The 65,162-nt window shown below is 40.0% G+C and overlaps 3 protein-coding genes and 1 non-coding gene across 4 annotated transcripts in view; 3 read left to right on the top strand and 1 right to left on the bottom strand.

The window, feature by feature from the left end:
• Positions 1–4,625: 4,625 nt before the first annotated feature.
• TRNAS-GCU (transfer RNA serine (anticodon GCU)) lies at positions 4,626–4,707 on the top strand. Its single transcript has one exon. It is a non-coding gene; the product is annotated as a tRNA-Ser (tRNA).
• Positions 4,708–12,606: 7,899 nt separating this feature from the next.
• Positions 12,607–22,513, top strand: DHRS7C (dehydrogenase/reductase 7C). The gene is made up of 7 exons (XM_085315226.1): positions 12,607–12,744; positions 13,213–13,368; positions 15,071–15,183; positions 16,786–16,996; positions 18,535–18,627; positions 20,516–20,671; positions 22,249–22,513. Exons 2-7 carry the CDS (start codon positions 13,215–13,217, stop codon positions 22,455–22,457), a joined length of 936 nt encoding a protein of 311 aa, XP_085171352.1. The 5' UTR covers positions 12,607–12,744; positions 13,213–13,214; the 3' UTR covers positions 22,458–22,513.
• Positions 22,514–29,150: 6,637 nt separating this feature from the next.
• GSG1L2 (GSG1 like 2) lies at positions 29,151–42,830 on the bottom strand. Its single transcript, XM_085315225.1, has 5 exons — positions 42,491–42,830; positions 40,076–40,123; positions 38,417–38,569; positions 33,646–33,757; positions 29,151–29,493 (listed from the first exon to the last, which is right to left on the bottom strand). Exons 1-5 carry the CDS (start codon positions 42,813–42,815, stop codon positions 29,238–29,240), a joined length of 894 nt encoding a protein of 297 aa, XP_085171351.1. The 5' UTR covers positions 42,816–42,830; the 3' UTR covers positions 29,151–29,237.
• A 5,134-nt stretch (positions 42,831–47,964) lies between these two features.
• The window catches only part of GLP2R (glucagon like peptide 2 receptor), a 35,948-nt gene continuing 18,750 nt past the window's right edge, over positions 47,965–65,162 (top strand). Inside the window, exons 1-7 of the mRNA XM_085315219.1 lie at positions 47,965–48,250; positions 55,317–55,410; positions 56,515–56,619; positions 58,931–59,052; positions 61,625–61,731; positions 61,974–62,130; positions 63,345–63,504. Of these exons, the coding sequence (XP_085171345.1) occupies positions 48,146–48,250; positions 55,317–55,410; positions 56,515–56,619; positions 58,931–59,052; positions 61,625–61,731; positions 61,974–62,130; positions 63,345–63,504 (850 nt within the window). The 5' untranslated portion in view covers positions 47,965–48,145. The remainder of the gene's footprint in view (positions 48,251–55,316; positions 55,411–56,514; positions 56,620–58,930; positions 59,053–61,624; positions 61,732–61,973; positions 62,131–63,344; positions 63,505–65,162) is intronic.

Genomic DNA, 65,162 nt, shown 5'->3' with positions numbered 1-65,162 from the left:
GTACTGCTTAAGTTCTTAGCATCATGCTCGACAATTCAGTGACTTCTTGAAACACTTCTTTAAAATGCTTCCTTCCATGGTCCACACTGCCTGCAGAAAGGTAAGTGCTAGACTGTGTTCCAGCTGTTCACCAGACWCATAGACTTAAAGAGGCAGAATTTATGAGTGTGTGAGCAGGTGTGGGAACTGAAGAAAGAACTTTTCTTTGAGAAGAGGGTAGATAAAAAAGAGGCGACCAGGGTCTGGGAAAGCTGAGGAGACTGGTAAACAATATGCTTAAGTGGAACTCAGAAAAACTGCTTTGTCTTTTAAAAAGCCTCACTCTGGAAGACACTTTGTGCAACAGCAACCAAAGGATGACAACACAGTGGACTTATTACCTTCCCACTCCTGAAGGCTTCTGGAACACAGACTAAAGAGAGCAAAGTTRCCATCCCAAACCTAGGCAGGGCCTGGGAAGTCTGCTTTTCTGACCAAGCTGTGTGCCACAGCASCGGGCAGAGGCAGTAGCCTTGGAATGGYGCTGGATGGTGCTAGCCATTGGCCTGCAGAGACCCTCAGAAGGGGGAGCTTCCCTTTGTCAGCGGTCCTGGGACTCGGCTCCATCCGCAGGGCAGATGATGTTGAAATATTTCTTCAACACAAATCATGGCTGGGAGGACAGACACATGGCCAGATGCTTGGAAGCGAGCTGCTACTTGGCAGGCCCTGGTCTTTCTGGCAAAGGGGTCCACATCCACATCCAATGAGCTCTGCTTCTTCCTATAGTTTTAAGGCTCATGGTGGAAGGAAGATCACCTCATCAGCAGCTCCAGCGCTTCCCTTGCTCTTCCCTTTTCTTTGCCCCAGCTCAGAGAGCTTGGCATGGTGCCCGACTCTCTCAGAAGCATCACACTGCTGCAGCTTGCCTGAGCTCTGCCGTASCTGGTCCTGAGGAACAGACCACACAGRGACTTAAGGGGGCGCTAGTAACTGAAGACCATGCCCTGGGTTTGTCACTCTTTTCACACTTTGTGCCCACATCAGTATGCCTCAACCTGCCTGGACCTGCCTAGGTAAGGTRTGCCTGGAGACACACAAAGGAAAGTGTGTTGCTGTGGAAAGGGCAGGAGGGAGTTACAAGACCTGAAGCATAGTGCTGGCCCTCAGGGCTGAGAGGGAAACCTTTCTGTTTGCCCATGCTTTTTGGGAGCAATGGCCATGTTCTCAGCCAGGTGGACAGGGCGTCTGGAGGCAGGGTCTAGGAAGGGGACYTGAAGGACTTTGTTCACTCTCTCACTTATGCTTTTGCTTACAGCAGGAGTTCTCAGGGTAAGTGGGGAAAGGGAGTGACAAGGGAAGAGCCTTGGCGGGCGATGCCCAGCRCTGCAGCAGCATTTCCCAGCAAGGCCTRGCTGGCAGAGGTGTGTTAGTTAAAGAACTTGGGCAGCACATGTGAGTCTGCAGGGCCCTGATTGGTATGAACACTGGGCAGGAGCCAAGCAGAGTGTCTGTGGCTTTGAGCTGCCTGCCTAGAAATCCCCGCTGTGACTTCTTGCTGACCAGGGAKCAGGGCCCCTTCTCTGCTACCTCCAAAAGCCAGGCTCTGGGGCTGACATGCCATTCTACTGACACAGTCTCTCTTGCAGAATGCCTTTAATGAGAATCAAAAAGCCAGGAGAGAGCATAGGAGATCCAAGTGCTACATTGCCAGGGTTCAGAAAAGCCCCGAGAATTCTTCCCGCCCCTGGGAAGCTGGGCATGGAGTGGCTGCTTCCTTTCCACTTCTTCCTGAATTCTCAGGCATTCATGTACCTCTTGTTGCCCTTGATAATGTACTGCTTGTTGCCATTGGTGTTGTCTGTATCAAATCCAACACAGGGAAGGGGGAGGTTTTCAGGGCCAGCATGAGGTAAAGCAAAGTAAGAGAGAGACAGAAGGAGGCCTCATGGGAGCAGATAGGAAGCTGGCCTAGGCACTTCCTTCCAGGCAGAGAGGTGGGAGCTTGGCTCCTCTGGAGACCATGGCAGTGCTCTCCGGRCTGGCTCCAGGCTTTTTYCTGAGGCTGCTGGGSCTCACTCCCAAGCAGGCAATCCATGGGCTTTAGCAGAAGAGATTGCCCCATCCAAGACYACTCAAAGCCCCCCAGCTCCAGGGATCCCTCAGAAGCAATGGGGAGGCTGCCAGTGCTGAGAGCGCTCCCCATGGCAGCTGACATGGTGGAGCCCACAGCTGTGCTCTGTGGGAAAGAGCTGAGGATTGAGCCTCCAGGGTCACTAGCACTGGCAAGGGCTGGATCACCTGGGTATCCAAGGTGTCCAACTTGTGCATCCAGCAGCCTCCCATCAGTGACTCATCCACGTGGTTCCCATGGCTCCCTGTGCAGTTGGGTTGAAGATCAGRGTTACTGTATCCTGTTGTAGAGAAGAGCTAAGGATTAGGTCTGCAAGGACATTCTGGTTTCCAATATCCCTGCTCTTTACAACAGTGACATAAACCCTTAGGAGAACTAAAAGGTCTCCCAAATCTTTGATTGTAGCCTTTTGCCATTCCTCCACTTCTCCTGCCCCAGTGTCTTATAGCTCCTCCATTTGTATCAGTATTTCCAAGAACAAAATACTGCGTTTGCAATGCCAGGAGTTTAGTCTCAATGTCTTTTTCCTCTCCTGATGTGTATTGTAGTTATTAGCAATGGTAGCTAATTCAACAAGAGGCTTAGTCTGCCATCCAATGGTAATATATCGTAATTGCTCTTGAATCTTTGRGTGTTAAACCTTGAACAAAGGCAGCTACCACTACTTCTGGAGCATTTTCRGCAGCATGGTCTRTGCCAGAATGCCTGTTAGAGGCTGCCTTAAGGAGGTCCCTGGAATCTGCAGGGAATTCTCCTTTATTCTGCTTGCAATTATTTCTTTTACCCCAGTTCATTTCTCTTGGATAGACTCGCTGAATAGCCTCAAGGAGGCAATCTTAGGCTACCACAAGTCCCTTATCTTTAACTAGATCATGGAGAGGCCAATCAGCCTTGGCTGTTAATCACTGTCTAATAATAACACACAAGAGTTGGTTCATATCGGCCCAATTCAGATTGTAACAACTAATGACAGTCTCTAATTCTTCTCTAAAATTTTTATGTTCTTCTCTTATGTTTGGAAATGTGTTTCTCAAGTCTCTAGGGATCCAAAGCGTGTGAACAATGACCATACCTTCTGCTGTGGCATTTCCCAGAAAGGTGCCTGTACTAGTGTTCCCACCTGACAGTTAGTTCTACTAGCAAATGGAGAAAAATCAAGCATATCCTGAAAACCTGGAAGTGCTTGAGGCATCTCCAGTATTATAGAGGGAGGGTAAAAAATTCTAAAATACCCTCCTTCCTGGGATGATTGTTTGGGGAGCAAAGTGTATAAMGGAGCACTAGGGTTAGTAGGTATTTGGTGTTATTCTAACTGCCTCTTAAGACGGTTCACTTAATCTTCTATTTGTTCCTGAGAGTCTTTCAAACTACTAGTTTGAGATTCTACATTTTTTTTTGAGGGCTCTTTCTGCCAAACAAAAAAATTCATCCCCCTGACCATGGGATGGATACCTTAGGTCCACTGAACTCCAAGGTGCCCCTTAAATGMRCTATCAATGCTTAGAGGGATCATCCTTCCTGCAGAAACTCCAATTATCTAAATAATTGGAGGTTTGGGGAAAGTTACACGCATGTGTATACTATGCTGGAGCCCMTTTGGGGGGTAATGGGACTTCCTTTGACTGGCCAGTTCCCRTTCTCATTCACTCAGGGAGACAAAGAGAAGTTAGAAGGAACCTGTGCTGTCTTAACATCAGCTTCCACCACCAAGCTGRYTATTCAGCCTGACAATAAAACCAGAGACTCAAGGGAATAAAGGCAAGACACAAAAGGGTCCTCCTGGTYATGATGTCTAGCTGGAGCCCACTAGGTTGGGGTTGAAGTCATTGGCAATGGAACCCAGGGAGGCTCATGCTGGAACTGGAGACAGGGAAGGGAAGAGGATAASTGCCAGTTAAGGACTAAACCTCTRCCACATGCTTTTGCATTCAAGTTGCACCAGTCATCATTGGTATGGTTGTGAGTGGCTCATGGCAGCTGTGTATGGACTGCTGGAGGACAACAAGGTGGGGAGAGGAAGAGGCCCAACACTGTGSGGAACACAGATATGGTGAGAAGGTCCAGAGGGTAATAGAGGGAGGTGACTGGAGAGACAGAAGTGCAAATGCATGTAAGGGGACAGGAAAAGGGCTGAGGATGCAGAAACTCCCACTTACACTGTGCCTTTCATAACAGAAGCGTGCTCAAACTWATCCCTTTTGACTCCTGCGAAGTCCCGGCTGCCCACCTGTCAGATCATCCCTCAGAGGCCTGGCTGGCTGCTGCCTGCTCCTGCTTCCATGTGGGTCCTCTCTGCAGTTTTCTGCTTTATGCCTGCCCCACCCACWCMTTATTGCACCCTGCCTCCATGAGACAGCTSCYRGGTTCCCCAGGAAGGAYCAGTCTGTCCCTGATCTTCCTTATTYGCCTGTTTGCACCAGCYGTACTGGATCTGCCAATCTTCTTTGTTCACAAGTCTCAGTGGCGGTGGCCATGGTGGAGGTGGCAGCCACGGCTGCAACCCCAGGAGGCTGACGAGGTGGCCGAGTGGTGAAGGCGATGGACTGCTAATCCATTGTGCTCTGCACGCATGGGTTCAAATCCCATCCTCGTCGAAGCCCAGGGACTAGCCCAGAAGGAGGAGCTGGCCTTTTGGAGCAGAGGCAGCTCTTCCCCCTTGTCAGGCAGTCTACCAAGCAGGGAAGGTGACACCTCACAGGAAGGGATGCCCCCCCAGCTCTCCCCCTACCTCCAGAGTTTGCACAGTCCCATCRAACACAGAGCCTTTCATGAAGTATGTCCCTGGCCAGTCTGTTCAACAGAGCTCCCTGTGCCTAGGACAGGCGGAGGTGAAGCTGGGAGGGAAGGGCTCAGGGAATCTGAGCTGGAAGTGCCTGGGTTTCCAGGTAGTAGCCAGAAAGAGCATGTTTTCTCCTGTATGTTTTCAGCAAGAAAGAGAGAGAGAGAGAGAGAGCAAAAGAGAGAGAGAGAGACTAGGATGCCTGCGCATGGGTGCTGCAGGGCTGAAGTCACAGCCTTGTAGCTCCCTCCTGCCCTTTCCGCAGCARCACGCTTTCCTTTATGTGTCTCCAGGCACACCTTACTGGGCAGGTCCAGGCAGGCATCTCCTGGGAGGCCTTCTGCCTCCTTTATTCCCTCCCAATGGATGTGAATCCCAGGTAGGGATCAGCCAGCTGGAAGAGTGCTCTCTGAGCCTGGATTTCACAGCCCCAAATATGAACTGATTTCCCATGGAGGGGGGGGAACAAAACTATTCTCATACACTCGTTGGACACTCATCCATGGTGGAGTTTTCCTGGGAAATCCTTGYGCAGAGCAGCATATCAGAATGATGGGCAGGAAATGAGCATACACGAGACAATCTAACAACCCGTTTGGGATGGGTTCTTTGATACAAAGGAGTACTTGCATTCACATTGATAATTGTTAATTGGCAATATGAACACTAGGTATCCAKGTTCTTTGTGTGCTTAGAGGAAATCTAGTCAGTGAAGACAGTGGAGTTAAAAAAGACATTTTTCTCACTATAAAGTAGGTCCCTCCACTAGGTCATACAACTAGCCTGCTAAACTGCATGGACTCAGCATTGAGTGAGCATGGATTCACCAAGGGGAAATCAAGCTTAACCAATCTGATAGCCTTCTATGWTGGAAGGACTGGTTGGGTAGATGAGGGGAGAACAGTGGATGTCATCTACCTTGACTTCAGCAAGGCTTTYGACATTATCTCCCATAACATCCTCGTAGGTAAGCTGAGGAAGTGCAGGCTAGATGAGTAGACAGTGAGGTGGATGGAGAACTGGTGGCAAGGCCGAGCTAAGAGGGTTGTGATCAGTGGTGCAGTCTGGTTAGAGGCCTGTAGCTAGCGGTGTCCCCCAGGGGTCAGTACTAGGTCCATTCTTGTTCAATTTATTCATCGATGACCTGGATGAAGGGACAGAGTGCACCCTAAGCAAGTTTGCTAATGATATCAAACTGGGAGGAGTGGCTGATACACCAGAAGGCTATGCTGCCGTCCAGAGAGACCTGGAGAATTGGGTGGAGAGGAACCTCRAGAAGTTCAACAAAGGAAAGTCCACGGTCATGCCCCTAGGGAGGAATAATCCTCTGCACCGGAACAGGCTGGGTGCTGACCTGCAACAGGCTGGGTGCTGACCTGCTGGAAAGCAGCTCTGTTGGAAAGCAGCTCTGTAGAGAACCACCTGGTGGACACGTTGACCGTGAGCCAGCAATGTACCCTTGTAGCCAAGAAGGCCAAYTGTATCCTGGGGTGCATTAGGAAGAGTGTCATCAGCAGGTCGAGGGAGGTGATCCTCCTCTTCTACTCAGCCCTGGCGAGGCCACATCTGGAGTGCTGTGYCCAATTCTGCAGCTGGGGTACAGGTAGCTGCTCTCTAGGGCTGCACACTCAAACCCCTGAACAGGCAGGAGATGGGGCATCCCTGCCCCAAGTCCTTAGTCTGCCAGAGACACCATATCCAGCACTGGCATGGAGCTGCCCAGAGCACTAGCCTGTGCTTGCCAGCTTGACCCACACCCCTCCACCCTGCCTTTGGAGGTTGGGGGACAATGTGCACGTATGTAGCTGGGAAGGAGGGCTGCAATGTCCGTGCACAGAGAAGGGGCAGCAATGAACTGTGTGTGTGGCAGGAAGGGTGCATGTGGCATGAGGGCAGTGTTCGGGGAGAAGTGTGCACAGGGAGGCAGTGAACCCTGGTGTGCTGTAGGTCCCTGGTGCTGACCAGGCTGTGTTTGCTCTGTGTAGAGGCACCAATTTGCTGCATGGCTTGCAGCCATGTGTTTTTCCCTCAGTGAGGCCACAGCAATGCATGGCCGGGACAGCTGCGCTGCTGAATATCTGGCTGCAGGCTAAGCATACAGCCACTCACTGGTGTGGGCACGATGSTACACGCTGAGGATGGAGCTGTGGTTGCAGTGTTTGCTGCAGTCCCCACATGCATATGGCTACTTCCCGGTGTGGATCCACTGATGACCAGCCAAGTGGGTTGTGTGTGTGTAGCCGTGCTCTCTTCCGCTCTCAGGACTCTCCATCACTCCCCCCCAACTTCCATAGCTCTAGACCCCTCCTTAACTCTGCTAAGGTCACCACTTGCAGGGACCGAAGGAGAAAAATATCCACTCAGCTCCAGCTCCTAAGGTGGGGAGCATAAACTCCAGCCTTCCTAGCCCTCCTAAGAGCTTTGTCTGTCTGCTTCAGCTGTGCCACACCATGGGCAGCACATGAGGGCAATGTTGTTCAAGAAAGGAGCTGCCCTGACTGTTTGTTATCAAGACCACATTAAGAGAGGAATAATTTGTTGTTTAGGGCTGGAAACCGACTAAATGGACAATAACTCTTTCTTGTTTGAGCTACAACTCATCGTGATCTCCAATGAGTTTCCAGAGGTTTTTATTTGATGAAACTTAAATGGTTACAGAGTCTGTGAGTGTTTGGGTACTTCTGTATCTCCRTGCCAGAGATGGCCCATGGCAGACYGGGCATGTAGGACAAAGCTATGGGGTCATTCACAGACACACTGAACAGCCCCAAAATACTATTTTCCAACATATAWTGTCTAAATAGCTGTTTCTTGTAAATATTAGGCTGTATCATGGGCCTTGTAGGRATGTCCCTACCAAGGGAAAATAAGTCTCTCCTACCTTCTCCCAACAATGGAGCCTGCCTAGGGAAGCAAACTGAGGAGTTTTCATCCACCAATGAGTTCTGGGCCACCTCCATGTTGGGGACACTGGTGGGACACTGGCCAGGGGTCAACCATCCTTCAATARTGTGAAGGAGGCCACTGGGGATGCCTGGATCAGGGAAACATATCACAGCCCCCATGTCCTGATCACCTCCTCACTACAGCAACCCAGGGTCCTTCTTGGAGGCAGCCTARCAGTATACTTGGAGCACCAGCTCCAGCTTACCTTGTCCACGGAATTGCAAAACATCATTCTCTCAGCAGAGATCGTATCTTCCACCTTTACCTAATTCATGGCATGTGAGGACACTGGGGAGGCACATGGGTCATGCCTCATGGTACTAGCCCCAGAGGCTGGCAGGCAATGAGGTGGTGATGGAGCCAACCCTTGCAYCTGCAGCTGCCCATGCTGGAAGCCCTTGACCAGAACTGCTGCTTTGGCACAGATCTGGGGGCTGCATGCATACATGCAGCATTATGTCTCTGGGGGCAGGATGCTCCAGAACTGCTCCATCACCACCAGCTCCGGCATCTCCTCCTTGGAGCAGCTCTGTGGTCCCAGCCAGTGCTTGCACGGTTGCTGCACCTAGCTCGCAGCCTCAAGCAGCCCCTCTGCCTCCTGGAATCTGAATGCCYGAAACTGGCACCTTCAGCTCTCTGGATCCTCAGCATGCCTGCCTTCAACGTCCTGTTGTCCCCAGGTGCCCCACGTCTAGGGGATCACCTCCTGCTGCTGAACTTCCCAGTGCTGGCATGAAGATAGTTCTTCCAGGGGCTCCAGCCTCACCCACCGTGGCTTCAGCTTCAGCCACGGCTCCATAGCCATACAAATTGGCCACAGCTTTTGCTTGTGGGCCTCCAAACATCCCCACTCCTGCAGCCACTGTCCAGCTTGAGGGAAACAGGACAGGGTTACTGGAGCAAGACCTGCCCTTGCCTGTGAGCATGGACTTGGCCCTGTCCCCAAGTGCTGTATCCCATCCTCTCTGTGCCCTCCGCATGACAGGATGCCAGAGGGATCAGGCTCTGCAGGCTGATGGGGGTGAGCAACAATCCTGGTTCTGGGATCACACACAGTGTTATGTGGGCTGCACCCCCATGGAAGTGCATGCCTCCAGGGCATGCATATAGACTACATTTACACATACCAGTGCATAAGTATCCAGTGTGTTACTAAATCTCTCTTCTCAATTGCAAATGTAGTTTTGTGTTAACATTGTCATTTACTTGCCCGGGTAACTATTAGCATAGCTGTGTCTGCCTTTTGGAGGAGGACTTGAAAACTGTATTTGCAGGGGGAAAGAGAATTGCCGTAAGGATAATCCTTTGTCTTGATCTAATTTTAAAAATAATCATCTCTTTTATCTTGTCAGCAGCTGAGTAGAGCAGGAGCAAAAGGTTATCATATTGAAATTCCCCAGATTGGTGCCTATTTTCTCTCTCAGCAATCAGTTGGTTTGCTGTGGGACAGCTCTGTGCAGTGTTTATAAAATGTTTGGGTAGAAGAAGGGTAGGTATTTTATTTATATGTAGCATAGCCTAGCATTTGTTAGAACAAACTGTGAGAAAGGCGAGGAAAATAAATAGTAATGATGCAAAGCCCATAAGGATTCAAATAACACAAATACTATAATTTGCTCACATTTTTAGTTCTTCTACGTATGAATGAAAAAAGGGCAGAGTTTTAGAAGTTGTTTTCATCCYGCTGTGACAGCACTGCCCTGTTGATTCAGTTAGGATCGGACCTACTTCGGAAAGTACTGCCTTTTGTTCAGAAGGATATGTTGCTTCTCAGCTTTGTATTTAATTACACGATACAGCRCTCCCCAACTTCCAAATCAATAAAAACTTCTGGTTTGCTGGAGTTACTTCAAATATCATTTTGGTGTCTGTTTTAAACGTTTGGGTCAGATATGTCTGGCCTTTCTAGAAATACACTGAATCTTCATGGGGATGGCTGATAGGAAAGGAAGGCTGGTGAGCCTTTCTCACCAACACCTAGCAGTTACAATACACTGTGATGTGTACCGCTGAAAGTAAAGAGCGATTGATTCATTAGTATATCACCGTTAGAATTAGAAGTGTCCCATGATGCTCTGCCTGAACGCAGGTTTGCTGAAAAGATTTGCTAAGGCGCAATAAAGTCGGTGAAGTACAATATTCTTTTGGATATTATGTGTATTGTGGGCTGTCATACACGTGTTATGAGAATAAATTCTGCTTTGCTGAAATGAGTGGGCTCTCAAAGGTTAATTTTTGTTTGAACTGCTGAGCAATTATTAAAGGTATCCTGCAGAATTTTTCTGCTTTTGTCAGATGAAGATTTCTGTCCATTTTCATTGAGTTTTTATAGTTGTGTTAATGTTATTTAACAACATAGATATTTGTTGGCCATTTGAAGGTTGCTGTTCTCTAACAAAGTCTTGTTTTTCACACTCTGCAAATGGAGGCTATTTTTTATAATAAAATACTCAACGTTTTTAAGATCTTATGATTTTCAGAATAATCTCAGGSACATTTTAGTTGCAGTCCTTATGTGATTTTGAGGACATTTGTAAAAGGTTTAAAGGCTCTATTGAGTCTTTTTTTTAACTTTTATTTTTAAAAATGCTGCAATATACTGATCTTGCAAAACAACTGTAGGATGTCAAAGGCAGGATTTGGTAGCAGTTTGCCCTAGAGTTGAAAAAAAGCTGAGGAAAAGACCTCAGGAGACCCAGAGCAGGGGCTGAAGTAAGATTTGGCCTTAAGTAACCACTGAGGAGACTGTTTAGGGAGTTCTCAATCCCAAAAAAACTCCGACTGCTGTAAAACTAGGATGATCTTTTTTGGGGAAACATGGATTTGAAATCTGGACCAGATCCTTGAGCTCAACTATGGAGAAAGTAACCAGCCATTTAGGTCCCTTCTGGGTTGAGGATTATAATGTTAGACTTGGTGCCTAATTTCTGTCCAATTTTCACTGTATGTGCCTTCCCTCTTTTACAGGATCTCCCTTCTGAAACAATTTATAATTATTCGTGCTTTTCTGGTACTTCCAATAGTCCTCTGTAGGTGGCAATGCATAACACATTTCTCTGGTCCTCCCAGTTGAAATGTGGGTATTTTGAAAAGTTTTTTTTTTTGTTGTTGTTTATTTGCTTCAGGGTGGTTTTTTGTTTTTGTTTTTGTTTCTTTGCATTCACTGTGTTTCTGTGTTCCTCTAGATCATTTAGGCTTCTTATTTTTTACAATTGTTCATTATCATTAATAGACATGCTAACATGATATCATTGCAATCTTACACATTCATTAGTTATATAGTTCTTTCAATTTTCTTCTTCCTATTCTTGCTCTTATACTAGTTATACCTAGTCTCTTGCAATGTTCATTTGGGAAGAAAACAAACAAATAACTTGGTGCTTTTTTCCTTTTGATCATTTGCTTTCAGCATTTCACCTTCACTGAAAAATGTTGCATAAACTGAATAAATTAAGTGAATAACACATCTTGTGCCATAAAAAGAATAAACCAGCTTGCTTACTTAGACRGAAACATATATCTCCTTTTTTAAAGTTGACACTTTGGAAGGAAGTTCGAGATAGACTAGGTTTTGGGTGATGAAAGGCTGAATTGTCTCCATCCATCTGCAGGTAGTTGGAATAACTTCTCAGATTGTATAATTTAATGTCTTTACAYTCTTCTGTGGAAACTGATATAACTTTAAGAACACAGTGACCACTTTGCTTTGGAAAACACACTTTATCTGTCACTCACYGTGAAGTCTCTTTAGCTAGAATAGCAGATATGAATGTTTCAGACACAGACATATTACAAAATTCTCTGGTTTGGAAATATTAAAGTAATGTGTTCTTTGCCAAGCCACTTCAACTTTGGCAGACAAGCCAATGCACCTTGATTCCCAGTGTCTTTAGCTTCTAGAGCAAGGTGAAATTACAAACCAGGTCTAGAAGCCTCCGCTCTTGAATAATTGCCCTTCCTTTCCCACTCTTTGTTCTCTGTTACTACATTTCAGTATCAATTACAAGCTATGATTTATAAATATATCTTTCTCTCACTGGAGGTTAAAAAGCAGAAGCAGAGGCTACAATTTAGGTCTGTAGTCATTTACCCCAAATTCAAAACTTACAATTAGGAGASAGCGATACAATTTTCTTAAAAGGCAAAACGAGAATGATTCATGGTAAATCATTCTTCTCCCTGGGATCCCAAACAGCAAACCATAAATGTGAGTGACAGCTTAGCAGATATTATCTCTCTGCAGGACTGTAGAGGTTGATCACATAGGTAAAGTTGATAAGATTCTGAAAAGGCTGGGTGGAGGCACGTCTGGTTTCCAAAYACTGACAGTGGAAAGCAGCCTGTGGCACCTGGAAGTGCATGCAGCAGCCTGCTCAGCATTCCAGCAAGCTACTGCTCAGCAGTAGTTTTTATCTCCATGGGATACAGCAGGTCCCAAGCCACCTTGCTCGTAGACCTTATCCCAGCACGTACATACATCATTTCATTTGCAGAACGGTGATTGTTTCAAATGCCCAATCCTTGCCATTATTTTTGTGCTTGCTTGTTTTTAAGATTGATTGTTGTTATAGAACTAATACAATGGCAACAAACTGGGACAGTTCAATGAACCACTGTTACTAAAGGCAAAAAACAAAAATAGATGCTTCTTTGTATAGTTGAACTGGTACTGTACTAAGAGCTTTCCAGCCTGCCAGACTAGATAGGTCAGGCATGTGGATCACACTGTAGATACTATATTTACTTCTAAAATATCTTTATCACAGCTGCAGGCTATACATAGCCATTCTCTTTCAGGGCAAGCAGCCTCAGCAAATGCAATACTCTGTGAAAATACTAAAGGACTTCTAATATAAAAATCAAATCAAAAGGATAGTTATCCCTACTTGGAGTCTTCATAGTGATAGTAAGTCGTTCTATTTTTTTTTTTTGTCTTTTTAAACAGAAAACAATTCTATTAGATGTTTCATCTGAAATTATGAATAAAAWACTTTTTATGTTTTACAATAATAACAATATAATTAAAAGATTAGTGCTATGTTTTAGTCTATGTTTTGCCTCAAGTCAATATTTCTGCAAAAAATCTATTATGTTTTTGCCAACACAGAGTTATTTTGAATAAAGTGAATCAAGATTTGCTTAGAACATACAATAATAAGGAAAATAGTCAAATAAAAATCTTTATAAAAATACAGTAGTATTAAACCATTGATTGGAAGGCAAAATCCTCATGCTTTAAGCTATTGAGTGTGCAGTGAAAACTGGCTTTTCTGTATATGGAAACACTGATCTTTTAGAAAAGAAAAATTTCAAAAACGAAGAATGTGTATTATGATTACCATTATTCTGAGATAGTCTTTTTTTCCCCCCACAGAGATGGATATTCTTGCTATATTTGCCCTACCATTACTCCTTCTAGGGATCAGTGGAGTTATTCATATTTACCAATCAGTCATGCGGCTAGTGTCCAAGTCAGTTGTGCAAAACAAGGTGGTGGTCATCACTGATGCCATCTCTGGGCTGGGCAAGGGTGAGTTGTTTCTTTTCTTCACAGTTTCACAGAAAACAAACAGCCTGAGACTGACCCATGAGGTAATTAAATGTGCATCCACCATCTTGCGTATATCTTGACTGTTTGGCTGAATCAGAGACTAACAATATAGTCATAAACAAATCTGATGATTTTTAAATGTACATTTTTGGTCTCAGCCACAGGAATTGTTGCTGCACTTTCAGGAACTACAGACCTTTGTATTCATTTAATTCAACAGAATAGGAAGCCTGAGAAGCAAATCAAGAGAGCTATTTTTAGCACATTGCTAATCTGAGCTCTTATTACATTGACTGTCACTACAAGGTAGCAGCAAATCAGTATAAATAGGTGTCCCATTACTCTTTTGCATGTTTCTCTCTATTCCTTAAAGGCTTCTTCTACCTGCTCTGTGTATACAACAGCAATCACCCTCCCCATCACACCTCCTTGTTCTTACCTCTAGCTGTCTAGCACTTAGCTCTTCCTCTTCCCTTGATAATCTGCAGTACCACAAACTGGTCTGTGTGTACGAGTGCGATCAATGGAAAGAAGTGAAGGGTATGTGATAATTTATATRTTTATATAAGCTAACTGCCTGAGTGGCCAGCCACCTACCATGTACTTCCTCTTGGCCCAAATTTCCTTCCCACACCATCCCATCAGATCAAAGGTTTTGGGTCATATATGATTTGTGCACACTCCTGCTCTAGGTGTTACTTGGTGGGGCGGTAGATACAAGCACATCATAAGGCAAACACAAGTAGTCCATGAAATCTCTATGGTGTATGTTGTTAATTGCCTTCCTCTAGTCAAAGTGACAGGACAGAGAGAGATATATTCTCCCTCAGCTCTAGCAGGAGAAGAATACATATCAGATGCAAGCTGTCAAGATGCTCCAGCCTAGTATTTTATAATCTGGACTGAGATAATCACAAATCCCCATGATGACCCAATCTAATGAGCTGGCTGCAGTCTTTTAGCCAATGAGAGTTATAATGTGTAATACTCTATGCTAAGTCTTCTTGTTGTAGGAATTCCCACTTTCAGAAAAGGGAAATCATAGTTCATTTGCATAAGAAGCAATGTGATGCAGCAGGTGATGAGTTTATGTATCACTCTTGTCAAAGTTGTACATGAGTTTCAAGTATCCAAAAGTTTCATGAAGATAGCATACAGAGCAGRTTTTGCTCTTTACTGGGGTCTGTTGTTGTCTTTACTTATACTACAGTAGACAACATGAAGGTTTGCAAAAGCCATAGTTGGTACTGTAACAACCTTAAGCATGCATTTTTCTGTATTTTTTTTAATAATAATTGTGTTTGTAGGGGAAGGGTATTAACGAAGAAAGATAATCAAAATTTTTCAATAATTCTTCTAAYTCAGACTATCATCCATTAACTGGCATATTGCTCTTTTCCTAATTAAATTTTGATTACATCCTATGACTAAACAGCACCACTGTGAGAATTATTAATACAGCKAAAACATTCATGATTTTTAATTTATTGCTCCCATATACATTATTGTGCCATTTTGGGCTATCTCTTTTCTCATATATATTTTTATTCTTTCAAAAAATAATTAATTTTAAAGGAAAGATTCAACTTCATTAGCAAAAGAACAGCCACTCATTTCAATCAAAATGAGCACAAGTAACTTACTTTTGTTATTATTTATTTTAAACCTATTTCTCTTCTAGAATGTTCTCGGGTGTTTCATGCAAGAGGAGCGAGGCTTGTGYTGTGTGGCAGGACATGGGAGAAGTTAGAAGCCTTGTATGATGCTTTAATTAGTGTGGCTGACCCCAGTGTGGTAAGTATTTCCTCGTTCTGCTTTGAAAATTAACAGGTTGAGTAACCAACTTGCTCAGGTACATAAAGTGCTTTTAAGCCAGTTGACTCTTACCCGACACTGTCCGCAGAGAGAGAGAGGAGTACCTTTGAAGGTTTTCAGAGCATGATGCTGAAAGTCAGAAATCCTGCTTTTTTGAGCTAATTCAAGGCAATTGATGTAAAACTACTGGGTGGCCCTGCATTTTGAACAAGCTACTGCCTCAAGCCACCCGACTGAAAACGCTAAACAGAAAGATTTAAATCAAGTGTGAGGGATTCAAAGCTCTTCATTGAATCAGAAGCACTATCATTCATTTTCCACGTAATTAGAACTCAAGAAGTAGGAGGTGTGCCTAAAGACGAAATTCAGTTTGAGAGCACAGAGTCCCAACTACCTGGCTATCAGATCAAGTGAAAAAGAGTATCCTTTTCTCATTACCACTTCATCACCACCCAAATTGTGATACAAAATGGACAGACTCAGGAGACCTGGGAACTGAATAACTATCCTCAGACSGAGTCTTCCTGCTGCTCTTGCCTCTAAAAGAAGTGAATTGGTAAAAAACGAGGCATATGGGCAGTCCTGAGGTATGTTTATGTTGTGTTCAGAGAGCTTAAAAATTCTAATTCTAATTTCTAAAAGTTGCTACTACACTTTAAAAGGTCTGTAAAGGCTGACCATGCTTTAAGAAGTAGTTGTTTGGAAGGTGTTTCTTTGATGGACATAGGAAAGCTTTTCTTCTGTGGTCAACAGGCAACTATGACTCATTTCAGGCTGAAGGTGCCCTTGAAGGCATCACAGAAATTCTACAGCCATTGCTGATCAGACCAAAGAAAATTTGCATTYGACCCTTTTTCTGCAGTGAGCTTCATTCATTTGTGTAAATAACTATAAAGTAGTGTGTTCATGTTACTTTGTGTTGATTTAATCAGGAAAAAAATGTATTTAGTATAACTAAGAGATCTGCATTGCATTGTCATAGTAATATGGCAAGASAGGAGCCTCAGAGTTCGTTCCTCTGTCTCATGGCATGTGTTACTGCTGATAAAAACCTATAACCTTTACAGAGACCATTCAAATGTGACCTCCACTTGGATAATCTACAGCTGAATAAACCATTCCTACCTGGCAATTTCCTCCTCTGAATTCAGTCTCTCTGTATTCATACAAATTTTCTATGAAAGCACTGTATGCTAGGCTCTGCAGTCAGCAAGTTTCTCTAGAGAACTGCTTACAAAAGGACAGTAGCTTGAAGTGCTAAGTCTCACCCTTTGTAGTTGTCTATGTCTCCTGATTACAGACAGAATTGAGAGATGTAAAGCTTGTCAGGGTAGAGTTTGTATAAGTTAATCTTCCAAAGGTGTTCCTACTTTATGCACCTAAATACTTAATGTCCTGGGTACAGAAATACCCACTACTGAGCTATCCTCTTCCTAGAGTGGGTTACAAGAGTAAAGCAAGCTTTTGTGAGAGTGGTAAAAATTCTTTCTTTGTATATCATGGTAAATGAATTTTTTTTTAAAAAAGAGTAATACATTTTTATATAACAGGAATCCTTGAAACAACTATTTTCTTTATTAGACATATACACCAAAGCTCRTACTTCTGGATATCTCAGACATAAACTGCATCCAAGATGTAGCTAAAGAAATCCTAAATTGCTATGGCTGTGTGGATATACTGATCAACAATGCAAGTATGAAGGTGAAAGGAGCAGTGCAGAGCATTTCATTGGAACTGGATAAAAAAATAATGGATGCCAACTATTTTGGACCTATAACATTAACCAAAGGTATTTTATTTTTTTCACAATTTGCTGTTACTACATAAAGCTTGAGATCAAAGTCATTGGTATTATTCTGTTTCATTTTCATCTAATTTTGTCTTCTTCACTATAATCAAAAACAATTTTGTGAAAATCAGTGGGCTGAATTCAGCTGAAGATGATCARAATTAGACTTCCTGAGTTTGAGAACAGGGATTGGCCAAGCAATCAGATAAGTAGTTCTTTGAAAGATGAGCGTTCTTTAAAATAGCAACACTTTGCTAAGAATGATTCCTTAGTCACGTGCCTGCTGCCTGTTACAAAGACAAGTATTTTCAAAAGCACACCAGTAGTCTTAATGGTCCTGACCAGCTTCATCTGGGGCCCGTGGGCCCCACATCAAGCCCATGGGCTCAGAAGTCCTATTTCAGTTCAGACCTGAACTCTCAGACCTTGCCTGAGATACGTTACAGGTCTATCTGTCTCTGGGCCTGACTCCCAGATGGACCTTGGACCTATGCTGTAGGTAGATYGTTTCCTGGGGTGAGACAATCAGTTTTAGCTCTCCAAGGGCTTTTGACTGTTCTCTTTCCCTTTTATGTCTTCTTTTACTCCCTGAGGTCTTTTCTAATAATAAGTGTATAAATAAATCCCTTTGAAAAAGCACTTGTTGTGAAGATCCTCCTCTAGAGCTGTGTAGTGGTAGATTGCTTAAGGATCAGACTGTGAGGAGGTTTTCAAGCTGAAGCATTAGCACTTCAARTATCTGTTCCTTTTCTAAACTGTAGGCCAGTTTTCCACTGTCTTTCTCCCTCTGCTCAACTTACATAACTCTCTAAAGATGGTAGATGTGCTCTTTTCCTATTCTCCAAGTCCTATCTGAGCCGACTTTTAAGCCATGGTCACTGCACACAGTGCCCACGTTTCAGAAAATCACTGCAAGAAAGGATTTTTTTTTTCACTCTTAAGAGAATAATGGAGCTGTAACTGCAATAAAGTCCAGGAAGGTAAACCTTGGCAGCTAAGTAGTGTCTGTAGTTTTCCRAGGAAGAGAGATTGAGCCATAATATTATAAATCAAAGAAATGGAAAACTTGAAGTAATGGCAATAGAAAGTAGATGTAAAAATTGTTAAGAGATTTTAAGGCCAGAAAAAAATAGCTTCATCTAATTCCTGGAGATGTTTCTGCTTAAATGGGAACAGGTCAATAAAACCAAAAATATAGAATAAATAGAAACAAATAACTATGAATAAACCCCCAAAACTAGCCAATTAAATATTTCCAATAACAAAGAATACCTGATTGTCTTCATAATCTGTTTCAGTGTTCAGTTACTGCTACYGTAATGAATACGTGCCTCATGTCTAGTCTGCATTTGACTCATTTCAGGTTCCGGCTACAGGATTTTATGATACTTCTGACTGYAGTATTGAGACAGCCTTCATTAAAGTTTTTGTGCATGTATATGTGCTTAAGAAGACACTTCAGCTTTCACTTCTTTTAGTTAAATAGGTTGAGGTCTTTATTTACCTTACCTAGCTCTTCTCTTCTCTTCCCTTTACAGCCCTTCTTCCTAATATGATCTCAAGAAAAACTGGCCAAATTGTTCTAATTAATAGTATCCAAGGAAAAATAGGAGTCCCATTTCGTGCAGCTTGTAAGTTAAACAGAAAAAAAAAAGTACATTCCAATGTATGAATTGTAAGTATTCCATGATTCTGATATTAAGCTATTACAAGTACTGATTTGTGGCCTAGTAAACTTGGATATGGTATGAGGCCGAAATATTTTCAAAGTGAAACTCRGGAAGAAAGACTCTAAATACTAACTGTGATGTATTACCTCTGCCTAAAATACTAGAGAACAAAAAACTACCAAATGCAACAGCAAGTTTCTTATAAATTTCTGGCAGGGATTCAGGGAACAACAAACAGACGTCAGTAAGTCTGCTGTCCACACTGAGCATGTTAGTATAAACTATAATGAAGTTAGTGAAGAGATGTACAAATATAACATATTTGTAGAGACTGGATGCTGCTTTTGTAAAGGGAGGTCATGCCTCATGAGCTTAATAAAGTTTTCTGTAAGTGTTTGAAAGGACATGTAGATGATGTAATCTGCTTTTATTTCCAAGAGTTTTTCAGGAAAGTCCTTCACCCAAAGCTCCTAATAAAACTAAAGCTGCTTTRGGTTATGGTGAAAGGTCTTTGAATTCATAAAATGCAAAGTTAATAGGCAGGAAATATAGGATAGATGTAAACATACAGTTTTCACTGTGATGTGAGGTCAGAAGTAGATTTTGGGCAGAAGTAGATTATGGGCTCTGAACTAAAGGTCTGCAAGACCTCAGGGTTGTGACTGCAGTGGTGGTCATGAAAGCAAAATCAAGTGGGAAGAACGATTGGAAAAGGAGCAGAGAAGAAAAACAAATTCTGTCATTATGCTTTTCTATAAATCTGTGCTGTGCCTATATCTTGAATGTTGTGTGCAGCTCTGGTCCTCCTATCTCAAAARGCTCAGAAAAAAAGCAACACGTTGATGATACACCTGGAGTGCCTCTAGGAAACAGACAACTGCTTCAGGGTACGCCGGATCTGTATAAAATCATGAGTGGCAGGACAGCTAAGAGAGACAGTTTTTACAGTTGATGTCTATGTTGCCTGACATGAAGCCAGAAGAAGGAATTTCAAAAGAAGTCAAAGGAGAAGGTTCTTCCTGTTCCAGAAGTTGACCTGCAGAGAGGAAGGAAATGATGAAAAAGCAGATAATGTCTGAAAAGTCTTTTTTTTTTTCCTGGAACTTGATGGCAAGTTCCTGCCATTTGAGCGAATATGTGCTGAGTTTGCAAACTAGCAAAACTGCCTGGGAGCAGCAAGGACTTCAAATGGAGCAGCAAAGAACCTAAGAAGATTGTAACTTGAGGCAGTCAGATAAAAAGGATCCAAAAGACAGAAAGCTCTCTCTTGAACCTAGCTGTGAAATGTAATTTTTTAGATTATATTATGCACAGATAGGTTTCTAGTACAGAGTCAAATATGGGGTGGATGTGTGCTTTGCAGCTCTGGTCTTGTTAACACAAAGTTCTGGTTCTTGGCCTAGATTCACATACTATTATCTTTCTTTGATAACATCTCAATAAAAATTCACTGGCTGTAGCTAAAAAATACATGCCATACAGTTAGTTTAAAATTAATAGTAAAAGCATCTCAAATGAGAAATTGCTTCTGCAGAGCAAAGATATAATTTGTTTRCAAAACATGAGATGTCCTGCTATTTCTTCAATGAATATGCATTTCATTGCATCTTATTAATGTCTCACAAACTGTGAGATGGGACAAAGTGGAGACTCATATCAAGGGCAACTGTCCATCTACCAAAGATATTTTTTCACTGTAGAGAAATTTTTCATTTGATAGTTTTGCTAGGTGCCTTCTGTTCTTTGCCTTTTTGCTAGTCATTCCTTGCTCAGTTTTCCAAACATTCATGTTTTATGAACTCCTCTATCATACATCCATGCACCCATGTATTTTCTTTTTTTCTTTTAGATGCTGCTTCTAAGCATGCTGCTGTAGGCTTTTTTGATTGTCTTAGGGCTGAAATGGAAGAATTTGATATTTCTGTGAGCACTGTGTGTCCAACCTTCATCTGTTCATACCATCGTCAAGCAGCACCTGGCAACTGGGAGGCATCAATTTGGAAATGTAAGGTTTGACGCATCAAAAGAGACTGTAGCAGAAGCCCATATAGCAGTATGGAGGCTGTTGCAAGACAGAGGGAAGGAACATTGGGAAAAGAATGGAAATGATAGAAAACATGATCAGGTTAAGGAAGCACAAAAAAAAAAAAAAAAAACAGAGAGAGAGAAATTAGAGAAATCAGATGAGTCTGGTGATAAGAGGAGGAATGTGGAAGGGGACAACATTATGTGAGAAAATAAATACACCAGGCCATGGGAAATAGGGGCAGAGCATGACACAAAAGGCGAGAAGAAGGAAGGCCATGAGCAAAAGTCAGTGAGAGACAGGTAGCTGAGTAAGAGAGAACAGAGAAGRAGCAGAGTACACGCTCAGTAAAACTAAAGAATACCGCCTCTATTCTGTTTTACTACAGATACTAAATAGAAAATSCATCAGCCAGAGGATTTGTTCTGCCTCAGGCTGGGGCTATTGGAGTGGTGGGGAAGAGACAAATTTTCTATATTAGACAGGGTCTTTTGTTTCAGGAACTGAGGCACTGAGATAACACTGAATAATATGATGCTCATAACTGCACCAATAAAATTGTCAGAATTCTATGTGCCMTGGCCATTCCCATAAATTTGAATTTGTGAATATTCCTTTAACTCAAAACTGAATACTAGAGAAATATTTTACTGAAAATCCAGCTTTACTCTTGACTCTTGTATCCCCTCCCTTTAAGAARCACTGAGGTTGCGGCAGCATGGTATACCGAGAGGTCTCAGATCTATCAGAAATTTCACCTCCTGGTTCACCTCTGTTCTACCTAGTTTTCTGTGGTGAGGTACCGTCACACAAGCATTCTCTTCCCAGTTCTTCTCTGAGTACTGAAAATGTTCTGTCCATATTGGGGGAATTATTAACAGACCGTATTGACTTTCTTGGGGAAGTGCCACTAATTTTTTCTCCTATGAAAAGTAAAAATCTACAGCGACTGCTAATTTGTTGGTTTGTCCAAAATAAGCTAATATGTCAAAATCAATTTTGCCATCTCCAAAGGCTTTTTTATTTTACAGTGCCAAGTCAGCCTTTAGGAATACAGTAGGATTTCATAGAATCACAGGACAGTTCAATYTGGAAGGCACCTCTGGAAACATCCAGGAAAATAACCTTCAGAGCTGAGTACAATATGTGCTTCACTGCCCCTCACTCTTGAGTGGGTCAGTTATAACCACCTTTTCATTCACTCCTAAGTGCTCTGCCTTGGTGCTATCATCATACTGAAGCAATCTTGCTTTATCCTTGTATACTCACTGACAGGCTAGAGAAAAGCTGATATGTCCAGATTCTGGAGCTCTCAAAYATGTTTCCCAAGTGAGAGTTCAGCTGCACTCAACTTGCTCCTTCTCTTAGGGTTTGTGAGAATTTTACTAGAGAAAACCTCAACTTCACAAAAAGACCTTAGAGGAGATGGTCATGAGAAGGAGAAGGGATGGAAAAGGATAAGGGCTTGGAAGGGGGGTAGGAACTTAACTGCTGGTATATCTTTTCACCAGATGTGTCTRTCTGTATCTTTCATTCCTCTCTGGTTTGATTTATAGTCTTTTTCAGAAAGGTGGCATATGGTGTGCACCCAGTGGAAGTGGCAGAGGAAGTCTTGCGCACAGTGAGCAGAAAGAAGCAGGAGGTTCTTATGGCCAATCCTATTCCCAGAGCAGCAGTTTACATTCGGACCTTCTTCCCAGAGCTGTTCTTTGCCATTGTTGCCTCAGGTATTAGGGAAAATCTGAAGACAGAAGAGGAAAATTGATTTTATTCAATTCTTTTCTCTGAAAATGACCTGAATAAAGTTTCAGATGTCAGTGCTTTCTGCTTCCCACTACTACACGTAGAATAAAACAGGAGGCTGCTTCCATAAAACAGCCAGTGTCTCACTTAACAATTTGCTGCCATTGGCATACATTCTTCTGAGGAACTTCTACTCTTCTGAATTCAGTGAATATGATAAGATATTGTTTGCATTACAATACTATGATGAAAAACTCTACTAGGAGCTACCCACACCCAGAGAGAGTTGCAATAAGCTAAATAGACATGTACACTGCAACTACGGACCCTGCAACAAATTTTCAGTGTAGTATCTTAGTGTTAAGACTGATGGGGATTTATAGGAATAAACGGGTGGGGAAGGAGAGGGACATGGGAGACAGAAGAGTAAAGATCAGTCAGACAGTGAGATCAGAGCCCAGAGCTGCCCAGAGCAGCGTTTCAGAACATGAGCATGCTGAGCCCAAACAAGGGCTTATATAGCCCAATATCTCATCTGCGACAGGACCGAGGATCATATACACTGGAGTATAAGAACGGGGAAAACCATATGGAGATACTCCCTCYATTATATTCTCACAGTTTCTGGCAATCTGCTACACAGGGACATTCTGAGAGAGCATCTGTCTCTGCATCTTATCATTTAACTATCCGTGCTGTAAATTCTTCACATTTTTTTGATTTTCTTTTTTGAAATATTGGGAAAGGAACTGCACTTAAAAAATATTTATTTTAAACTTGCTGACAGATAATATACTTTGAAAACTTTTTTTTTTTAAACTGTGAGAGACGGTAATAATCATTCTCAATTCCTTCTATYCCCGTTATTCATGTTCATCTCATCATATTTCCCCTACAATTACCTGTTTTCAAGGTCAGAGCCCTGATCTCTATTCACTTTCTCTTTGTATGGAAGCCCTGATTATACTTCTTGGTCATCTTTGTCTTTTTTGGCTTACCTCTCTGTTTTTAAGATGAAGGGACCACAGCTGCATGCAGCATTCAAGCTAAACACTTTGATTCACAGAATGGCTTCGAGGCGCTTCCTGGGTTTTTACTCCYGTACTTCTCCATGTCCTAGCTTTGAGACTTTTTCTAACTCCTATTGAGTTCCCTTGTCCACTATGCTGTGTGTTGTATTTATGCAACRTGTCCAAAATGAGTGTGGACGTTACTCACGTTACTAACATGAAGTTTTCAAGTTTCATCTTTTCCTTTATATGAAGATGTATAATTTTGTGAAGAACCTTTCTGAAAGTCCTTTTTTTTTTTTTTTTAGTTGCCTCTGGGTTTTGTTTTTACTTAGAATTTCCAGTAGTYGTGTTTTCTCCGCTGACAATAGAAACCAATTTCTCTCATTCCTAGTCATTCAAAGCTTCTTTGCTATGACATTTTTCAAGCTCATTTTCGAGCTGAGACTTTCCCCATCTTTGTGTCATCTTGTGTGCTGTGCCAGAATACAAACAATGTTAAGGCAGGTGTATCCTGATCTTCAGCTCCACATATAAAAGCTTCATTTTCCCCCCTCAAGCCCTTCCCTGGACTTCCTCACGTTCTAAACACYCACATAGATCGTGACCACCTGCTCTTCTGTAGAGACTGTCAAAATGCCTTGTGAAGTCTGCTACCTTTACAATCAAAAAGCAGGGCCCCAAACTGCATTTGCCACTACAAGTCTACTCACTCATAYAACTGATTCTCGACACCCACTATGCTAACCTATTTCTTACTCTTGGTAACCATATCCAAATACGAAGGGAGATTYTCAGTGCAAGGAAATACATGGTCATCATACAGCAAGGAGGCWAACCTTTTCTTTTATGCCAGTTCAGCTGCTCTGTCCTCTAGAAACAGAATGTTTTCAAGAGATGCGAGTGCATCTACCATACTGATGAAAGTAGGTGACAGTTAGGTGAGAGGCAACCAGTTCCTGCAATTGCTGCTGGCCCTCTATCTGCTTTCTCTTTGAATGAATACCTTAACTGTGAAGTCAAACATACATTTCATCCAAAGTTTCATGCACTTCAGTCTTAAAAWAACAAAAAAAMCCCACAGCTTATGCTGTGGTCTCCATGTCTCTGTGCCTCAGCATCAGCCAATCCTTCCAGTTCTAGAAAAACAAGATATGGAACAATTGCATAATTTCTCCAGAAAAARATCAGGGAATCATAGGACATCACAGCTAAACATGAATCAGAATTATCCTGCTTTGGCAGTTACTTCTCTGTAAACACAGGTGGATTGCCTGTTGATAATTAGAACAATCCTTCTGCTCCRTTTTGCACTTTTATATCAGCAGAAATTCTTTGATTTTGAACTCTATACTTCAAAAACGTGCAACAGTGTAAGAGACAATAGTGAAAAATAGTGATAATGAAAAAGGCTATCAACACATCTATGATCTATCAGGAAATTTTGAAAGAACAAAAATCTTAATCTAGAAAGCAGAAGGAAGTTATATCTAAATAGGTTTCAAATATCTAAAATGCACTACAARAAGAGGTTAAAAACAACCTGTTCTCCATTTCTGTTGTGGTAGGACAATGCACTAAAATTGTTGCAAAGAAGATTTAGAGTATATCAGGGTAAGAATTTTTTTCTTGTAAGAATAGTTAAGCACAAAAGATAAGTTGCCACAGAAATTTTAGAATACTTGTCCCTGGAGGCTTTAAAGAACAGATTAATGAAACATCTGTAAAAAAGAGAAAGCAATGTAGGTTTAGTTTATCCTGCCTTGAAGAAAAGAAGGATTAGATGACCTTTTAAACGGGTCACACTTTTCTATAATCTCATGGCTTTTTTTTTCTGATTTTGAGAACAAGATTTCTCCATCTGTATTTTTTTCAATAATGCTTTCTTGTTTTCTCCAGGGGAATCTATTATTTAATCTAAAATTTTCTTTTCCATTTCTCCATCCTTGCCCCACTGCCTAAGTGCATGTTGCATATATATATATATATATATATATAAAAATAGGATGGTAAAGAGAAATATGAAGAGATGAGTTTAGCAAAAAAATGTTTTCTGTGAGCCTCATTCAGGCATAGTTTAATCTATATAAATTCATTTCTTATATCTTATTCATAGAATAAGACTAACTTTTATAGATGAAGACAAAAGTGGAACTTAAGATCAGGGCAGGTTTAGCTCAGTTGGTTAGAGACTGGTGCTGCTAATGCCAAGGTGATGGGTTCRATGCCCATAGARGGGCTATCCTGAGGGTTGGACTAGATGAGCTCCAGAGGTCCCTTCCAACATTACCATTCTATGATTCATTAGATGAGATTTAGTTGCAGAAGACATAGGAGAAAGATATTCTATCACATCTTATCTATCCAAGCGTCTATTATGTCTATGGGCCAGGACACACGACTYTTCACCTCATGTGAGCTGCAGTTGTGCTGTTTTAAATTTACATTGCTCCTGTTCATTCATGCCATTAATTCATGCTGTTGAGTAAAAAGACAAAACTTGAACCTTGAAAATTATGGCTGATTAGATATCTGAGGCATATGGAAAGAAGCAGTCAGTATTAAGAACAGAAAGACTGGCTTTTGAAAAAGAGTTTAATTATTTCACATCAGATATGATTTTCTGTGGTGACAGGGGTAGGATCACAGGGTAGTTTGGGTGGAAAGGGACATTAAGAAGTCTCTAGTCCAACCTCCTGCTCAAAGCAGAGTTAGGTCTGAGGTCAGACAGGTTGCTCAGGGTTTTATCCCATCAGACACTGAAAACCTCTAAGGAGGTAGACTGCAGAATGTCTCTGGATAACCCATTCTACTATTTGACTGTCCTCATGGTGAAAACATTTCTCTTTCTATCCAGTTTTATACCCTCTCTGCTTTCAACCTATGCCACATTTTAACCTGTGTTGTGTCCTCCCACCACRCACTGGGGTGAATAGTCTGGCTCTATTAATCAATAACTTCCTTGTAGATATTGGAAGGCTGCTATTAAGTCCTCCTGAAGMCTTCTCTTCTGCAGGTGGAGCAAGGCTTTTACCTCAGCCTCTCCTCATATCACATGAGCTTCAGTGGCCTGACCACCCTGATGGCCCTCCACTGAACTCACTCCACTTTGTTCACACCTTTCCTGTACCAAGGAGACCAAAATGGGATGTGAGCTAGTGTGTGCTAAGTAGTGTGGGATAATCACTTCCCTGGATCCACTGAGTATGCTTCTGCTAATACACTACAGGATTTTGTTGGCTTTCTTTGCTGCCAAGCACGTTACTGGCCAATGTTCAGTTTTCTGTCTAWGATGATCTCCGTGTCTCTTGCCCCAGAGCTGATCTCCAGTCATTGTWGCTTCAGTAGTACGAACTGTCCCACTACATCTCAGTTATTCCAGTAATGTTGCAGTTCTTTGACCACATGTGGAGCTCTAGTTCCTCCTGCTTGTTTCCCAGGCTGCTTGTATTTGTGTATATACCCCTGAGGCATTTCCCTTCACCAYGCTTTATCATTCTTGAAGCATCTCTTTTCTGTCACCTCACACTTTTTGCTTTCCAATCCTGTCTACCACTACCTTATTTGATATAATCTCCCTTCCYCATCATTCCTAGTTTAAGCTCTCCMTAATGTGTTGGCCAGCCTGATCACAGAGATACTTCTGTCCCACTTTGCCAGCTRGACCTTGTCTTTCCCCAGCAGTCCCTGATGCTCAGAGAGGTCCCATGGCTAATCTCATGTTACTACTACCAGCTGTGTGCAAGCTTTGACCCACAGGATCCACCAACTCCCTCCAAGCCTTTTCCCTGGACCAGGGGGATCAAGGAGAGCACCACCCAGGCCTTCATGTCCTTCACCTTTGCCCCCAGAGCCATGTAGTCACTCTTGGTATGTTAAAGGGCTCCCCCAAGTAGTATCACTGATGATCACTTGGATGAGCAGCAGGGAATCAAAGCCTGAGGGCTAGAAAAGTTTCAGCAGTCTCTCTGCAACACTCACAATCCAAGCCCCTATCAATCAGCAGACATCCTTAGACAGCAAGCAATAATGCAACCACCATAGGAGTGTCTCCTATTGTCACTTAGGATGCCACCTAGTTGTTGCAGCAGCATGAATCAGGCTCAATTGGCTCTGATGACTCCAAAGGCAGAGCTTCCACCCCCTTGGCTCTTAACAGGGAAAGAACTGCTTCTGCAGCTGCAAACCTGCAGGTGGAGAAGGAGTTTTCCTCCTCTTACCAGGAGTCACAAGTGCCATCCTTCACCATCCTGGGAGTCCTCAGTTGCCAGTTCAGCAAGTACAGTCTCTGGATRCCCCTCCTTCTGCTCACATGATGGTCCAGGCTCTCATCTTTGCCAAGTCTCTGTGAAGATCCTGTCAATCTCTTTCCTGTTGTCCTTTATCCTATGCAGTCTGTTCACCTCCTCCCACAGCAACTTAGCTTGGGCACTCAACTTCTCAACTGAAACACACTGTCTGCAAGCAAGGCCACTGCTTTCACCTACCACAGTTTCAGCAGGAGACCCCAGGCATTCCCTGCAGCYCCAGACCTGGAGAGCTGCATCCTCTCCTAGGAGCTTGTTTCAGGTCTTTATAGCTTTGTTGCCTCCTCTTATTGTCTCATAATTTTCACCTCTTGCCAGTAAGGGCCCAGGGTTTCCTTCTGAGCTAATTGGGWGCAGCTGTGCTACTCTTACTTCTGCAGTCTTATCTGTGGCATCACTGACTGGATATGGATCCTGCTGACATCAAGTTCCTACTGTATTTATGTTATGGTTGATTTGACTGAAAGAAAAATCTAGTGATTTTTTCCTAAGGCTTAGAGCTTGTGGTTGTACTGTGTCAGGCCTTGGAAACAGAATCATGACAGWCCACTCTGTGACTCAGTGTTCACAGGTGAATTTCCTAGGAGGAACTCATTAGGAGCAAAAGTTATACAACAATAACAAAAAAAATCTGCTATCCGGTAAGGTAGGTGCACATGGCTCAGTTCCATGGGGAAAGCTTTAGCTTGATCCAGGAGTTAAGTACCTAGGCATTCCTGATGCATCAGGATCATGATAATTTCTGCTTTTCCATCCTTAATGTGATTTTAGTGTGTTAATGTGTGTTATTTTCTATCTATAATAATTGCAAATAAAATTTTGTCTTTTTCTGGTACTATTGTCGTGATGATACCTAGAGAGTTTCATAGCTGAGTTGTGTGTTGTCTAAACCCACATACCTTCCAGTTTTATTTTTGCCTTTCTAGCCATTGTAAAACATGGCTTTATATGCAATTTTTGTATTAAAAAACTCTCCTCCCATTTACCTTTCTGTCGCAGCAAATCCTATCACTATACTTATGGTTAAACTTATCAATCTACCACAGAATATATTGATATTCCTGGAGAGGATGTACTTCTAATAACAAGCATTTTATTCAATCCATATACCACCTGTGGGCTATCTTTTTTGCTGCCCTGTTATTTATGGTTTTTGTGCTTCAATTTTTTTGAAGTCTTTTGAATAAAGAATTAAGGGTGAAAATCCATAATGCTCTGAAATCCTAACAAACTCACATTATCTATATGAACATTAGAGAATACTTAAAATTCAGAGCAATGCAGAATCTGTGTCACTGTCTTTTGCTGAACTGAGGAACCTGTATCAGCCTTTTCAATATTAAGACTTCCCTGAAACATCCATGAAAATATTTCTTTATTAAGAAAAATAACTAATGCTACACAAAGATACATTTTTATTAATTAATACTATTTCATTGTGATCTGCCTTATGATCCACAGGATGCATTGAGGTGTGCTTCAAATTTACAGAATTGAAATATTTGCCAGGTGATGCAAACCTTTTATTGGGTGTGCAGSGTCCTCTGTAGTTTTGTGAAAAGAGTTCACATACACATTGCAAGCTTTCTCTGGAGCTGTAGGATCAGGAAACTTGTATTTAATCTTTAAGCTCCTCTCCAGCTTTTTTCTTTTGTGCTTGAATTCCAAAATAGTTTTTGTATATTTGTTAATAGTGGTGACAGCTGCAGCCATACAGCAGGCGAAGGAACCCCATGCGAGGCTATAAACAAAAAGACTAATTAGAAATTAGCAGAACAGATTCATATCCACATMCTTCAATTTTATTTTTGAAAATATTACACACTAGTGCTTATATGAGTGTATRTTATGGAAAGGACAACATAGTGGGAGAAGGAGAAATATTCTTGGTTAATCCAAGTATCTGACTTATGTAGTTGATATCTGCATATAGATTGTTACATTCACATTTAGTATCTTTGTTTGAATGAAACCCTAGACCCACCTCCAGTTCCTCTACTTACTCTACTTAAAGATTAAATGCAGAATCAGGAATTGTATAAAAATGGGGATGCTCAAAACATTAAAAGATATTGTTGAAGAGATTTMAAAACTTCAAGTGCCATTCAGAAAAATTTGTACCACTTATTCAAAAGGATTAAAAAGAAAAGAGAAGACATGTTTAAATAGCTGAGAAAGTACAGGTCATGGCCAAACTGAAGAAAGGATATAAACTCTGAAATGTTAATATAAAATCATAACAAAACAGAAATAAAAAATGATGTTGAGAGACAATTTGCTAAAGGTGCAGGACATTTCTGGACTATTGAATAGCCGATGCATGATGGAGATATAAAAGTAGCACGTAAAACTAAGGCCACAGTGAAATGAATYAGAGTTCACAGTGAAGGAAGTTACTCATCCGAACCTTTCTTAACTTGTCAAGGTCAAGATAATCTAATGAAATGTGCTTTTGTTGGAGAAACCTTAAAGAAACTTCTGCTTAACTTTCCTCTCACYCAGAGCTGTTAATTCCCACATCTGCCCTGCGGTTAAAGGAACTGATCTAGGTTTAAAATAACACTTTCTCTTTTGGTGGTGCAGAGGTAAGGGGGGGGGGATGCTTTTAGCCAGGACTGGTTTTCAGGGTAATCATATAACCGGATGTGCTGCCAGAATTTAGGGCAGTCCAGTACAGCACATAAATACACACAGGTTGCTAGGAGCAAGAACAAGAGGGAGCAGCTTAAGCTATCTTTGTTAGACAGACTACACCCTAACTTCCCCCATGTGGGGATCATCAGAGGAGCTCTTACAACAACAAGATAACGTGAATTAGGACAAATCACCAGAAGCAGGTGGATTTATATTGCCATGCTAAAGGAACTCAGAGGTGGGACAGCAGACCTGCTGATGGTGGTAAGTAACCTATGGTTTAAGTCACACATGGTAGAGAAGAATTGAAGGTGGCAGGTTTTAGCCTCTGAGATGAGATAAAGGAGGCAGGCCTGCAGTAGTCCTGACTAATGTTGTGGGTGTATTGGCTGAATAACTGAAGGATAAGGGCGTTAGTAGACAAATTGATAAAAATGATATTCTGGATCACAGTTCTTGTTGAAGGATGTTATTCTTAATCTGTCAAAGCTGTTTGAAGGGCTCAGTAAGTTAAAGACAACAAATCAGCTTCATACAGTCTTTTAAGAAGACCTTTTACCAAAGATTGAAAAAAAAATAATTTCTTATTAGAAGATGATCATATAGATAAATTCTGTATTGAGAGATACAACACAAAGGACAGAAATAAATGATTTATTTTGACAATACAAAGAGAATATCRGTGGAATTCTTTAAGATTTTTGCTTAATTTTCTGCCTTCCCATAAGTGATTTGGAAATGATGTCTGACTCATGAGAACTAAAGAAAGAAGTAAGCAAAGTCTTGTCATTGAGACAGCCAGAGGGTAAAGGGGAGCTTGACTATAGTGGAAATTCAGCTTCAAGAAGGAGTAAGGTCATGGGAACCATACCCAGAGGYGAAGTGAAGAAGGGGAAATCAAATAGGTCAACTGGACAAGGAAGCAAACATAAGTGACAAGTCATTCCTCTGGATAAGAGAAATGTAGGTGGAAGCTCAGCTGGATTGTGAGTCTTACTTTGCTAATTATTGCATAGAAGATTATGATCTTTAGAGACAAAATGCTGCCTCTTGATGTAAGGATTCCTCAGCCTTTGAAAGGCAAGGAGAGTGAGAGATTAATCAATAATGGAAATACATTGTCAACTTCCTGGCAAGCTGCTGAAGAGAAAAAAGAAATATGGAGAGGCTTATTGAGGAGACATTCAGAGATGCCACAGAATAAGCCTACTCATTACTAACAATCCCAGCACCATAGAGGAAAAGGAAAGATTATCTTGCCCCCTAGTCAAGGTGAGAGAAAATCTCTGGTTAGAGTAGCTGGATGTGAGGATTTGAGTAGAACTGTGACAGATGGAAGATCCATGGCAAAGGTTCAGGTGTTCTTGCAGGCATGTCTGTTCCACTGGAGCTGGTGGTTGGGATGAAATAACTGTTACCATGGGTCCAATTATTTGTTTTTCCATGCTAGGAAGGTGGTGATAAGTCCCAAAAACAAAGCAGGAAAGAATTTCCTGTGCTGCTGCCTGCCTATGTTCTGTCATCAGCTTGGTGATATTGTTGGCTACAGTGGCTGCTGCAGTAATTAGAAAGAGAGTATCAGTTATAATCATGAATCCCACTCTTCTGTCATCTGTCCTCTTATAAGGCAGTGGTAGTGTCAGCATCCTTCACGTTCTCTCCCACAATCGATGGGAAAGCGGTTGTGAGAGGCTGGAAATGATGGTTCATACAACAGGAAGCTGGTGAGGGGTGCAAATATATGCTATCAGAAAGGAGATAATGGTACAGACAGAAGGAGATAAGAGGAAAGAAACCAAGGTCCTTCACACAGCCTCTCCTACCCTTAAGCCTTTCCATAGGCAGGTATCCAGGGATGGTAGGAATGTTTCTTTGAGGCATTCAGTGGCCAAAGCTGCACAGAGTTAGAAGGCAGCCATGAAGTCTGACCACGCGGCACATGGCAAAGGTCACAAGTCCTCATGCCCATGAAGAGAAGGCTGGCTGTAGCTGCAACGGTGGCAGCATCAGTGGTGTACATGGTGGTGTGCACAGTGATGGAGGTGACAGTGGCAGCAGCTAAGTTCTGTTGATAGCAGTAATGGTGGTGGTGATGCTGACAGTTTTCTTCCCTTCCCAGTAGGATGGAAAAGGAAGAATAGGCTCGTCTGTACCAGTCTGCAGTTTTCTCTTCCCACTCACAGAGGAAGGTGGAAGGAAGGAAGGAAGGAAGGAACATTTTTCCTTTTCCTACTGGTCACTCTTGTTACTTAGGTTATAGTGAAAACAAGCCTAAGCCAATTCATCAAAGAAATGGAGAGCTCTCCCAGAAAAGGGATCAGGGCCCAAAATTAGGGAAACCAAATGATTGTTGAGAGAACAAAAACATGAAAGAAGGGAATCATCAGGAGTCAAAGAAGCAAAAAGTATCAAAATCTGAAAGGAGACAAAAAGACTGGGGAATCCTGCATAGTGCCCATGATGCCTGTTGAGGGTATCCAAATAGCCACCAGATGTTGTCCAAGATGGCATTTGGATATTTAACATTAGGCTTCTTTTCAAAGCCATTCTTCTAGATAGGAGAGAATGCAAAGGCATTCTTTCCTCCTTGAACAAGTAGGGGACATATGGCAGCTGAACCACCTCATGTTCTGGACAAACAGGACAGTGTCAACTGTTTGTCATGATCTAGATGGTCTGCAACAAAACAGTATTGACCAGGCCTCAGTTTATGTACATTATGTAAAAACAGCTTCTAAATGAACTTAGATTCATGGAAAGAGATCTAACACTATTCTCAAAAATTTGAACCATTTTGTCTGAARTTTCCCCCAAATAGCAATCTGAAACACATATCTGGTAAGGAAACATTCAGCCTAAATGGTTGAATCTGGAAGAGTTATAAGCAATTTATGCTAGGCAGCCTTCCTTGGAGACAAAGCTACCAACCTTGGGTCTAATAGACCTGGTAGTCTGATGTGTAGGGAAAAGAACCTCTGCCTCATGCAGAGCAGTGGGAGGTCTCTGCATGGTTCAGGGAATGGTAAACAGAAAACTCACAAGCTTATATGGTCAGAACTGTGTTYGCAGTTGCTCTGAGCTTCAGCTGTTATGCTCCATACAATAATCTAAGACTAGTGAATTTGGTAGAAAAAAAATGGAATACTGAATTACATCCCCAGGAGTGAAACCATTTCTCATCAACTAGACATACATTCTTTGACTACAGGATGAAGTGACTGTAATGTAATGGAAGAGCCAAATATAAATCAATAGGTACCAATAGGACCAGCCATAATCCCATGTGTGAGGTCTCCAGTCTTCAGGACCAAGGTTGACAGTCATTTGAAATACAGTAGTGTACATCATGTGAGCAACCATGCCCAGAAGACCTAAAAAGTATAATTTCATAAGAATATTAGAAAATATATATCGAGGACATTCCTCTTTGTCAAATTATGGCAATTCTCCCTTGAGCTCATGAAGAATATTTTATAAAGAATCTAAATTCTATATATCACTGAAAAAATGGATATTGTAATTTAAGTGTATTTATATGTCATGGATTTTGCCAATACACTACTACAGCTCCTTGACACTTGGAACCTACTAGACGGACCTAAGGGAACAATGGGACATGCAGTCCATAGACCTTGAGAGGTAAGTAGCTGCTTGGCTCCATCCCTCTGAAAAACCTGCTCCTCAGTAATTCTCTGAGCAGGGATTAAAAAACCCAAGGTCTCACTTAAATTCATTACACAGGACGTAGTGTCTCCTAGTAGGCCAGCAGAAGCTTGAAATACAGAAGAGAGTGGAAAGATTTTTCAGAAGTAGAAACATTAGTTATATATCATTTCCCAGTGCTGGAAATGAGGCCAGATTTATCATAGTTGTCTTGAATGAATAAAAAAGTGAATAAGCACCTAATTACTATTAAAAGGCATGAAAGACTAGATTTTGGAAGCAACTTGTTTAACTATTTGCTTAACCATTTCTTTAACCACTGGCTTTATTTAACAATTTAATCTTCCAAATTCCTGTTTAGCTGTTATCTAATGGTAAAGGTAACCTTTACCAATTACATGTACATTACGTTTCCAATTACATGTACAAATCCATAAAAATCCTGGCAACATCAAGTATCTCAATGTCTAAAACACATTCACTTCTCAGAGTAGTGGTCCACAGGCAAATGCTTTTACAAGACCCAATTCACTGGGTGTTCGCAAAGCAGGTCTGCTTCTTAACTTCTCACAAAATAAAAGCAGCTGCTAGCACACAGTAGCTTTCCGTCTGGGACAGGCTCTGCACAAGTCAGGGCTGTCTGGGGTTTTTCCGTTGTCACCTACACAATAATGTGGCTTCAGTAGATACTGGCAAATTGTCTCCCCTGAAATATTGGTTATTCCTTGAAACACCATCAACCGATAATTAGAACATTCCTTTTATGTAGCATAGAAACAAGCTGCTTGATGCTGTGGAAGACGTTATTTGATCACTAGCTGGCACTTTGATAGCACATTCCTTAAAATCTATGGAGAGAGTTGTTTTGAGAATATTTTTCTGCCTGTGTGTAAGGATTAAGACAGACAACGAATGTTTCTGCTGAAAGAAAGAAAGAGTACTACCTGGAAGCACACAAGGATCTTTGAGACCAGTCATGGGATATGCAATATTCTAAAAAAATCATTAAAAATCATTAGGAGAAAATAGGAAGTTGTTGCTGTGGGGATTAGAGGACTGAGGCCAGCTGCCCATCTCTTCCCAGAGAAGTGGCAYGTCATAGTCATTTTCTTGTTACACAAATGCCAGTCCTGATTTCTCCACTCTGGCTGCCCTTGCCTGTACCCTGATAGGTAAAACTGGGGTGTGTATATGAACTCCTGTGGCGGGCCTGGAAGTCTCTCCATTTAGCTCTTGTGCAAAGATAAAATTCCAAGTCAGACTGACTCAATACTTCAGCACTGGCATCAGGGCAGTTTGGGGCCAGGAAAATGGTGAAAATTTAACTGAAATGTTGATACAAGCAACAAGAATAGTCAAACATGGGTGTCTGACAATGTTAATTTTCATGAAAAGCCGCTGGCATACATGGGTTACAGGAGAGCAATGCTGATAAAGAATATTCATAGCAATGGAATTAATTAGCAGAATACGTGCTTGGTATTTAAGAGAATACACTCACAAAACAGAACAATATTGTTTGTAGCATTTAAACCTGCATGGGGGCCATTATAACCACATTCTACATAAACTTGGCCAGAAAAAATGACGTTTTGATTCTTACTGCAAGTCAATACGGTCTGCATAAGTTAGAGCACATACTTGGGGATTTAGGGTACTGAGAAATCAAACACGAGCTTCAGTATGTTTTTTCCAATTGTTAATTAATATAATAGTTTTTTTAAAAAACTATGTTTTCAATATAGCTAGAATTACACAGCTACACTTTCCAGAAATTGAATTTTCATTTGCATTTGCCTTCTAGAATCAAGATCTTGTTGACATGAGAAATTGTATTATCATTACAGGTTAAGGTGAAGGAAATTTTAAAGCTTTTCTTTAACGAGATGACTAGATTTAGTTTATATTGAAAACAAATGTATATGTAAGTTTTATATCCAAGACATATACTCTTCATCCCTTTTACTATTTCAATAAATGCTTAAAAACAGGGACTAACTGAACCAAAATGTCCAGCAAAAGCTTGCAATGTGAGCCTCTGTACTGTACATGCCAAAACCAAAAGGAATATTAATAATGCTCAATATTTACTATTATTTGGAAAAGGAAAGGTTGCTAGTAATAGGCAAGACTGGCTGAAGATTTGAATAAAATTCCTTATTCTTTCTCTGGAAATAGACACAATGGTGGAACAAAAGTGTTATTAAGATACAGATAGAAATGTAGGCCCATTTAGCCACGTTAACAAAGCAGGCTGCTTGGGTGAGCCTATAGCTGAGGTCCAGCATAGAGAAGAACATAGATATGATGAAAATATTTCAGCAATAGTAAGTGGAAAATTTTTTTAAAACTTATCCATGGCATCCGCTCATAAACCATTAGTCAAGAAATGGAAGGAGGATAAGGCTTTTTGTGAACAGTAAGTAGAGTTAGTGTTGATAAAAAATTTTTTAACCAGCTGAATAACTTTCCAGAAAGTCTTTCAACAGTAAGGAGATAGTCCAAGTTACAAGAATACATTAACAGCAAAGTTTGGAGACAATTCTCTAGACTATTGGGTACTGAGATAGCAATCCTCAAATATGTAAAAGGAATCATCTGGTCTCTATTTCAGATGGGAATCCTAAAAAGAGGTGGATAAAATTACAGTAGCAGAGGTTTACATTAAATTTGATTAAATTTAGATTGAATGAAACCTTTTGAAAAGCAAGAATTAGCTTATATTTCTTAGGAAGGTCACATCTGTCAGGAAAGATCTAGGTAGAGCTGAGCCTAACTTAGGGTAGAGAGTTGACTAATCCATAAAATTAAGTAAAACTAAAGCATCTCAGAAATGACCATCTGGAATGTAAACTGTGGTCCTTGGAGACTCAGCACTGGCCAGGATTCACTAGAGGACTAGTACCTGCACTTAGTGCTGCTCTCTAGGAAAACTATAAAAACCGAGCTGGACAAAAACAAAAGTAGCAAGAATGATCTGAGTTTGGCAAGTATATGGGAAGTCATGTGAAATGTTTATCAATTCTTTCTTTCAGAGAAGAGAAGGTGAAGGAAAGCCATGACAGATGCTTTCAGAGATGCAAAGGCTTCTGCAGAAAGGAATAAAATGATACCTTCCTCATGATCACAGTGGGACTTTTAAGAAACTTGATTTATTTAGCCAACAGTAATGCAAACGGTAGATAAGATAAATATGTGATTATGTTTAAGAGGAAATGATGTACTAAAAAAATCTTTAATTTGCAGAGGAAGGCACAGCAATCACAAATGCATGAACACTAAATCTATAAACATTAAAATTAGAATCAAAGCCCAAAATTTTGGCAGAGAAAGAGAATGTAGAGATTATTCCGACAAAAGAGATATTGGCTTTGCCATCTGGCAGTGTGCTTAACTCACAATTAGATGCCTCTCTAAAACACACGCTTTCGCCAAATATAAATTACTTTAGACACTATACAGAAATGACAGTATGAAAGCCAGTAGCGTGTATTGCTTCTTGATTTAAAATTAATGCCTCTATGGAAGGCTGTGCATGTCACCAGCAATTACTGCAGCTTTCCTCAGTACCGATTGTATAGCACATGTAGAATCATGGAATACTTCAGACCAGGAGGTCTCTGGTCCAGCTTCTGGCTCAAAGCAGTGTTAGCACTAAATTCAGACCACATTGCTCAGAGACTGATATAGTAACATTTTCACCATCAGGACAGCTTGTAGAACAGGTTGCCCAGAGAGGTTGTGTTGGTTCCATTCTTGCAACTTTTCAAGACCCGGCTGGGTAAAGCCTTGAGCAACCTGATCTGATTTCACAGCTGACTCTGGCAGGAGGTTGGCGTAGGGACCTCCTGAAGCCCCTTCCAAACTGAATTTTCCCAGGCTCCTATGTTGAATAGCATTGTTTAGCACTGGATTAAGCATAAATATGCAGAAAATGAAGCACATTGTTTAGGATGATCCTCCGTTAACAATTATTTAATCAGATTTATTCCATTTTATAAATACCATTTTATTTCTACCTATTGCTAATTTTATACTCTGCATGTCAAAAATAAAAAGTCAAGTTATAAGAAGAATAGATCACTTTATCTTTGACAAGCACTYTGACAATCAAATTAAAAATAATAAAATTAGAATAATAAAATCAAAATAATAAAACTTACAAATATAAAATATAAAAATCTTATTAAGGAATAATTAGTTGACTTGAATATATTCCATAAAATTTTCCTGCATCTATTTTGTTGCCTGTGTCTCATCAGGCATTGTAATAGTTCTTAAACRTGAGCACTGTCACTAATTTTCATTTGAAAGTCTAGCAATGTTACATTTTCTGGAGGTATATAAATTGCAATCCTGCACGATACCTGCTAGTACGGTGACTACTGCAGAAAAGGCGTTGATCTTTAGCCCATCAATGGCAGTAGTGTAGTAGCACACTTCTATTGACATAAGAATGGCTCCAGTCAGAAGCAAAATGATGTACAGTAGCTCTGCTACAATAGACAGCCATAAAACCCCTGGAAAGTCAAATTAACAGCACTGATATTATAAGCAATCATTTAGTATTTTCACCATTTCTTCATTCTTCATTTTTATCGTTTACATCTTTGAACAAAACTTTAAAAACTGTGAGGACACAGTTTTTAGAAGATCTCAGGGTTAATGGAAACCCTAAATTATCAGCTTCTCTACTGATGCAAACATTTAGTGGCAAAGCATTTGCACCTTCCTTCCACCCCGTTGAGAAGCATACAGTGCAAGATAGGGCAATACCTTTGTTATGCTCAGTAGTTACACTAAAATTACTTTTGAAAAAGAATTAACATCCATTTACCCATGTCTTGACATCACAGCAGTTGGGCTCATGGAGAAGTGTGCTGAAAGAAGACTATGYTAGCTGACAAACTGTAAGGCCACACACCAGATTTCTATATGCACACCAGCAGAACGCRCACTCTCCCGTTTGCTGTGCAAGGCGGGAGCCTGTCTTTCCACGCAGGATTTCACGGCTCAGGGGTAGCCTCGCAGTGTGGTTGTAAGATGCACAGGTGCCTTGACCTGTAGTCATCTCTGGCCTTTGCTGAGCTCCTGTTCACAGAGATTATTTCAGCATTGTGGCCAACAGACGTTTCATCTCCGAGGAGTTCTCAGGGCAGGGCCCAGCATTCACTCCTCCTTTCTGAGGGCTGTGTCTGCATGATTAAGAACAACACTTCACTTACATTTTTTTCCCACACTATAAAAAGCTTGAATTATTTGTGCACAGTGATTTGGCTGCAATAGAAGGAGAGAGGACTAGCCTTCGGCTACACAGTGACCGGGTAACTCAAGCACTTTCTGGGATATGCAAGGCAAACTCCCTGGGGAAGAAGGCAGAATTGTTTCTGGATCGGCCAGTTCCAAAGCATTGACCTAACCATATAGGTGATAGGATTGATGCTGAAGGGTCTTTAGCAGCATCTGTGGGCACTTTTTGCAGGAACATGAACTGTTCTTTGAAGGAGAGTTGGCAACACCATACCTGCAGGAGAGATCTTTGTGCTACAAATCCTTGATGCRTGGAGATGTTTCCGTACAGCTCTGAGGAAAGTACTGAGGAGTGGATTAGCACAGTCATTCAGACTGCTTTGGTCCAGGATGTGTTTCCCCCAGGCCCCCTCAGCGTACTGGCTGGCCTTGGTTACATGGAGCCTGTTTCTCTGCCCTCTCCAGGCAACGTAGCACCAGCCACAAAACTCCTTGACATATGAATTCAGAGGTATAGGGAAAGATTGACAAAAACTAACAAATTTTGATTTTCAGTACTCATATTTACAATTAAAAAAAATGTTTGTATTCAAACGATTGCAGAGTTTTTGAAAGTCATGTATTCATATTTTGACTGATGTGGACTCTGAGTTATAAAAAAGAAATAAAGGACAAAAGCCTTTATGGGATTAAAGCAAGTATTCAAATCAAAATATGTATATTGGTAAATTCAGTCTGGAAAGTTTTATTTGTATAAACAAAATATGAATATTTACCTTGATCAGCAGGTGAAGTCAGGCTGATGAAACTTCTACACTTCTCACCTAAGAAAGGCGTATAATTAATTTTAAAATAAAATTCTGGATTATTTTGTATTATGTAATACAGTATTCTGTATTACCTACAAGAACAGATTATTAAAATGAAAAAAATGCAAAATATAGCATAGAGCATAAACTTGATTTTATAGCAGCAAAACAAATATAAAAATTTGATTTAGAGTAAACTATGCATATATAATGATTAAACTAAGCAAGTTAAAATTTTAGGCAGGCAATGTGTAAAAGTCATGACTTTTATGGTGCTATTCTCAATGACTGTCCAAACRTTTGGCTACATCACTGATGCATACAGATCCCTCTGACCCCCTGGACATTCAGATTCAAGTATTGTGCAACAGTGTTGAGTCCAGAGATTACGTGAGGAAACAGTGATACACTGAAAGAAATAAGGAGTTAATTTAAATAATTTTAGCCATTTAGATGCTAGCAGTAACAGAAGAACAGCAGACAGGATGGAGTCAGAGAAGGTCATTATATTATGAAAGATGGAAGCACAAAGACTTTGTGTTTTCAMAGGCTTGACCATTTTTTCTAAATGTATCAACTGGTTTGATTTTCAGAAAATACCTCTCACAAGTCATGTCTTCCTTGCATCCTTAGGATGAAACCTAAGAAACCTAGTTTTTAGAAACCTAAAAACTTTAAATCTGCAGTGCATCACTTCCATCTACTAACCCAACAAAACATTTGCCAGCAGGATACCTTGAAGCAATTTATTTCATCCTCAGTACTCTGGAATCTGAAGGAGGATCCCTCTAAAACATTTGATTTCGGATCAKTGTAAATTGTGTCGGTCAAGGAAAGGAACCAGTGAGAAGACCAAAAAACCCCCACTTCAGGTCTGTGTACATAAAGTGTCCCTGGGAGCTGGACCTACTCCTGGAGCTCAGTTAGAGAATCCACTCTGACTTTTTCAAGATATAGCCAGAGTCAAATGTTTGCGGGAGACCTAGGGAAAGGCTACGAATTGTTTTYCAAAAAGCTGTGGCTGTGAAAGCCAGAATGGGGGAAAGAGTAGTTCCTTTGAAAGATTGGCAGCTTGTCCACAATTCTGCTTATAAAGGAGGACCTGCTCCCTCTACGGCACCAAGGGTGCTGCTCAGATTTCTTCTGCCTTTTTGCCGTAAGCTCTGATTTTCAAGCCCATTTAGCCTCCTGATCCCCACGTATATTCTCTGAACAAAGCTCTTGGAATTAATTCTGCTCTGCTTTGAAAATGCAGAGCTTTCTTTTTTCTTCTCTTTTCTTTTTTTTTCAGCTGCTAACTGAACCGAGTAAGAAAATAATAACAGGCATAGGAAATGATACACAGATTCCCTGGCCTGTGGTAGCTATAGCAGTCACCACCTAAGAGATGTCTTAGTTTTTGTTTTCTCTTGAGTGAGAGATGTGTTTTCCTCTGATCCTTGACATTTACTTCCTTAAATGTCTTAATATAGAACATTTTCCAGTAGAACTGGCATTTCAGAACAGGTGACTGCTAAAATATTTGCATTTGAAAGGACAGATGATAGCTTATTGGATCTCTGATGTTTTGTTCTGATTCTTGTGATCTCTAAACTGATGAGAATAGTAACTGGAAAAAACACTGGAAATCTAGATTTACAACATACACCCTATTTGTTGGACTAGCTAAGCAACTTCAATGTTTCAATGTACAAAGATTATTACTGAGAAACTTTCTTTACTAGCAGATTAATTTCATTTTACCAATATTTACACATTTAGAGTGAAACTCAATTAAATGCYACAACTCATGATTAGTCAGGGTCCAAGTTATGTTTTTTAAAACACGTGAAAGGCTGAAAATGATCTTCTGCTATTGTTTATTGAAGGCAAGGTCTCAGTAAGAAAGTAAAAATACTTATTTGTAATAGGAAATCCATGAAACAACTCTCATATATTTAATTGCTGAAAAAAATCCTCAAGATTTACAAAATAAAATATCACATTTTGCTTTCAAAGCTGTCTAGGTCATCATAAGCAATGATTCAAAAAAAATATATAAAAAGTGCTCATTTTTGGGTCAAATCCTAACATCAGAAAAATAAAACACTTTCCTGTTAAACTCATTTAACTTGCTGCTATGACTAGAATTTTTAAAAATTCTTTATCTGCACTACAACATATCACTTTAAAATTCTTACTGGAATTTATTGGGATTTTTTTTTTTAAGAATTGATTAGAAAGTACCCTCTGAGTTCCTCCTTTCCATAGAAGAGGAAATTTCTGAAAAATACTTTTCCCTATGAAATACATACACAGCATTGCAACAAACAAGGAAACGACACTAAATACACAGGGAGAAAATGAATGCTTTCTAAAGTTAATTTATGTGCTTTCACTCACCTTCCCCATTTATAATCTCCTCGCAGGAATACCAGATCCCGGCATGAAACTTTCGGTCAATGAACTTGTCATCTCCCATCTCCCAGATATATTGCACAGCATTGCTGTTGTTGACATCAGGGTTGTTGAAGCGGATGCAGTGCTCCCCTCTGCTTTGTCCTGTACAGAAAGGTTTGGCAACTTTTCTCGTCCCCTCGCACCAATAGCTGCTACTCAGTGCCGTAATAGAGAAGACTAAAGAGAGAAAACTGAGCGAAAATGCAGCTGAGGCTCTCTGCCGCCTGCCTGCAGCTGGAACTGAAGCTGGCATCCTCCAGGACTGCATTGCCAAATATGCTAGAAGCAGCGCTTACAAAGTTGYGTTTCTATCTGCCTGGTGAAGCACCTGCTTGTATTTACCATCCCATTCTACATTCCTCTCAACAAATCGTACTGGCTTTGTAGTTAAGACAGATGGCAGAGATATATGGGCATGAGCAGAAATGATGTGGCAGGAGAGATTAAGGCTATAAGACAGTGTTTGGCAGTAAATCTTGTAAAGAAATACAAGGAGGAGGGACAATAAATTATACTTTCGCCAGTGAATCACAGGAGTAAAGGTATTTAACACAGAAAGTACTGCAATGTGACTGCATCTTGCAGTTCTAAATGCTCCTGTTACATTGAACACTAATTAAACTGAATAAGTGGTGAATCTTACTTTAAAGAAATACTTAAGGAGATGAGACCAGTTCCTAAATTATAGCATTTTATAGTGTTAGAGCATTTCCCAAGAACACTGGGAAGCTGTCTGTACTAGCTCCAAGTTCCAGCAGTTACAAATTAAARTCATATGTTTCATGTCCTTGCTATTTATGGGACTCTTGGCACTCTTCAGTCTGCCTCCCTGAATCTGTAGAATAGAATTTAAACTCAAGTTAGAAGAATAGAGCGAAAGCTGAATTGTCTGTGTTCTGTCTGCCTTTCCATTCCCTCTGTGAAACAGCAATTTTTTTGTTCTTCTAAAAAAACATTTTGACATGTTAAAGATGTTGCTTTTTCTGCCTGCCTGATAAGGCACAGGATTCTAATTTTTTTCCTAGGAGATGAGCGAGAAATTTTGTGAAACCTTGTGTGAAACAGTTCCCATGGAATAATAAAGAATCTGTTGTACCCAGTCCCTGCAAGAATAGTCCATGAGCTACACATACAGTAGAAAGTCAAGTCTGTTTGCCTCAGCTCTGTCAGTGTTTGAATCTTTCAATAAAACTAAGTGAGAGAAACAACCAGAAGGAGCAGATACGTTATTAAAATGGCTGTTTTGTTTTACAAGTCTGAGGTCAAAACACTTACCCTAAGGGAGACCGATACTGCAGGACTGACAGTGAAGTCACGTGTGTATCCTTTAATGAATCCTACTCTGCTTTCTAAAGTAAGAGACTGTCAAGAAAAGAAGTTCATAAAACATCTGTRCTTAGTTCTGCTTAGGTTTGCAGGCAGAGCTGAAAGTGTGGCCTCTCCTTACACTTGCTTAATCCTCTTATCGTGGGAATTCCGCCTTATTGATGGTTGTTGCATGCTCAGGAGAGCACCTTGAGGATCTCCTTAGCTGCTCTGTAGCACCAGCTAAAGCCTAAAGAAATCAGAGGGCACATTTCCACTCCCTCGCTTACAGAATTCCTATTGTCACTGAGGAAATACTAAGTCTGGAGTTGTGGACAAGTTTACTAGCCAGGTAGCATCCTCTCCTGAACAGCAGCAATTTATGATTCAGTATTTAGCTACATTTCCAAATAAAGCTTTCCTTGAGGTAAGCTGTAGAAGTACATCTGGAGTGAGTGCAGGAGCTGGTGTTCTAACACTGTTGTTCCATACGAAGCTGTTATMATTTCCATTCTCTTCCGTGAAACCGGTTTACAGATTCTTTTACAGCGCTATATCTGAAAGCTTAAGCAATTCAGCAGTGCTGCATTCTGGATACCCACTGATACGATTATGGGACAAACAGGTTTTATCGTTGTAGTGCTACTCTTCTTTCCTTGTATTGAACATGTCCTAACATCTCATTATCTGTCACGGAGGAGAGAAGAGGATATTAGAGAAGGTACCAGCAGATTTTATTATAGTCCATAGCTTACACAGGAAGAATACCTGGAAGCCATACAAGCTGAAATCCTCTCCTAAATGATGTGGGTCACTACTATAYACAAATGAAAAAGACTTGAGATCAACATAAATAGAGGCAAATATTTCATACTACTGCTGCAGCCATTGGAGAAGACAGCATAACTAGGCTGAATGCCAGAACAGGAAGACAAATCAAAGACAACTACCAGGAACTCWCAGAGTCAGCCTGTAAGCATGTGCGCATGCTATGGCTTACCCTGTGCCCCAAGGAGCACATTCATGAACAGCAAAATCCCACATCACAATGAAAATATTCTGTGTACAAAAGTCAAATTTAGCTGCTGAGGCTGAAAAGGTTAACTTTGAGTTCATTATTTAAAACTTAGACTAACACTTACCAAGTTTCACTAAGCATAGTTTTCCCAGTGCAGAGAATTGGCTAAGGGGGAAAAGATGCTGTTTTTTGGTGATCAATTTTTTAAAACTGGTTCATTAAGCGTGTCTTGCTTTAGTGCATGAGCTTGGAGCTAAGACACATATCACTTCTATCTCCTTCCATGGCAATGAAAACTCACTATCTGATAATGGATATCTTAGTTAATGTGTTCTCAATAGAAGTTGTTGGAGTTTAGTGTGTAACTTCTCCAACCCTTCCAGCTGCTCCAGCCTTCCTATCCCTAAGGCAAATTTTCTTTACACAACAACTGCATGTGTTTCACTGCAGACATAAGCATTGTGTAAAATTCCTATAGTTATTGATCCTAGCAGCAAGASGATGTTACAGTGCCAGGTAAAAGGCTCAACGGACAGGCTGGGCAGGAGAGAGGAAGATGCTTGTTCTCCACATTCCAGATGATTCTTTTGCAGTTGGATAGAGCACTCTACAGAGACAGTAACTGATGGTGATAGAGTCACCAAGTAGGGGTACACAAGATGACACTGCTGAGGAGAGCAGGGCAGACACATAGCTTGACCTCAGCATGACTGCAGGAAAGAGATCCTGCACAGCGATACAGAGATCCAGAGAAGGCTCTCTAAAGTTTATTGCAGGCTACTGAATTGCATGACTGAGAGCAAGAGTGGAAAGGAATTGTTTATGAATATTCGTACTTATTCAATATTCAATGTGTCCTTCTGAGGTGCCACTCTTTTGAAAAGCTACACTAGTTTATGTTCTAGTAAAATGCAAGTGTCATGACTTCATGGGCAGTCAAAGTTAGTTGGCATATCAAGGAATCAGTCATCACCATCCTTCTCGTGCTCAAGGATGAACCTTGCCCTGGCTCCAATGGACAGGGTAATGGGGAAATGGAATGGTGCACAGCGATTTCCTGTGTCTCTTATTTCCTGTGTGCTGTTCTCACCTGAAGAAGTGAAACATGGAATTGAKGAAGGAGCACTCTTAATATTGTATATCTGAATCTATTGCATGAATGAAGTGAGGTTTTAGCCCCAAGCCCTTATTTAGCCCTTTCATTGTGTTCCATTCACAACGAATGGAACAAGCACTCACCGCATTCAAAACCGCAAACCAAAATGGAAGGAATAATTGGACACAGATCTCTCTCTCTCTCAATCATGGAAATGTTCTGTTGGTTTAACACACCAAATCAAAAAATTTTGTTCCAAAGTATCTCTTTTTTCTCAATCAAAATTGCCAAGCAGATTGTCTCTCTATTTCTGAAGCTATTTTCTTAAATTTTCCATATGAAATATTTTTTTGTTTTCAACCTCTCATCCTAATTTTCATGAAGATAAATATGTTAATTTCTAATTGATTTACCTGTTTTTATTTTACAGTAGCAATAGCAGAGTACAGAATAACAGAATTAGATTATTAGAATAACACAAACTCCATCTGCTTATTCAGTTTAATCTCAGCTTCTACTTCATTACCAGAAAGGTCAGACACTTTCCATTTACAATAACAGAGACAACTCAGAGCCTCCTAGTCTGCCCCTACCCAACAATATGCCTCTGTCTTACCCACCTTTACTCCTTTAAGTCTTGGTGTTTGTCAAGGGGGACAGTGAGAGCCTCTAACATTGCTTGTGGTAGCATTATGCCTACCTGTTTAGTCCTGTATTTGTTATTCTGAAAAATCAATTCAGATACAATAGCTAAGCTAGTATGAYCATTATGGGACCTGTTATTAATCTTTCTCTTCCAATTTGGTCTCACCTGTAAAGTTGATGAATGTGCTTGTCACCTCCTTTAGGTGGTGAACCATAAAGGTGTTAAACAGCATTCCAAAGGAACACATCTACGGACTCGGTCACGTGTAAGCTATCATATACATCCCAGTGCCAGAGAAATGGAAGATATGTAAAGCAATAACTACTTTCTATATAGGAAGCAGTGAAGAGCCACGGAACATCTGATCAGGAGGTCTGGCACCTGCATATGAAGATGAGAGATGAGTATAAARCATGTCCTTCCACCTCTTGGATTCCTCTAGAGGAAAGGTGGGCTATATTAAGTAGGGAGAAAGTCATGGCCTACTTGATGCCAGTCAGGTTGATGGGGTGTGCTTCAAAGTCTATCTGCCTCASAGTCTCTATCTGGCATGGAAAACTGGGTTATTGCTGGCTCTACAGCCCTAATTGTGTGGCCTCTGCCCCCCGCCCCTGCTCAGCTCACCCCAGCAGGTGAGTTTGGTTCACCTGCAAACCCTGAGAAAGACACAAGGCCTTCTTCTGTATGCATAGCGGTAAACTTCATTTCTCTTGCAAACACATGAGGCAACATCTTCCTGACTGTCCAGACTGTCAACTCAGAGCACAAAAATCATAAACTTGGCTCTAAAATTATAATACTATAAATGTGTTTATTTTGCTGTATATCACATAGGGTTGTCAGCTTTTCAGGCTTTTCTCAGCAACTAAAAAAGCTGCAAACAAATTTTGGAAAATTAAAGCTGAAATGCTTGAGAARTTTTTCAAGTCTTGCAGGTGAAGATGCAAGAAGAACACGGAAATTTATAACAATTGTGGTAAAACTTTAATCTCTGATAACACCATTTTTTGTGCATGCAGATCGCCAACTCTTCACTGACTGTACATATTTGACAAAGTGTGGTCAGAAGGGATAAAAAAACGCTATTATTTAGCAAGGTTATTACATAGAGGTTTTCTCTATTCTAGGCATATGTTTTAATAGTTTCATGAAATGTGTATAAATACATGTATGTATTTATGGAGCTGTATTCCACTCTCAGAAAGTCACTGGCAAAATTCCCATGAAGTTCCAAGGGAACAGGATTAGCCCGTTAATGTTTTAATAGTTTTGTGACTTCTCATTGGCTAAAGGACGAGCTACAGAAAGCAGTCTTTCTGTGACGTTTAGACTACATTCTCTCTGCCTTTTATCAGAAAAACAAAACGTAGTTGGAGTCTAGCAAACCTAGACATTTTAGCAGATTTCCTGGCTTATTTATAAGAAGATTTTGAAACAGTTGCATCTATAAAAGAAGAGATTTTAATTTTTTTCACAGGACAGTTTCTTTGTAGTAGAGTGAGACAGCAGCCTATCAAGAAAAAATTTATTAGAATGGGCATGGCCACACTTTTTAGTCTCTGCTCCAGTATGGGGTTCTGGTCCAAAATATCTCCTGGACCTGCCAGCTCTGTCATGATGCTGTTTCTAGTGAAAGAGGTAAGTTAATTCAATAATTACCTATCGACGATACGAAAGAAGATTCCTCTCACATAGCGTTTGAATCTACACAAACAGCAAAGTTTTCACAAATAGTTCTGATGTAAGAATTTCCGCTTGTTGAAAATTAGTCATTAGAAATGTTGACTGAGAAGCTATAGAATTTGATATTACACCTCATTCTAAGTCATTAACAGTTTTCTTCCATTAATACTGATTAATACAGTGGCTACATAGTATTTCCGTTTGTTTTATGCAATCTCTTTTCATAACAATATTGATTAATAATAAATTATTTTTCAATTTACCTGTCAGATATCAATACAATCATGAATCATGCTTATTTTCTACCATTTTCCCAGTTTTCTTACCTTGTAAAAAGAGCTTTGCTTAATTTATGACACTGTTGTTTAACCTTTTAGACATATGCAAGTGTTAGGSATTCCGTTTTGTGTTTCTGCAAGCTGATATTATTGGTATCGTTTTGCATCTCAGCTTTTTACAGAAGCCTAGCAAAAATATGTACAATTTTTGAATTGTTACCTGTAGAGCTCTAGTAAACAGTCATCTTGTTTTTCTACTATATCTAAAACAAAATTTTAATAATTGCTTCTTCATCTATATAGTCTTAAAATTTGGGACAGCTTTAGGTATGTAATAACAAAATATCTCAGTAAAACTCATTTCTTGGAAATTTTCATATGTGTTTTTAATCACCATGCTTATCTTCAGCTCAGTAAATTTTAAACTGTAGTTTACTTAGGTGTTGTAGTAAATTTTAAATTATCTGAAGAAAACTCATGTATAAATCTAGGATAAATTTCTATGAAATAAGCGGACATGAGAATTAATGTAACTGACAGGTTTGTCTTAACCTGAAAGTAGTAATATTTTATATATATATATATCTTTTTTTCTATCCACTGATAATATATTTCTATCCACTTGTCCTCCACTTAGCCAGGAAAGCATGCTTATTGTGCACATTACAGGCTGGGTTGTAATTTTGCTTGTAGCTTTTTTAGGAATAACAATTTATTGGGAGACACATATTCTGAATTTTTTTAGTAGAAAATATTCCAATTGCTTGTGTTTGAGCTTCTCTACCATAAATGAATACAGAAATGAAAGGACTCTCATGTTTGTAAGCCACGTTCAATATATGGCATACCTTGAGCAAAGTGCTGGTGCCATCGAAGTTAAGAGAAAAATTCCCAATAACCTCAGTGAAGTCAAAATTTTGAAAGAAGATGAATTTATCCACAGTGAATTACTTTGTTACAGTGACTCCTGGAACTTGTTTACATTAGGTAGTTTAAACCATAGTAAAGAAACCATAGTAAAGAAATAACAATCATAAATCTCTCTATCCACATTTCCTAGACAAACACCAACACAGCTATAAAAAATCATCAGTCAGGATACATCAGGATCAGGGCTGAAAGAATCAGTAAATATTTAAAGTCTTATTTTATATAGAAAGTTCTTTTTTTATCGTATTCCAAATATGCAGTTACCACTTCCTTTCACCATTAGCTTAATATAACTCAGAAATTAAACGGCAAAATACTGTCTATGGTACAGTCAGTCATGAAGAGAATAGATTTAAACTAGGCTGTTGGCAGCTGTAGAGATTTTTTTTTATAATTCACTTAGGTGAGAGCTTCCAGTAGCAGTATCCGCTGCATCCAGAATACTCTTAAAGAGCAGTGACTAATGTTATCACCCTGATGCAATTTGCGTGCTCGGAGTAACCAAAATGAACTGAAAGATCCTTCCAGGTAACTTTGATTAAATTTTAATGACGCTGAACTTGGTTGTGAATTCAGTGCTCAGATTCTCAAGCTGAAGTGGTTCGTATGTTACCGATGAATCTTCAAACACTCTGAAATGAAGAAACTTTCAGTGCAAGGCAAAGGGTACAGGCTTTCTGAATTTTTTTCTTGGATTTTGGATCCTGAATTCCGCTAAATTTCTGTTTAAAAGCTAGATTGGCTAAATCTTGATCAAAATCTAAAACTGAGATCAAAACTCATGCTCAGCTGCAACATGACAATATTGCCGTGATTGTGAGATCACGGCAAATTTTCCTGAAAGCTTGTATTTCTACTGCTGAGCATACAGAGCATCCCAGTTATAATAGCACTGGGTAGCTCAGGGCTTAGGTCACAGTAAAACCTCACGGGGATTTGTAAAAATAATCACAGGCCTATTTCACATGCAGGAGTGATTTACAGCAGTTTTCAGAACATACCTAGAGAACAGGACTTTCTCCCAAACATGGCCAAAGGAGAAAAAGCTCCCAAGTTCTCGGTAGTGATTGCTATACTCACCAGGTAAACTACACTTCTCCATTTTCCTGAGAGAACCTGAAGCCTTCTCTGAAGAATACTAACCACACAGATAAAAGATATAGATGCAAGCCTGTCTCACTGACTTCTCTATGAATCCTTTTCATTTGGTTAGACAGATATTGGACATTGATGTGTCCCACCTGCTAAGATCCTCCATCCCATTTAAGCCTGGCCAGTGAATATCTCTGTAATTTACTTAACACTGACGAGCTTGGTAAGAAGGACTGAGAACATCCCCGGGCAGAACACATTGCAGTCTTCTCTCTCTATTGCACCTTCCTCAATCTCTGTCAAACTAAGAAGGGAAAGAAAGCTATCTTCCTCATCACAAASCACTGCCTGCATTCTTCAGCCTTTCTCAAATATACAGATCCTTAAAGATTCGCCTCAGTAGGAGTGGAGACCACTGCCAACCAAAAGATAACATATGAGATGCATGCTTGCTTTTTTTTAGCTTTTTTTTTGGTAGGCGCTGTATAAAAAGCCTATGAGCAATTCCCAACATGCTATCATTTAAGTCCTTGTGGGCTGCTGTTGAATCTCTGTGTAGCCATCGCTTTGATAAGATAAATCTATGGGGATTTCTTAGCTTTTTATTCTAATGCTTGAGGCCACCAACACTTTCCTAACAAATTGCAAGTTTATCACCATCTCTTCTGAAGCATGGCCATCAGAGTTAATCGTAATATCCTGACAAAGTCAAGTAGAAAAATACTGCACAATCTCATAGTTCTTTTCATTATTCCCACTTGCATGCACAAATGCAGGAGTTTCAACAATCTCTTTTACTGCAGCATTGCATACAGAGGATTTTTATCACTTGTTTTAATCCTTCTCAGAATCACTGCAGCCCTCAAATACATCTTCCAGCTGTGGCTTATAGGAGTAAATTTTGCATTATGTCTATTCAGCATATGCTCTTCAAGTGAGTTCGTGCTTCTGTGTGATTCAAATGACCCTATTAACTCACCTGTGCCATCATTGGCTGCTCCTCTGCTGATTTCCAACATTTGCTATTTTTCTCATTAACTATTTCAATGATATATTTATTCTTCTAGCTCTGCATTTAATATTAACATTTGAGGTCAGCTGATTCAATGCTTAATTATGTCTAGTGCTGACTTAATTTTATACAAAGTTGATTCTTTTGGTTTTTTTCATCAGAATGTCTTCAGGTGGAAAACTAAACATATCAGATGTTTACATCAATAGTGACYAGGTACTAGATTTCTGATTCTGTTTCTGGCTTTGCAGGGACTGACGAATACACAACAAAGTGAAGTGAACCTGTCCTTTATGCCTGAGCTGCTCATCCCGCTTGTTAAATGAGTTTCTTTTATCAAYTCTTCTAAGTTCTATCTCCAGAAATAGAACCAAACAAACAGCCAGGTAGCAGTTATGAGGCTTTCCCTGTACTTCCTTTGCTGTTTAATGTGTTTGTTTATTAGAAACTGAAGGGCTATCCTTTATATCAAGTAATCTTTTCTACAACTGCGTCATCTCCATCTCTCGGCCTCTTCAAATGAGGTTCACTGACCTGGGAGTTTCTCAACAATCTCCCCTGCCTCTCAGCATTTTGGGGCCTGCACCAGGGAAATGTCAAGATATTTTTTATTTTGGAAACATACATTCCTTTCTCATGCCTGTTGTAAATATTCTCTCCTTATCTTGCAAGTCCATCAAATGAAGAATAATTATAGACTTTCTACTCCCTGGAATTTCAAACAGGGTGTCTGGAAATTAGCTAAGAGTCTCAAAGCAGAACTTTGTACAAACAGCATTTTATACAGCAAAAACACATATGAATGAACAATCCCATATAACAGCTAGATAATTTTCACCACTGTTCTTGTTTCAAAAGCAAACAAACACAGACTTTTCTTAATTTTTCCAACAAACTTAGATCCGAAGAAAGACACAGGTGAATTTTGCAGCCATATAGTAATCTGGTTATTTTATCAATAACAACAACAACAAAAATTAAAAGGAGGGGGGAAATTTAATTCTCTCCTAGGGAAAAGAATGGAAGGAGGAACTGAACTGAGAAATGCTACAGAATATAATGACTTTCTAAGAGATCTTAGGTTTTTTTTGATTTCCAGTTCTGGTTATAGACCCTTTCTGATGGAAAGAGAGAAAGGGATTGAGCTTAATAGATCTTCTGTATCCATGCAAGAATATTGTGCCCAAGCACAGAGTAATGCTTTGACACAGATGTGTGTTCAGTGGTGACTTTCAGCCCTTGGTATCTCATCAAGCTCATAGAATCTCAGTAAATTGCACATGTGTGAAAGGCAGTTTCCGGAAAGATTCTGGTCCAGAAAAAKGGATCTTCCTTAGAAAACTGAAAAGCATACTTTATCATGAGAGTTGTTGTGTTTTGGAAATTCATCGTCTACTCTCCAAAATGGTCATGACAATCTGTAATGTTTTCAACCAGCATTGAATTATTCATTTTTCATGACTTATAGTAACAGTGTTCTTGGACTATCTGCCTGTCTCTGGCAACTCAAAGTCCTGGTTTCGGAAGACCAGCTGTGATATTACACAGAGACTGCTTTGGCTGATGWTTTTTTCCCTAGATAAATAATGTTCAAGTCATCATGTTGATGTTGATCTGTAAGCAGTATCTAGCACTATCTTTTCTTTACTACTTTGCTCTTAGGAGGGCATTTCTTCAACAGCTCAACTCTAATATATCATAAACCAATTTTGCATTTAATTCTTCACTTTTTAGCCATTCCTTTCCTAAACAGTATTTATCAGCTATGGCCCTCTAAAGCCCTCTTYGGTAAGACTGTCATGTGATAAAGATGTGTCAGAAAGGCTGATAATAAGAGAGAGCAAGCCAAAAATGTAAGAATCCCTTTGGGACAATGGTTACCGTTAAACTGATAAGGCATGTACCACAATTGTAGATCTACATCCACGTTCTCACCCTTTCCTGATAAAACCTAARCCTCTTTCATATCTCCATATACAGCTTCTGGTCACAAGGGAGCAACACAGAGTCAGCATATCCAACAGAGACCTTCTAAACCTCTCTTCTCACTCTCTTTCCAAACWCCATTGACAAACTCCTCAACCTCTGCATCTCTTCTGTGTGTTCCCACAACTGCAGGACACTCCAATTCTTGTAACTGCAGCAATGCAGTCTCATACAACCTGTAGCATGTTTACGGCAGAGTAAGCCCTCCATTTAGGCTCTGATAGACCAGTGTTCTCAGTATTATCTCTATCCAGAAAAGGAGAGACTGTGTGATGGGTCAGACAGGACCCTGTGGATGGAGGGATGTTCTTGCAGCTGATCATGTTGCAAGGGACAGAAGCTTCCAGAGAACAGAATGAGGTGAGCAGGCAAAGAGACAGAAGACAGGAGAGCAATGAGATAGGAGACTGCGAYTGAGCAGCAGCTGTGAGAAGCAGCCAGGCTTTTGTAGTGGAGAGGTTGATTTTCTAAGGGCCAGAGGGGACTCTGAGGAATTTGCTGCCATTAAACTGACTGGACACAAAGTTGAACCTGTTTTCAAGGCTACAGTGATAAGGAGGAAAATGTTCTTGCAATTTTTGTACTTCTGTTCTCTCTACTTGGAATACTTCAAAGCAACTATTTCAGATCTTACTCTCCTGAAATCTAGCTTTTCTTTTAACTAAACACTTTCTTGATCTTCTCTGGAGAGATCTATAAGAACAAGGTGTAGGCAGAACAAATCTTGAAAATATCTACAATGAAAAAAAAAACCAAAATATACCTACAAAGGCTTGAACATAAAAAAAAAAACCCCACTTGTATGGTGTTTTATGTGGAGAAAACCTTGACATGGACAAAAGTAAAAATTTATGCCCTATTTCATTAAGCCAGAAATCTTGAGAACAGTCTCTTTTCCCCTCTGGGCACACGACAACCTCCAACAGTAAGACTGTTCCCTGTCCAGGCCAAAAAGGCAACGTAAAAGGTGCAGGTGGGCAAATAAAACTGAGATGAACAGTTGCACTTTTTTTTTTCTTTAATAAGAAAAGAAAGCTGTTGATGGCAAGGTTGCAGCTGTTGGAGGATGAAATGGCTTTTGAAGTGCAGAGAAGGGGAGCACAGAATGCACTAGAGGAAAARTGTTACTAGAAAAATAGTATTGTTTATTCATTACTCATTTATTCAAATTTCTACTGAACTTCTCAACTGAGTACAATTGATTATCTTTAAAAATACTCTAAAATATAAACAGCCCAGAAAATTATCATCAGTTGGATTCATAGATTAATCCAGAAGAAACACAGGAATGATTAGCTGACCTTGGAATAATCTGACTCTAAAAGGCTTGGAAAGGCTGAAAGATTTGCGAAGATCAGCACACATTTTCTGCAGTGTTGGAACGAAATTCCAATGTGTTTGGTGCACTCCCCCAGAACCCAGCAATTAAATATCTATGTAGATTTTAGAAGGGACTCAGGCACATGTTGGAAAAAACTGTGGCAATAGATTTCTTGCTTAGACAAAAAGAGCCACTGGTGAAATTTCATTAATAGCTTCCTAGAGAAAAAGGGGATTCTGTTTTTCCTCCTTTTTTACCTCTCCTCTCCTGTCCTCTCCTTCCTCTCCTCTCTTCTGCTCTCTTCTCCTCTCTTCTGCTCATAAATTTGTATAACTGAAGGAAGCCTTTAAAACCCACAAGGCTCTAAATGATTTTCTTTACATCCAGTATTTTCACCCACAGGCCAAAGGATCTCTACTGGAAAAAACCACATCTAGATGGCTCAACTACAAAAAAGAATGCTTGAAAATGCTACAGGAACCAACTGTAGTTACTGGTAAGCAAACAAACAGCACAATAAAGCAGAGTGTTACAAGTAACATCACTGAATATCCAAATGTTCAAATTCTTTACCTTGATTTRTGGAAGTGTGTATCTATTTTTAAGTTCTAAATGTAGTACGGTCAACTATAACTTGATCCGCAAACAGATGCAATCATGAAGTTGCGGTATCTTTTTGTCCTGAAACATGTTACATGTTACAAAYATTTCAATTACATTTCAAAAGAGGTGGAGGGGCATGAACATAGATGGGAGGCAGCCTCCCTATCAACAAGTGATTAGTCAATGAGAACATGTATGCAAGCTGGGCCTATCATATATTTTGCTCATCATACTTGTMTTTTCAGCTGCACTGATTTCTTTTGCTTTCTTCTTCTCAGCAACTATTGCAAACAAATACCATTTATGGCTTCTTTACTTCTGTCCTAGTCTCTTAGCTGACTCGTRTTCATTGACTTCATCCTGCTATATTTCTAAAGGCCAGATGCTGGACAAAGTTTAGAACTGAAACTCTCACTTAAYCTGCCTCAGTTTTTGAGCTATATTCAGTCCTATTAGTTGTCCTCTTCTTGCAACCCTGTCCTCCTTTATTTTCTATTTATTTTTTCTCTAGGAGTTTCCCTCATGCCTATCTTTATCTGCATTTCATTGGAAGAAACTTCCTCCTAGTCCTCAAAAATCWTAAAGGATCCTACAAACTTCATCTTTGGCTTCCATGATTTCTCCTGTTGCATTTACTCCGTGTCATTGCAGCTGGATTTGTCCAAGGTGATATCTCAGGTCAAAAAAAATAATCATCTTTTTGGAAAAGCAGTACGCCTCAAGTTAGAAAGCTGACATGGAAGAGCCTAGATAATGCTGATGCATCCTTTTTGCGCATCCTTTTGAGACCTCTGAAAACAATGAGATCCAATTTCGTTGTAAGAATGTCATGTGACATTCTTACGCAGCTCTCCATGCGACGGGAGTCGTAGCCACTCCACACAGAACGAACCTGTGCAATTGCAGGTTACCTGGAACAGTGCACAGCGGTTTTCATTGTTATCCATTGTTTGAATGTTTTTTTTGTAAAACAACATCTATTTGCTTCTCTCCCCAGGAATACACTGTAATGGGACATTTGATCAGTTTGTTTGCTGGCCTTACTCACCACCAGGAAATGTCTCTGTTCCTTGTCCTTCGTATTTGCCGTGGTTGGAAAAYGGTAATGTGAAAGTGGTAACTTTTCCTGGAGTTGCTGGGAATCCAGCTAAGGTGCTGTTCTCTGCTGTCTCAGTGTCCCACTATCTGAAGGTTTTTCTATCTCACATCTTTCCTGACATGAGGCACAGATCTGCTGTCAATGTTTTGTTGTGATGTAATTTATCCTTTTCTCTCCATCTGTGCTTATTACAACTCCATTATTGTCTGCTACAAATGAGTATTTCCAAGAATGTGTAAATATACTGCCAGGCCTTGAATGGCAGCACCAGATATGGGGTTCAGCTTCTGGGATCTCCACTGAAATCAGAAATGAAGATTTCAGCCAGAAAATTCAATAGTCAAACAAAGGTGTCTGAACAGCCAGCCCTCCAGTAGGTCATACTGCACCACCAGCAAGTGGTGGATTGAACAAATGAGCTTTCCAAACAATGTTTTCTTGGACAGAGTGAAGCAAGAAGGTGTTAAGAAAGGGAAAAAGAATTATATGCGCAGGAATAAAGATATTTAAGAGCAAACAACCTTCCCTTTCTCCAAAATAAAAGGATGGATGTTCCTACCAGCAGTGGGTAGAGATTCTGCTTCCCACTACATAACCTACTTTCTTAGCGAMCTTTCTAAAATCACCTGCAAGTACCAGTATACTTAAACACTTAAGTTTATGGGAGACTACTGTGGGCTGCTTATCCTAGCTTTCTCCAGCGCCCCCCCCCCCATATGATTTGTTAAACAGAATGGAACCACAGGAAGTTCCACCTGAACATGAGGGGGAATTTCTTCACTGTGAGAGTGATGGAGCACTGGAACAGGTTGCCCAGAGAGGCTGAGGAGTCTCCTTCTCTGGAAATATTCAAAGCCCGCCTGGATGCAACCCTGTCTAACATGCTCTAGGTGACCCTGCTGAGTGGGGAGGTTGGACTAGATGACCTCCAGAGGTCCCTTCCAACCTTACCAATTCTATGATTCTACGATCCTCCTCATTGGCCCTTGTGAAAATTACAGTTTATGGTGTGTGACCAGACTTCCCCCTGGTACTGGTGCCTAAGGTCTCCCAAAGTATTTTTCTTCACTCTACCTCTTTGTATTGCGGATTGGTCAGTTTAACAGCTTTGGAGCTAACCTGGTAATAAAGCAGGACCACAGCAGAGAAGAGCAGTTGCTGAATGACTGTGAGAAACCAACTGTGAAAGTTGGTTCTTGGAAACTAACACAAATCCTAAGTTCCCTCCTAACCTGACCTGATCTGGGCTTCTGGGATTCCTCAGTTATTCATGTTTTGCAATTTCTTTGTTTGGCATTTTGTACAGAACAGGTCCTTAAAGGCAGCCTCTACCCCTCTGAGGCATGTGGAAGTGCCAGTAAAAGCACCAAAGTTGATCCCTTCTGCAGCTGGGGTCTATTACAACTCTACTACTTGTCAGACTGGAAGAGGTGCAATAAGCACGGACATGCACTCCCCAAACAAAGCTCCTGCTCCATCATAACAAACTACACTCCAGAAACAGTTCTCTCAGTTCCAGTTATCCTAAGTGAAATAAGATATTCTCATTGCTCTTGCCATCCTTAAACACTAATTCAAAAATGAATTAAAAATCCTCAAGTTTAATTAGATATAAATGGAAGGCAGCTGTTGAGAACAGCTTTAAGATGAGGTCAAGGAGCTAAAGGAAATCCCATCCTTCATGAAGAAAATAAGGGGGCACTGCTGAAAAACAAACATCAACCAGCATCTCCATACTGTTCCTCTGCTGTTATAGGCAAATTCTTAATTAGCRCAAATGAAAACAGCACAGTTCAAGCCAAGGAAGCTTCACCAGTTCACACCACTTGCTAATCTGGCCCCAAAATACACAAACAAAACACCAGCCACAGGTATTTTGAAGCTCAAGAGAATGACTGTTCCCCGATCAGACTGTCCTCTTCCTCTTACAATTTTAGCTACACAACTTGGGCATGCTTGATGTGCGTATGTACGAGCTTAAGGAGAAAAAAGAAATAATATTAAATGTGAGCTTTTCTTTTGGGTGTAATAATCACGTACTTATTGTAAATACTAGGTGCATATGAGAACTGATTTCTGCTAGATTGCATTCCTGCTTTCTCCTAAGGAAATATGCAAAAGAAATTTTCAAATATCAAAAAGATATCAAAAATTAAAATATCTTTTGGTGATAAAGACAAGACATTCCTGTTCCTTTTTTTGGGTGGGGGAGGGAGGTTCTAATGCTATAAAGAAAGGGAGAAATCTGTAAAGTGTATATGAAAAATGAAATCTTTATTTTGACCTTTCAGACTTAATCTCTGTTTACTTTCAGGAAGTGTAGGAAATGTATACAGAATCTGCTTGGACCAGGGAATTTGGCAAACGAGAGAAAACTCCACAGACATTTGGCGTGATAGTTCAGAGTGTTCTGAGAAAAATCATTTCAAGAAAAATGTAAGTATAATGTTTTATATTATGCTTTTAATATTTAATCATCTTAATCTCTTCTGGAGTAACAGATAAAATGTGTACATTGAATATCTGAAAAGGCTTTTCAGATTTTTCAGATTTCATTTAGATTCCCAAATGRAAACCTACACTTTTATTTAGAAGAGGAGAAAGAGGAAATATTAAGGATGGGGATTCCTGCTTCAGATGCCACAAATTATTTTCTCTTCAGAATCCAGTGTTCACGTGTGCTGGCTTCTTCCTAATAAAATTGAAAAATACAGCAATTTGGCTATTAAGTAACTAAAATTCAGAGGATCTCACAGTCTATCACAAATAGCCATAGTTTGCCAAAGTCTTAATTCCTTTCACTTYCTTCTAGCCTTTAACGAGCCATTAATTGGTCCTTTCAAATGAAAAAGAGAGTGAAGARCAAACCCTTACCTTCTACCTGTACTGAATTTCACCTTAGAGCTTAGCTAGTAGCAAACAGGAGGACTACCATAGTGCGAGCATCACCCTTCTTCCCTGCCTGGCTTAGCGCGCAGCCCAGGTGTTGGGCTTTGGCAGCACAGGGAACAGTTCTACAGARCTTAATAAAGAGCAAAACGAAATTGCTCACATTGATAGTGCTCCCCTTTTTGCACTGACGATAAAATGAAAGCAATTACTAATTGACTCTGGTTTGCAAAGCTGTATGTCAGTCTCCTGCTTCGTTTGCAAGAAGCCTGACTGCATCCTCTGCATAAGAAATCTGCCACTACGTATGCTCAATTCCAACATTCAGGTTACCTTTTCAGTAAAGAACAAAGCTTCAGGCAGCGAACAAGGGATCTAATCCTGCTGCCTGCTCGTACAATGGAGCAGGGTGAGTTGCAATTTAAACTATAGCATTTCAGATAACAGTAAAGTGTGCAGTTTATTTGGTTTCACGCAGTTCATCCGGTTTCAGGCTTCTTGTGTATTCTATTGCCAYAAAGTTCAGCTTAGCTAATGTCAAAATTAAGTTTCTTTGGTTAAATATTATTACTGTTAATTCTTTGTTATTTGCTGTTTGTTACTTAGAGTTAATAATACTGTTTATAATATTGTTTATTATTTTATTGAAAGGAATTAATTTATTGAGTACTTTATTAAACACTATTAGTTCGGCGTCCTCATATATTACTTATGATCTTAATAAGCTCTTTATATAGTGAACATATGGATTTCCAAAATTGCAGTTATTTATTCAAGTGTGATAAGTATTCATGTATGCTGAGGGGTGTTCATGATCTATTGATTATCCTGGATTGTAAACTTCTGGGTGGGAGAGTAACACACAAATTCATCTTATGTGACAGCAGACAGCTCCTCTGAAACCTTTAACGAGCTTTCTTTCCAGTGCTAAGTGTGGTTTTGTACCGTTCATTATATTTAGTTCAAAAATTCCAAAATGCTTGGCATCCACCCACGTCAAAAGAATCAGCTCGGGTTCATCTGCCTTGGTGTTGCAAAATTGCCACAGACAGGACGATAACTCGTGCTTCTTATTATGTTCATTCCTGAATTTTTTGTTTGCGTGAAGCTGAGTGACTAAGGGCTGTACTATGGGGATCTCCTGCACCCACACTGCAGTCCCTATRTACTTTCACCCTCTCCAAGAAAGCTTTTATTAGCAAGTACAACTCCTTATTCTCTCCAGATAGTGTTAAATAGCATAAGCTTGTTAGAGACAGATCATTGCAAGGAGAAAGTGCTACAATCCCTGGCAGTGAGCGATAGGATAATKAACTAAGGAAACAATGAAATCACTGAAGAAAAGACACAAATTCCAAGAGAAACTCTGGAGACCAAATATGGATAACAAGCATCATGTATACTGTATTTCTGTGTCTCCTCCGCAGAGAAGCTTTTCTTGAGCTAGAAAAAACAATACGGACATATGGAAAGTAGACATAAAAGTCTAAACAAAGCTTAGCAATAAGAAATGCAAACTGAAGCAAGTTGGAAAGAAAGAATGTGARTGTGCCCTCTTTTCCTCTGCTGTCTTGTTTATATCATTCAAAGACATTCTAAATATATTCTRATTTAATTCTAACTTTATTTTTTTTTCCCCTCTGAACTCTTGAAGGAAGTCAGTCTATTTCAATGACTCTATGGACAAAGCAAAATCTCAAAATTCTACATACAAGATTGATGTGCAGGTGTGTCCTCACRTTGCACAAGCAGGAATTGCGTGTGTGTGTACAGGTTGAATGAGTTGATCTCTGCAGTTATTAAATGACCAGCATCAATTTGGTGCTTATAATCATGACAATGATTAGCTATAATGAGGAATCAGAATTGCATTTGTGTGGCAGCACTCTGGAAATGAAGCCTTAAATGCCTTCAGATTTTATGAAGAAACTAAGACTCTTCTGTAGGTGCCTCTTTCATGCACTGGTTTCAAGAGAAAAAGAGGAGGGAGTGGACATCACAAACCTTCCATAGCTGTGTTGCAACAYAAAAGAAATTGGATATAAATTTTCTGATTTAGTGTTCATGCCCTATCTGCCTGCACATATGTCTTGATTATTTTTCTTTTTTTTTCTTTTAGGAAGAAGAACATACATTACTTACCACACTACAGTTGTTGTACACCATAGGATATTATTTCTCTCTCATCTCCCTTGTATTAGCTCTCCTTATACTTTCTTTACTGAGGTTAGTACAAATTTACATACATTTTTAAATTACAGGCTGCAACATGTACAGTCTTCTTTTCATGCAATTGAGTTAATTGTTTAACTTCAGACATAAATACATATATTTTAGGAATAATCCTTGCAAAGGCAATTCCTAAGCCAAATCCATTGATGACAGCAATATGAATATAATAGTTTTTTTTTCATTTCTGTGAAATAAATGTATTCTAAARCATTCATGCATTGTTTTTTCTCCCACAGAAAACTTCACTGCACAAGAAACTACATCCATATGAATTTATTTGCATCTTTTATCTTGCGTGCCACAGCAGTTCTTATAAAAGACACTATATTCTACAATACTTACTCRAAAAGACCAAACGATGAAACCGGATGGATGTCCTACTTCAGTTCTGAAGTAACTTGTTAGTTCTTTGCTAATAGAGTACTGTTGCTGCTGGTGGCTGTGACAGTTAAAGTTTCAGAACAGTTTGCTATATGGAAGGACATTTTCAGATGTTCAGCTGTTAGCTGAACTTTGAGCAGTGACATTTTGCTGATAAACCTTAGGATAATAAAGAAAAAACTATCTGATTTGATAAATTATAATGCATGTGTATATACAATTATAATTACAATTATRCATACCTACAATTCTACTACATGCAAACCCAATTATTATACATTGATTTTATACATCTCCTACAAATTCTTACGTTCACTTCAGGCAAGTTAAAGCAAAGCTCCACAACTAAAAGTCAACATATTGCTGATCAAGTGTATATATTGCAGGCTGGTCCATTTCCTCCTACTCTTTGCACTATGGTGCCCTGCAGAAAAATTATTCTTTCTTACTTCCTTTAGACAGAAATGAGTAGAAGGCTTGCTCCCTAAATGAGCTATGTAATCTGCTTCATGTAGGCACTGATTTTCCTTCCTTGAAAACACTGGCAAGGTAGATATCTCTCGGTGTTGAGATGTCCTCTATAGTCAAGAAAGAAATATTTGAGATTTCTACTCAAGAAGAGGTGACATCCTGGAAATGTCTGTTCCTTCACTGGCTGTAAAGAGCACCTAAGCACTAAGCTAACAATGTGTTTTTATACTGTAAAGATAAATTCTCTGATCTTTGTCCTTTCCCAGCTTCAAAACTAGAGGACAATCTTCACTTTTACAGATACATTTCACAAGCACCTTTAAAAGGTTTATTTGCCTACCATGGAAACAACAGAACTCTACTAATGCTAAAGCAGGAAAAGGGAATTTCCTTGTGATTCTGTAGAAAAGACAGAGCTGTCAGTTGAACAGAGGCATTAAAATGTAAGCTGAGGCAGACGTTGGTATATTTGTAGATGCTTTCTCTCCTCTGCATGAGTACGAGTTCTTCAAACATTGTGAAGATCAAAGCATCTTTGAATTAGCCAGCCTGATGGCGTTGCAGGTTTACCCCTAGTCTCGAAAGAGCCCAAATCMTTCCAAATAACAGCAACATAGTATGTTGCATGATACATCACTGAGATAATAAATCACAACCATGTGGTAGTTTTAGAAGGGTTGCTAAGGAAACAAAGAGAAAAAATATTGTCAGAGCCTTTATATATAACAATGATTCCTAATCTCTCATTTCTGCAGATATTAATCATTTGCAGGACTGCCCAGTTTTTCATGCATTACTTCGTTGGGGCAAATTATTTTTGGTTATTAGTAGAAGGAATTTATCTCCATACGTTATTGGTAAATGCTGTACTCTCTGAAAGACGACTGCTGCAGACATACATTGTGATCGGGTGGGGTAAGTGCATAACAATTTCGAAGTTCTTGATATTGTACTGTTTTTAAAGTCAGTGACAAATACTTTATAWGAAGACAGAAAACTCACACTTGTGTTTGCTTATTTAGAAATCAACTGTTGTCAGTAAAGATATACCTAGAAATGATCCTTTTGTTGCAGTTCAGTTTGACCTGCAGACGCTGGAAATGAGTAAATTGTTTTATATTTAAGCAATATCCTAGTAGACAGAACAGGAATTTGACTCTTGTGCTTCCTGCGTCATCACTGAATATTGCAGCATTATCATCAGCTTCATTTTCTGCCTTCATAATAGAACATCTACATGGTAAAGATGTTTGAACAGTAACATTTTGCTTTTTTATATATTCACCTTCACATCTGTAACACAATTAACAGTTAAGTTTCTGTAATCTCCATAGTGTGTCTAAAGCTGGAAGACAATCTGAAATGCTACATGATTAAAGTCTTGTTTCAGGCATTTTTCATGAAATAAAAACTATGTAAAGTTAGTTACAAGCATTTGAAATTTCTCACACAAATAATCATATTTCTTTTCTTTTTAATATCAAAGTAATGTGAAATCTGAYGATTATATTTGTAGCTCAGTCAAAGGACATAACTCTGTATCTTGCCTGTACAGAGGGGAAGGGAAAGCCAAGGTTTTCTAATTCCCAGTAATAGAAATCCCAATAGTAGGTCTAAAATCTACTCATACAGTCTATGAGCTCTTGAAGGTTTTATAAGAAGAAAAAAAAGGAAGAAAAAATAAGTCAATATGTGGGTTTGGTGCAAGAATTACTGATTCAAATTCATTGGCCCGAGTTGAGGAAGGTGGGACATATGGCCATAATAAGATCTTCTACTTATATGACCTGTGTCAGTTAATGGGTTTGCAAGCTAGCACAGTAACACCACTCACCCTGTATTTTYGAAGGTAAAAATGTTTATCTACAACTGTAGGACTGTAGCACAGGCCACTCTTAAAGAAAGAAAGATTCTGTACTAAGAAACTGGTTCTTAAAAGGATTTGTGTAGTGGATGGTTACCTAGTTGTAAATAAATTATTCCATATTTGCTCTGCTATACTCTCTGTTAGAATTATTTACTCTGGATAAAGAGGTTATACCAGGCTCTCTGTGTAACCATCACAGAGAATGAAAGTAGTTCACTTTACTTGGACATCTAACTTCTCTTTTGAATTTTTAAAAGGGAATTGGATGACATAAAAAAAAATAGCCTACTAGAGAAATTCCTTGAATTAAGTGAATTTCAGATAAAGTATGTTTTCCTGCTTTCATAATGTGACTGTATTAACTTATTAGCTAAGAATCAGTGTTAGGAAAAAAAAATAGACACTTAAAGCAAGATCCAAACTAGGACTTAAGCATCTAAAATATTGCAAAAAAGAATCAAAGTGTAATATAAAACTCCATTGAAATACAAAAGGTAACTTAATTTCAGGCAAACCTGTTAAGTCTGAAAGAACAAAGATTCATTAAAACCAATAAATCTTMACTGCCTTTTATAGACATGGCTTGCACTGATACTGACCTGGTTAAAGAATATCTGTTTTTTGTCTTTTGCAGCATTGGACTAGATTTTGAAAGCACGTTAAGAGAACATTCTGTGGTATTCTGTGATTTATTCTAAAGATGTCA

Source organism: Rhea americana, unplaced genomic scaffold, assembly GCF_003343005.1.
Source record: "Rhea americana isolate MKP2758 unplaced genomic scaffold, rheAme1 scaffold_422, whole genome shotgun sequence".
In the NCBI taxonomy this organism is placed as follows: domain Eukaryota; kingdom Metazoa; phylum Chordata; class Aves; order Rheiformes; family Rheidae; genus Rhea; species Rhea americana.
Note: the sequence above shows the minus strand (reverse complement) of the source record. Positions and strands in the feature narration are given on the sequence as shown.